Source organism: Salvia splendens, chromosome 4 (genome assembly GCF_004379255.2).
Source record: "Salvia splendens isolate huo1 chromosome 4, SspV2, whole genome shotgun sequence".
Classification (NCBI taxonomy): Eukaryota; Viridiplantae; Streptophyta; class Magnoliopsida; order Lamiales; family Lamiaceae; genus Salvia; species Salvia splendens.
This window is the reverse complement of record NC_056035.1, coordinates 15,538,987-15,599,934: the sequence shown is the minus strand read 5'-3', so window position 1 is coordinate 15,599,934 and position 60,948 is coordinate 15,538,987. Positions and strand designations below refer to the sequence as shown.

At 39.2% G+C, this 60,948-nt stretch overlaps 9 protein-coding genes across 13 annotated transcripts in view; 3 read left to right on the top strand and 6 right to left on the bottom strand.

Annotated features, from left to right (window-relative positions):
- Positions 1-4,624: 4,624 nt before the first annotated feature.
- Positions 4,625-6,973, top strand: LOC121801567 (stress-related protein-like). Its single transcript, XM_042201085.1, has 3 exons — positions 4,625-4,787; positions 4,872-5,102; positions 6,159-6,973. The coding sequence occupies exons 1-3, from the start codon at positions 4,749-4,751 to the stop codon at positions 6,645-6,647; spliced, it is 759 nt and encodes a 252-aa protein (XP_042057019.1). The 5' UTR covers positions 4,625-4,748; the 3' UTR covers positions 6,648-6,973.
- A 279-nt stretch (positions 6,974-7,252) lies between these two features.
- LOC121799795 (ATP-dependent Clp protease proteolytic subunit-related protein 3, chloroplastic-like) lies at positions 7,253-12,693 on the top strand. 2 transcript variants are annotated; one of them, XM_042199272.1, is made up of 10 exons: positions 7,253-7,556; positions 8,027-8,128; positions 8,516-8,638; positions 9,694-9,753; positions 10,621-10,717; positions 11,220-11,293; positions 11,581-11,634; positions 11,739-11,822; positions 11,904-12,025; positions 12,227-12,693. In XM_042199272.1, the coding sequence occupies exons 1-9, from the start codon at positions 7,305-7,307 to the stop codon at positions 11,997-11,999; spliced, it is 942 nt and encodes a 313-aa protein (XP_042055206.1). In that variant the 5' UTR covers positions 7,253-7,304; the 3' UTR covers positions 12,000-12,025; positions 12,227-12,693. The 2 variants fall into 2 exon arrangements, with proteins under 2 accessions (XP_042055206.1, XP_042055205.1); XM_042199271.1 differs by having other exon boundaries at positions 7,254-7,556; positions 12,232-12,693.
- A 3,189-nt stretch (positions 12,694-15,882) lies between these two features.
- On the bottom strand, positions 15,883-16,556 carry LOC121798099 (rapid alkalinization factor-like). The gene has a single exon (XM_042196938.1). The coding sequence runs from the start codon at positions 16,395-16,397 to the stop codon at positions 16,053-16,055; it is 345 nt and encodes a 114-aa protein (XP_042052872.1). The 5' UTR covers positions 16,398-16,556; the 3' UTR covers positions 15,883-16,052.
- A 3,594-nt stretch (positions 16,557-20,150) lies between these two features.
- LOC121801181 (40S ribosomal protein S21-2-like) lies at positions 20,151-22,491 on the top strand. The gene is made up of 4 exons (XM_042200628.1): positions 20,151-20,235; positions 20,718-20,818; positions 20,942-21,074; positions 22,319-22,491. The coding sequence occupies exons 1-4, from the start codon at positions 20,182-20,184 to the stop codon at positions 22,382-22,384; spliced, it is 354 nt and encodes a 117-aa protein (XP_042056562.1). The 5' UTR covers positions 20,151-20,181; the 3' UTR covers positions 22,385-22,491.
- Positions 22,492-24,358: 1,867 nt separating this feature from the next.
- On the bottom strand, positions 24,359-25,501 carry LOC121798317 (heavy metal-associated isoprenylated plant protein 35-like). Its single transcript, XM_042197254.1, has 3 exons — positions 25,395-25,501; positions 25,249-25,324; positions 24,359-25,165 (listed from the first exon to the last, which is right to left on the bottom strand). The coding sequence occupies exons 1-3, from the start codon at positions 25,422-25,424 to the stop codon at positions 24,441-24,443; spliced, it is 831 nt and encodes a 276-aa protein (XP_042053188.1). The 5' UTR covers positions 25,425-25,501; the 3' UTR covers positions 24,359-24,440.
- Positions 25,502-34,536: 9,035 nt separating this feature from the next.
- Positions 34,537-40,289, bottom strand: LOC121798125 (ATP-dependent DNA helicase Q-like SIM). Of its 3 annotated transcripts, none has more exons than XM_042196972.1 (16): positions 40,168-40,289; positions 38,975-39,576; positions 38,667-38,886; positions 38,483-38,593; positions 38,090-38,279; positions 37,556-37,856; positions 36,952-37,175; positions 36,568-36,624; positions 36,340-36,420; positions 36,039-36,102; positions 35,850-35,949; positions 35,688-35,771; positions 35,519-35,606; positions 35,303-35,404; positions 35,061-35,153; positions 34,537-34,979 (listed from the first exon to the last, which is right to left on the bottom strand). In XM_042196972.1, exons 2-16 carry the CDS (start codon positions 39,564-39,566, stop codon positions 34,695-34,697), a joined length of 2,592 nt encoding a protein of 863 aa, XP_042052906.1. In that variant the 5' UTR covers positions 39,567-39,576; positions 40,168-40,289; the 3' UTR covers positions 34,537-34,694. The 3 variants fall into 3 exon arrangements, with proteins under 3 accessions (XP_042052906.1, XP_042052908.1, XP_042052907.1); XM_042196974.1 differs by having other exon boundaries at positions 34,537-34,967; XM_042196973.1 differs by lacking the exon at positions 40,168-40,289 and adding an exon at positions 40,069-40,136.
- A 2,546-nt stretch (positions 40,290-42,835) lies between these two features.
- Positions 42,836-44,441, bottom strand: LOC121801415 (CAX-interacting protein 4-like). Its single transcript, XM_042200897.1, has 2 exons — positions 44,283-44,441; positions 42,836-44,076 (listed from the first exon to the last, which is right to left on the bottom strand). Exon 2 carries the CDS (start codon positions 44,063-44,065, stop codon positions 43,091-43,093), a length of 975 nt encoding a protein of 324 aa, XP_042056831.1. The 5' UTR covers positions 44,066-44,076; positions 44,283-44,441; the 3' UTR covers positions 42,836-43,090.
- Positions 44,442-54,554: 10,113 nt separating this feature from the next.
- On the bottom strand, positions 54,555-56,290 carry LOC121800719 (tRNA-specific adenosine deaminase TAD3-like). The gene is given in 8 exon segments (XM_042200229.1): positions 54,555-54,720; positions 54,798-55,038; positions 55,093-55,150; positions 55,230-55,326; positions 55,399-55,481; positions 55,766-55,952; positions 56,035-56,086; positions 56,188-56,290. Coding segments are annotated over 8 exon segments (987 nt in total).
- Positions 56,291-59,654: 3,364 nt separating this feature from the next.
- Positions 59,655-60,948, bottom strand: part of LOC121797950 (rRNA-processing protein FCF1 homolog) — a 2,197-nt gene continuing 903 nt past the window's right edge. For both annotated transcript variants that reach the window (XM_042196734.1, XM_042196733.1), the window contains exons 5-9: positions 60,868-60,940; positions 60,565-60,652; positions 60,283-60,339; positions 60,101-60,179; positions 59,655-60,013 (exon numbers count right to left, since the gene is read on the bottom strand). In XM_042196734.1, the coding sequence (XP_042052668.1) occupies positions 60,000-60,013; positions 60,101-60,179; positions 60,283-60,339; positions 60,565-60,652; positions 60,868-60,940 (311 nt within the window). In that variant the 3' untranslated portion in view covers positions 59,655-59,999. The remainder of the gene's footprint in view (positions 60,014-60,100; positions 60,180-60,282; positions 60,340-60,564; positions 60,653-60,867; positions 60,941-60,948) is intronic.

Genomic DNA, 60,948 nt, shown 5'->3' with positions numbered 1-60,948 from the left:
TATACTTAATATTAAGTATATTCAATATTTGAGTGTATATTTGTACACTCTCCCCCCAACCCCCGGAGTTAGCATTTGTCAATGCGTAGAGTGGGACGAATGTAGTATTACAATGAACTTTAAGTTTGATCCCTAAAAAAATGGTGTTTGCACCTTTTAGATCTGTAAACTCGAAAGAATCACAATCACACAGTATGTCTGAACATGTAAAATATCATTTGAAGTCATTTCTTCCATTTTTAGCCCTCAACCCTAAATGGGTATATTTATATCATCCCAAGTGCCAATTAGCACAATGAACGCTCAGGCCATACCGGTGATTAGTAAGTTAGATTAGTTTCACAATATTGATTAACGTTACTACATCACAACATCTTTATGAACAGAGTCTAATTAAACAACAATTCTCTGTAATTCTGTTCGAAGATGGGTGCTGTGTAGAACCGTAGAATCACTCATTGTATATAATTAAAAGGTTAAATGACATTTTAATTTCCATGAGAATAATACAATTAAGAAATTATAGAATCACTTAAATATAAGATGTTAAATGACATTTTATTTCCACGTGAATAACATAATTAAGAAATTATCTTATGTTTTTAATTTAGTTCTTTATCTTATTTTATTTAAAATTTCCATTATACAACTAAGAAATTGGAATGCAGCTTTTGATTCCAATTTATGCATAATAAACGATTGACAAAATTTATTGACAATTTGAATTTTTAAAATATTAAAAAATCAAATCTCTATTTATGTTTTTTTATTCATTTATTTGAAACTATAGAGAAAAATAACAAATTGAGATATGATTTTTATGAATTTTGTTAAATTGAAAATGTCAATAATAATTAATGAATTTAGTAAAAGAAGTAGTAGGTAAAAAAAGGAGAGCGTGAAAAATGAAATAAGAAAGAGACGGTATTTATAAATATAAAAGATAGTAATGGCACGTGACAAGCTATGGCTACGACGGGAGTGTGTCAGCGTGGCATACAAGTGCATGGGTGCGGTGCGGTGCGGTGCGGTGCGGTGCGGGATCATCTCAGCCTCAGCGCCGTGCTCAAGAATATTAAGTAGTGACACGTGTATTCTAATGATGGTGCTTCCAACCCAAGTACATGATGAACGGGTGAAATGAATATGAATTCCAAAATTACTAGGAATACGGATAAGAATGTCAAAGTGTGCAGTTAGAATCCGAGAAAAAAGAAGAGAGAATTCACTTGAGTTGGAAATCCATCCACACAAGCAAACTTAATATCTTTTCGATCTGCCTTGGAACGTGGGGGTTTTGCAGCTTTTCATTTCCCCTCTCTCTACTGTATCGTTCAACAACAAATCATGTCGGGAATTCACTTGAGAGAGAGAGAGATGGCGTAATCATGACCGCAAATGGAGTGTAAATGGGAATTCTTCTCATTTCTCTCTCCAACCCAACATCAAGTACTACTTGTGTGTGTGTGTGTGTCCTGAGACAAGGGCTAGCTAGGACACGCAATGCCCTGTTAATTTTGTAAATGGGTTGGGAGCTCTATGCTTTGCATATTCTCTTCCCCCTATTGTCCCCTCTAATTTTGGCACACTCATCATCTTTTTTTCAAACACGTCTCTCTCAATTCCTCGCCCTGCCCTCCAGTAGTTATTGATTATCAGGTTGAGTGTTTTTCTCATTTCCATTTATTAATTTTTTAAATTAAGACACTTGAAAAGGAGTGAGTGATATACTGAGAAGATGTTTTAAGTTTGAATTTTATAAGGGGAAATTAAGGGTTTGCTTTGTAAGCAGAAAATACATTTCCAACAAACAAATGGATAGATTAATCTACTTTGCTTGGCAATATGCGTACCTTGTGATCAACGTTTCACTTCCTAAACCATCGTTCCTTGGTTCATCCTTGCCACAACTCCGCTAACACTTCCAACCTTCGATCCAGTGGTTGGAGGGAAACTGTCTTACCAACTACCTAGCTTAATTAATGTAATTCATCTCGTGCCATTTTCTACCAGACTATCTTCTGCTTATTCTCTCAAGGTACCAATCTAATATCAATAGTATATAAAACTCTCCATTTTTACATATTTTAATTATATACTTAAGATAATTCCCAACCCTTCCTTATGACAAATATTAACAGCATGCGAGTCTTGGACCACCAAAAAATAAATTGAGTAGAGACCCAAACTGAAAAGAGTCAAGTAGATATAAGTACTTTAACAAGTTTAAGAAGCTTATGATATTACAAAATTTTGATGTTATACTATTTCACAAAGATACATTTATTCTTCTCGGTTGTAACTCTTTTCTTATCCTATCTCTTTCAGTAGACAACTTAACATAAATCAAGGATATAATAATACTATCTATCTTATATATACGCCGTAACAAATTTATTTCCTATCCTATTGATATAGTCAATATTTACTTTTTCATCTCTATTATACAAATACTCCATATCCATTTATAGCAACCTTTTTCTCTTTCTCTTTACTTTATCATTTATGGGCCCATCATCCATTACACAATTTCAACTATTTTTTTCTCTTTTTCTCTTACTTACCAATTACACATTAAAAATCGTGCAAACTCTACATAGCCTATTTCTATGAGACGGAGGGAGTATGATGTAGTCCGAACGTAGAAATCGGGCTAAAACCTTCAGTGTCAGAATGACTTGAAATTTACACGGTGCATGCGAGATCGCAATTCACATGGATTTTGGCCATCTGACATCGTTTAAGGGTGAAAATGACAATTTACTATTTTTTCAGGTTTAGTTTTAATTTTCTATTTTGCGTTTTATTTCCTTTTGAATTCTTAGGGTTTTCTAAGCGCTTATAAATAGTGTGACTTTTTTTGGACGACAGTTTTTTGATAATATTATTCTCGTTTTTCACAGAAACTGGGGTTTTTTTTATTAATTCTCCGCTTAGTCGGCTTTTCTCTATACGTTTTGCATGAGAGTATTATTTTTATCTATTTAAATTGACTTTTAATATAATACTTCATATAAGTACTTTGTCGTGATTATATGTGAAAAACGTTATACATTACGTTGGCTAAAAATAGTTTTTATCAGTAGAAAAATAGTTTACATTAGAAGATTGAGGTGGCCTATCGTGCGGGTTGATAAGGCCTAACCCAAATCCCGTTTGTTAAGAAAATTTTCACCCCGAACAAAAACTTGACCTGCTATCGTTAAACTCAGACATGATTTGTACACATTTACAACACGATATAGTCAAGATTTACAAGATACGATAATAATTTGATAATGATTTACTCTATTAAAACCTGATATTACGTGATAAAAATTTAATTACATGAAATCTAATTATATAATTAAACTTGTTTTTTAAATTTGATGTTACATTATTAAAACTTGATATATATTATTAAACTTGTTTTTAAAATCTGATATTAATATAATGGAGTATGTTGGAATTTAACGGGTTTCATCCAACGGGTGTTGTGTTACAAAATCGTGAATGTTGGTATACCTGAAACAATTAGACCATCCACCACGCGTCTCGCGCCGGGCTCGCGTCTCGTCTCGGAGAGACGAGACCCCCGCGAGACGCATTGCAGCGCCCATCTCGTCTCCAGCTCGCGCCCGTCTCGTCGCGTAGCTCGTCTCGGCGAGACACGAGACGAGATGTCTCGCCACGCGCCAGGGACACGTGGCACGTCCCCATGCGTGCGTGACGCCCACTCGCTGGCCCGCGAGTGGGCGTCGTCACTGATGACGCAATAATTCATTTTTTAAAAAAAAATCAATTTTTAATAAAAAAATTTTTTTTTTTTTTCAAACGGTAATATTACCGTTAAATATTTATTTTCATTTTTAAAATTTTTAATTTTTTTACTCTATAAATAATTCTATTCCATACTCATTTCAAACACAAACACACATCTATTCCTCTCAAATCCTCTCTATCACTCCAATTTCCATCTTCAATCAACTCAAACAAATGGATCCTTTTGAGCAAATGCGCCAATTAATGGAACAATCACTTGAAGAAGATCGACGACGAGAAGCGGAGGAAGCCGCACCACCCCCACGACGCTCCCGGAAGTACATCAATCGGAACCGGGAGGAAGCCGCCGCACGGTTAGTACGCGACTACTTCTGCGATAACCCGAAAAAATTATGTCATTTTTATTTTTTTAGAATTTTAATTATGTCTTCGTTTTTTTTAATGTTAAGTTGTAATATTGTTTTAATTTTAATAAAGTGTGTTTGTTTAAATTGAATTGGGTTTTAAAAAAAATTATAAATTAAATTGAATGAATAGTAATTAAGAGACGGTATAGAGACGGTTAAGAGACGGAGCGTTGCAGGTTCCGTCTCTTAGTTAAGAGATGGAGGAAAAAAGGACAGTGGGGCCCTCAAATAGTGCTCAAATAGTAGTTAAGAGACGGTTTAAGAGACGGTATAGAGACAGCGTTGTGGATGGCCTTACATAGTCGCGTTGCCATTTGAAAAGTACTTAACCCATAATTTGTATAGTAAGTATTTAATACTTTAATGGGAAAATGGAATTATATTTACTTACTTTCTCTCTTTTTTTTAAAGAAATAAAAATATGAAAAGAGTTAACATATTTGATGTCATTAATTTCACACGCACACACAACAACAACAATACACCACCTCTCTCTCTCATTAACAAAAAATCCCTCTAGATCGGAAGACGAAGAAGAAGCAGACAGAGGAGAGGAGATTAGCGCTGCTGTAATTCGTCATGGCAAAAACAGATTGCAGTCTCCAACAACCTAAATCCGTAAGCCCGCCCGCCATCAATTATCAGATTTGAATTTCATGTTATTAATTAATGAATGGCAAATTGGTTTGTGTGAAATTAAAGGCAAGGGGCGATGAGAACAGGCCGAGGCTCAAGTACTTGGATTTCGTGGCTGTCGCCACCCTTCATTTGATGATGCTCATCGCCACCATCTACGGTTTCGCCAAGGAGAGATCCGGCCGCCTCAAGCCCACTATTAGCGTCGTTGAGGACTCTGTCAGGACACTTGTTACCCCGCTTTACGCCAAAACACACCATCTCCCCATTCAACTCCTCACCTTTGCGGATCGCAAGGTACAATGCCATTTTCAATTCGATTCCATTCAATATCATCATCTGATCTACAATTTCATACTCCTAAACATGAAATTCAAACTAAAATATTCACGTAATCTCTTCTCCGATTATCTGTTTTTGTTTATTTCGATCATTTCCGATTTTGTTTGTTTGATCTTATAGGATTAACCGCTGAACGATTTGCTGAGGCCTTGATAAAAAATATAGTTCTCAATTAGGTTAATTAATTAACTAGTCCAACGCAAAAAAATTGTATAAATTTGTTAAGTGATCCTACAAAGCTGGTGTGGTTTGATGATCTTGTTATCTGGATTTAGGCATTTTCCTTAATTCATCTTTTTTTTAGTTCAAGGAAATAATGCCTTGAGAGTATGTAATTATGGCATGATATGGATGGTGATGCAGAGGTTCTGTTTAGAAAATAAATGCCGTAGTGGCATTGCCGGAGGTTGAAGCTGTTGGATTGAGTTCTTTCAGAGTTATTTTCTTTATTTTTTCTATACATTGACCCAATTAAAGTAGGAGTACTATTTTTAAAGGCTCTCTTTTCCATATTTTGAATTCACAATTGAAGATCTTTATTTTACTGAGAGTGATCAAGAGATCTTTTGACATTCGGATAGTTGTGAGGCCACAGAATTTGTTTAATGGGGTACAAATATGGAGTAGTTCATTTTGATGTCAGAGGAAAGTCTTTGATCGGTTCCATTGCTTTCTCATATACTAGTATATTAATTTTACAACTGATTTAAGATTGTGTGGTTCACTTTCGAGCTCCTCCTTAAAACACCAACTTTTATGTCCTAAGAAATATCCTGTGACACAACTATAATTTGAACATTGCTCCACTTGTTTAAATTCTTGAATATAGATGATCTCTTATGCTATGGATGGACCATTCTCCATCCTTTTTTCATGAAGGGATTCACCTTCGACTCCACACAGTATCAAATTGGTATTTATTCTTGGAAAATGACAGCCTCTAGTGAAGAGATCAATTTATTTTCATCCTGCAGAATAAAAGGATAAACCAATCTGTTCGGGATTATGCAGGTTGATGAATCTGTGCACAGAATGAAGAAGTATGTGCCCTCATCTCTGAGACGTGCATCTTTCAAAGCCTTCAACCAAGCTCAGAGAGCACCTGTTGCTGCTCGGTGTGTGATGGCTGATGTCCAGAAAACCGGGATGGTGGAGACGGCTTCTGGACTTGCAAAATCTGTGTATTCCAAGTACGAGCCAGTAGCCAAAGATTTCTACACCAAGTATGAACCGGTGACTGAGGAGTATGCACTGTATGTATGGCATTTGCTGAACCAGTATGCCCTCTTCCAACGAGCCGCTCTTGCTGCTGGTCCACTAGCAGGTTATTGCTCAGAGATGTACAATCAGAAGGTTGAAGTTGCTGCTAAGAACGGGTACAAGGTGGCAGCACATCTTCCTATCATACCTGTTGAGAAGATTGCTGAGGCTCTGAGGACTGAGAATATGAAGCCTGTAGTGATTGATGGAGGCCGCGGAGGGGAAGAAATCAAGGCCTAGTAATCATTGTTTAGCAGGTGGGAACCACAGAGTTATCTTCTTTAACTAGCAGTAGGTACCTGTTTTAAGCAGTTTTTAAAAACAGTAGTCGTATTTGGTAACTGAGTTGGGACATATGGATCATGTATTGAGAGAGGGGATCAGATTTACCATGGCATCAACTTGGTAAATGTGAGTTGTTTTATTGTTTGCTACTTATTTTTGGTGGAGCTTATATGATTGATTATCCATTCCCATCCCCTTTGTAATTGATTCATGGTGAGACATGTATTAGAATAAAAAGGTGTAGTTCTTGTGCTGCTATAACATGGAGTATTTAAATTGCATGATGTGTTTCTATCTCACAACAACTTACTAATTTTTATTCTTTAACCCAACACTGCACATATTCCTTTTATCTTAGGGAGGTACAAATCTAGCTCATCATTAGAAACAAGAGCAAAACGAATAGATCTTCGATTCAATCTTCAATTATAACCATCATAACCATAATTCTAACTAAAAAAAGAAAAAAAAAGTATACTAGCATTTGACATCATATGCCGACCCGACCCGACCCGAATCGGGGCTAAAATCGGGTACGGATGGTTTGATAACATCATAACACAGTTTAACAGCTTCGTCTCTTTGAACCAAAAACTCAAAGGAAAAGTTACAATGGCTAACTGTCTGCGGATGCCCATGGCTTCGCCTCTCTGCTGCTCCTCCTCCAAACGGCGTGGTAACGGTGTAACCAGCTGCGCTAAGATTCCTATGGCTCCAATCAACCCTAAAGACCCCTTCTTATCGAGGCTCGCCTCCCTTGCCGCCACCTCTCCAGATACGCTCCTCAACAGACCCAAAAACTCCGATACGCCACCGTTTTTGGACGTTTTCGACTCCCCAACCCTCATGGCTACCCCTGCCCAGGTATTTACTGTTTCTACTTTTGGCTAATCGTCGCTGTGTGTTTGAATTGTTTACTCGTCGACTGCTTGATTTTTTAATTTTGATAGAATCAGAATTATTGTTTGCAAGTCGGTTTTTTTTCTAGAATTTAACTAGTGATTATGTATCTGTAGAGGAAATTAGAAACTATGAAATCTTGATGCAACAGTCAACAGGTTAAGATTCAACACTTTTACATGTGAATATCTTTTGAAGATCCTTGAAATTGAATTGAACTGGTCCTTCACGTTTACCATATGCCTTTGCCATATAGTCTCAGTATCCTTGAGTAAAATGAAGAGCTTGGGCTCTTCTACTTTGATCATTTCCAACTAAAATGAAGAGATTAAACTCTTCTGCTTTGAAAATTAATTTTATTTTTTGTGGAGAAATCACAATTTTACAATAGTGAACTTTTCACTTATGAATATTATTGTTGTTGCTTGAAACAGGTTGAGAGATCCGTTTCGTACAACGAGCACAGACCAAGAAGACCTCCGCCAGACTTACCTTCACTATTGCTGCACGGAAGAATAGTGTACATTGGCATGCCGGTTACTAGTTTGACTCTACTCTTCGTTATTTTAGCATATTCCATTCCTGATACTAAAGTGAAAGATGCATAATTTTGAATCAGATTTAGGTCATTATGCAACTAATAGAAAGTATTCAGAAAAAAAAAATACTGTGTATGTATATCATATGCACCAACCCACCAAATAACTTGTTCCTCTTCCACATCTTACCTAACTAACCTAACTGATTTTTTGTTTATTGGCATGCTCTTGACATGAAGACCACCTATAAGTGTGTGTCAGTACTGTGCTAGAACATCCAAGTGGTTCTTAGATGGAAGTGTGTTATTCTTATTATTTTGTTCAGATTCCGAATAACAATTTAACTTAATTCATGCAATTAATATGGACCTTTCTGGGTTTCAGTTGGTTCCAGCTGTTACTGAGCTTATTGTAGCTGAGTTGATGTACCTTCAGTGGATGGATCCCAAAGAGCCAATTTATCTCTACATAAATTCCACTGGGACAACTCGTGATGATGGTGAAACGGTGAGACTTTAAGTGATAAACTTCGTAGTTGCCTTCAAATTTTATTCAAAAGATGCGATCTCGTATTCTCTTAGGCTCTCTCACCCCTGTACAGTCCCTTCATTACATAAATTTTCTGTAGCAGTTGTTTCCAGCTGTTGGTCCCCTCCCAAGGGCAGGAGTTTTTAGCCTGATTAAACGCAATTGAACCGTAGAGTGTTAGCAGTTGTCTTTCGTGTTTTAAGATTGATAGTCTCCTTTAAACTATCAGTACCATTTTATTTGAATGAAAAAGGAGACAGTGGTGAACATCATGTCAATATTCGTTGATATTTGCCTGGTCTTGAAATATATGCTGATAATAGGGTTGGGGATCCTTGGATGACTTGGAAACACTGCCTAAATATGTAGCAAGATAGAAAATGATAGAAAGCATGAATTATAGAGACCAATGACATGATATGGCATGATCAGACAGATTCAACACCAACACAACTAGGAAACATGAATATTCATATTTAGTTGAAGTCTTTATGATTTATGAATCATGATGAAATAAACTGGATAAACAACACATGATGGATGATACAAACATAGTGCAATAATGCAAACTGCCACCCTCGGTGGATAGTATCATATGTATATTCTGTGTAGGTGAAGTTATATTGGCTTTTGCTGATCTCAAACTTAAGTTTTGAATGAAAGATTTTCAGTATATTGAGCTAAATGAGAAAACAAAGCTTAAGCTCCAATTTTGATCCCATAATTAGTTTTACTATTATTTTACTGTACTTTGTTTACTTCTCGTTATAAGTATTAGTTCTGCATTGTCTATCTCAATTTTCTTATCGCTTTCTTTTAGTTCTTACGAAATTGCAGCTTATTGGTTTTCCTTCTAATTTTAGGGGGTCTATTTGTAATTTTATACTATCTTCTCCTCTAAACCACTAATGTGTTGCAACATTTTTTCAGCTGTTGCATATTCATTGTTAAACCATTTCTTTGTCTTTGAAGTTCCTCATTGAATTTATTTTACGTGCATTCTTAGTAATAATTGAAATATTCTATTATGCAAGGTTGGAATGGAGACTGAAGGTTTCGCAATTTATGATGCTATGATGCAATTGAAGAATGAGGTATGGTTTCTGTGTCATGCTGGCTCGCATTGCTTGTTTAGATGCTTTAAATGCCCAAAATTGAGTAGTTTGTTGAGAATGTCTGATACGGATTGGAGGAGGGGGAGAGAGAAAGATGGTTGGGCCGGCAGAGAGAAAGGAGGAAGCAGGTGGAGAAGATTAAGGGAGAGAGCTTATTCCTATTTTTATGCTTTTCAAATATTTGTTATTCGGTTGCCTTTATTTTAGCACTAGAATTGCCTATATATAGAGAGAGTCTCCTAATAGAGAGATCATCTTGGAGAGATCATTATTGGACGAGTTTTTCTCGTAGGCCTCCTTCGTGAGGATTAGGCCTCTGCGGAGGATTTCCCTTTCTTGTTTCGCTATTCAGTTTCTTTCAATAAAGCCGAGCATTTCTGATTCCAGATTCTATATTATATTCTTGTTCATCAGCCTTTACTCCTATCAATGTCCTATGTGTGCAGTATGCTTTCAAGATGATTTACTTCGATGTGGTGGCTTTTTGGTTTTACTTGACTGAATTTGGTGGCGTACAGTTTATCTATAGCTATAAGTCGGAAAAATGTAGCTAAATGCAAATTTATGAACAAAACATCCTTATTTCATGCCGTTTATGAACTTGCATATGTTGCCTTGTGGTTAGGATCTTCTAAAGAAAAAACTACCTTCTCCAGAACCGATGTTATCCTGTTTTCTGCAAATATTTCACATCACAAGGGTCATTTTTGTAACTATTATGGCAGTTAGTGCTGAAACTTTTTGACAAAGAGCCTGATTTTAAGTTGCATTTTTGTAATAGCATGCCTCGACTTGTTTTAAATGATACCTAGTGTCTAGCTACCTTATGCTTAATCTCATATGCAGATACATACTGTTGCTGTTGGAGCTGCTATAGGTCATGCATGCCTCTTACTCTCTGCTGGAAGCAAAGGCAAAAGGTTCATGATGCCACATGCTAAAGGTAGTTATCAGTTTCTTGCAATAAATTTTGTATTATTTGCCCGTAAATTGTTCTACTTTCACTACTTTTTGGTTTTGCATACCAACTTTAAATATTCCTGTAAATCACTTAACTATTTATTTTATTTTATTTTGTAACCATAGATGATTCTAGTCAATGTTTGTATTGACATGGATAGCTGTGAAACTGACACGGAAAGGATTTGAAGCAGTGGCGGCTTCTTATTTGTTGCTGATTATGCCACATCAAATTTCCAACTATCCATGTCAATAAATGAATATTGACCAGCATCCTCCCCACGGTAGCAAAATCAGATGGAATCAATAATTGACTAATTTACTGGCAGATTTTGATGTTGGTAATTTGGTATTATAAACTGGAAAATGGTAAAAGTTCAATAATTTACAGTACTGACAAATAACCCTTTAATACTTTTTTTTGTGCAACTCGTAAGTAGTTTCTCTTCCACTTTTCTGAATTCAGTTATAACTTTCTGTTTCAGCTATGATTCAACAGCCCCGTGTGCCATCCTCTGGTTTAATGCCAGCCAGTGATGTTTTGATTCGTGCAAAAGAGGCAAGTTTGAGCTCGTTGCTGCCTCTTACTACATCTGACTGGAAGTTTTTAATCCATGCGTATAAGTCCATAATAAGCAATATTGGAAACCAAATATAGTGGGTATTTTTAATACATGCATGTGGCATCATAGGGGCACAGATATATGAATTTGGGGTAAAATAATGCAGTTCCTTCCGTATTGGGACTTGTGATCTTTACTGACAATGTTTTAGGCTTTTTTGGGTGTTCTAACACACAATAAGTCTATTAATCTGTTTCTGCAACTTATTGGGCTGCTTTTGTAGGTGATAATAAACAGGGACATCCTTGTTAAACTTCTAGCTAAGCACACTGGAAACGTGAGTTGATATGCCAAATTTCTTTTTTTGGGAGAAAATATACGTTGTACTATTTTCAAGCTTGTATGAAATAAAATTCATCAGTTTCTATTCCATTTGGTCAGTCAGAAGAGACAGTGGCCAATGTGATGAAAAGGCCATTTTATATGGACTCTACTAGAGCTAAAGAATTTGGTGTCATTGATAAGGTGAGTTGTTTCCTACTTGTACCCTACTTTTTGCACCTGATGACCTTGGCTCTAGACTCTTGATGTAACGTTTGGATTCAGATACTTTGGCGCGGACAGGAAAAGATTATGGCAGATGCTGCCCCTCCGGAAGAGTGGGATAAGAATGCCGGGATCAAAGTTCTTGATGCTATGTAGTTGCTTCCAAATACTATACTTAGGAGGTAAACTTCCCCTCTGTATATAGAGTGTCCCTTGATTTTCATCACGTATAAGCAGTAGGTACTTCACAATCGAGTATAATAACCACGTTTGCTTTTGGAAGTCTTCTAATTGAGAGCTGATCAAATTAAATAGTCATGTAAGGTGAAAAATAGTTATATCGGCTTTTGCGTAGATATTTATGGCGTGTCTGATTGAATCAGCGCAGGATTTTCTATCTGCAACAAAAACAGATCATGCTCATTGCTAGTCCAAGCTTTGATTTCAAGCATACACAGCTGGTTCCATAGCTTAAGCCAATACGGTCACCACACGAATGTAATCAACTACGGTGAGCTCGTGAAGGGTATAACCGGTTGACGGGGTGCAGCTAAAGTTCTCGATGACAAAGCCTCCAAGAAGAGCACTGTGATGTAATATATTGAGGTTAATATTTAATGGTATCATGCCATATTTGATTTAGCCCTTTACTCTTCAATAACACTGCTTCGCCTAAATGTTTGTTGACAAAATAGTTAGTCGCATGCTTGAATTAGGTGCAAGCCTAATACAATAGCCATTCCTCAACAAAATTTTCTTCTACTATTGCCTGTTTGTTTCATGTGCGGTTGGAAGATTTGAACATTTGTCATGATTTTATTAATGAGAATGTGTGTCGAAATTCGAAAAACTACCCTTTCGAAGCAACATTGAAATTGAAAACAGCTTTCCAATATTAGAAAGATAAATGCAACCATGACTATGAAAAAGATTATAAAAAAAAAAAGTGGCCCATTGTAGTAACACAAATAATTCAGAGGTATGCGTATTTGTGTTAACATGAAGGGCAAATATTGTTTCTGTAGCAACTCTTTTTTTGTATAGCAGTGACGAGTTTTTCTTTTCGAACAAAAGGGCTAATTTGAAATTTTGCAAACCGTTTAGATTGAAATTCCTTTATGAATAGTTGAAATGCATATTTACCTTTTAAATCTTCATTCCTGATATCTTGGTAGTAATTACTGACTAGAGGTGATATAATCGTTATTACATTAAATCATGTCTTTATAGAAGTCAGTTAATTATAAAAGTAAGTTTTTTCATTAATGATTTGAAGTAGTGTGAAAGAAAATGAGTATAAAAAGTCAAGTGAATGTCAATCTTTGTTTTACAGCTAAAACGGAAAGGTGACCTCTATTAAGGCCACCCGCAACGCGTCACGCGGGTGGCCCATATCCCGTCACTCAGGGACGGGACGGCGGCGTGACGCGTTGCCGCGCCCCGTCTCGTCCCCAGCCCGTCACCCGTCCCGTTCCGTCGTGACGAAACGCGAGACGGCTCGCCACGCGCCGAGGCGACGTGGCACGCTCCTAGGCCATGCGTGACGCCCACTCACCGTCCCGCGAGTGGGCATTGTCACGCTGACGCAATAATTCATTTTTTTTAAAAAAATTCGAATTAAATAAAAAAATAAAAAATAAAAAATGTGAAACGGTAATATTACCTTTAATAGCCGTTTTTCCTTTTTTTGTATTTTTTATTTTTTTTACTCTATAAATACTCCTAATTCATCATCATTTCACACACAACTACACATCTATTCTTCCCAAATCATCTACATTTCCTCTCCAATTTTCATCTAACATCTCATCACAAAATGTCCAGCAACGGAAACTCCGGCGGTGGCGGCTCCGACGGGTGGGATCTCAACGCGTTCGGCGACTGGGGGAGCATGTACAACACATTGGGTGGTTCCAGTTCGTCGACGCTGGGCACCCAGGGTCCGTCGAAGCCGGGGGAACCAACCACCCAATTTTGATGTTGATGCATACGCCCGTCCCTCCGCCTCGCGGTATTCGCAGGGATTATCCCAAATTCGGGAGGATTATCAGGTTCAACCCACTCCGGAAGAAGGCCGAGGCGGGGAAAGCTCCAGGGCGGAGGCCGAGGCGGACGAGGAGGAGGAGGAAGAGGATCTAGGCCGGCATCCGTACAGCCCCAAAGAAACACTGGCGGTGTACAACGCCTGGATCAGCTTCTCGTACGATCTCATCGTCGGGAATCAACAACTCCGGAAGTGCTTCTGGGAAAAGGTCACCGAGGCCTACCACGAGATTAAGCCAAAAAAGACCGGTCGCCGCACATATAAGATGCTACACGCTCACTTTGACCGAGTCGACAGAGAGGTCAAACGATTCAGCGCCATCCACAAGAATGAAGCGGCTCATTACCAAAGCGGAGCCACGAGAGCCGACATTCTGAGGCCGGCTTTGTGGGTCTACTTCGACGACACCGGCAAATAATTCAAATATGTCGATGTTTGGGAGGTCGTCAAGGACGAGGAAAGGTGGGCCGGCGGTGTGCGGTCCAGCACGGGCTCGACGTCGAAGCGCACGAAGCACACGGCGAGTGGCCAATACTCGTCTGGTGAGGGCGGTTCGGGCAGCGGGCCACAAGAGTTTACCTCGCAGGAGGTTGAGACCCCGACAGACGATGCCAGGGGATCCTCCCATGGGCGCCGTCGGCCGCAAGGGAGAAATGCGGCGAAGGCTGCTAGAGGGAGGAGGGGCAGAGCCGAATCAAGCCAGGCGGGCTCGGGCTCAGGCTCGGGCTCGGTGGGACCCCCCAACTCCCTTAGGCCATATACATGACCGCCACAATGGCGGACACTTCCCGCTTTACGTCCGACCAATACCAAGCCTGGCTTAACGGAGTTGCGTTTATGGAGGCACAACTTGGCATTCCGCCTCCTCACAGCTTCAGTGCACTTCCACCGCCTCCGGGGGATGATTTGCCGGCGAAGTAGTTTTTTTTATTTTCTGTAAAATTGTATTTTAAATTATGTCCTTTTTATTTTTTTAGGATTTTAATTATGTCTTTTTTATTTTTTTGAATTCTAAGTTGTATTTTTTTTATGTTGTAATTTTATTTTATTTTTAGTGAAGTGTGTTTTTTAATTGAATTTGGTTGGAAATAAAAATAAAAAATGAAATTGAATAAATAATAATTTATGGGACGGTTAAGAGACGGAGAGTTGCAGGTTCCGTCCCTTAACTAAGGGATGGAGTAAAAAAATACAATGGAACCCGCAGATAGGGTTAAGGGACGGTTTAATGCGTTGTGGATGAGCTTACAGGATTAAGGAAGTGGTAGTTTTAAATTAAACATAACGAAAAGTATAACGAGAAAAATAAAATGGAGTCGGTGACTTGGTGGTAGATGCTGTGAGAATATATATATATAAATATATAAAGAAATTATTATTGAATCCCATATTCGTTTAGGGCCTACCACCCTTATCAAGCTGTGGTGTGATGAGTTGTAATCTATCTGGCTCTCTTCCATCAAATCAAGCACTCTACCAAAATTTTAGTGGCCAACACAATAAATGCAATATGCGAGAGGTAGGTCCCTCTTTGTAATTTGGGTGATCCTCATTTGTTTCCCTATGTGTGTTAGTAGTAAATCAAATTAACACTGAAGCATCACAGAAAATTTGAGTTATTCATCGACATTATCATTTTTTCGATTATGCAAAGATCCCAAGGATAATTTTGTACTCAATACGTCCCCTATAATAGATATCACCTTTTTCTTTTTAAGTTGTCCCATCAAAAATATCACATTTACTCTTTTTAAAAAAAAATTCTTCTCATATTAATTATAAAATTATATTTTTTTCACCCCTTAACACTTAAAATAACATCTCCTAAAATCTAGTATCATTTCTTAAATGAAATCTACTATAAGATAAAGAGAGCATACTGTATTGAGTGGTATACAAAATTGTACTCCATCTAAGATAGATCTGAAAATCAGATTGAGAAAAAAAAGATTGAACATGTATGATTACTATTCACAAATAAAAAAAAGCAGAACATAACAATTAACAGCACACCAATATATATTCAATTATTAATTCCTTGTATAACAATTAACAAACACCCCACCCCAAAAAAAGAAGAAAAAATGAAATTAAAACAAAATGAAAAATTGAAAAGTAAAATTAATAAGAAAGAATATTGGAGGAAGCAGAGATGCGGAATCCGTTCAGCTCCTGCAACGTGTGATGGCGCTGCAGCCGCGCCGGTAGGGGTTGGCCTGAGCACCGGGGCGGCAGTTGTAGTAGGACGCGCCGCGCCGCGAGCACGGGACATTGTTCCTCTGCAGAGCGCCGTAGCTGATGTAGCGGCGCGTGGCTAGGATGCGCCTGTTCGACTCCGAATCCAGCTCGAATTCCTCCTCCTGGTTGGCCAGACACTCCGCCACGGTGCCCCTGCACCCCGATCTAACCGCTGGCATTACCCACGCCGTCTCCGCCGCGGCTATTGCGTGTGGGAGTACGAGACACGCGATTAAGCTTAGTGCCAACAGCAATTTCCAAGTGCCTGCCATTACAAAAGAAACCTCTTCTTCTTAATTACTCACAATCTGCGTTATATATAGGAGTAATACTTCTCGATCTAGAGTTTCTCTCTCTAGGTTTTGGGAAAGGAAGGATAAGAGAGAGAGGAAGAAAAAGAAAGGTTAAACAGCTAATGCAAGACTGGTTGATTGAAATTTAAAGATATATGGGGACGACGCGTAAACGAAGGGCTAATAATTGCGCTGACAAACTTTAACTTACAAACACCTAAATGTAAATAATAGTACTCCTATTTAATTGGCAAAAATATACTCACTTGTCCCACTTAAATAAAACATTTGGAAATATAATCGAGATGAAAAAATAAAAGGATAGATGAAAAAGTAGAGATAGAGTTATTTTTATTTTAAAAAATGTTTCATTTTAATAGATTAAATAAAAAAAAACGTTTCATTTTTAATGGGATAGAGAGAATATAATCGAAATTAATACTATCATTTGAATTGTCCCATAAAATATTTAAAAAAATTATTTAAATAAAAACTACTCAATATATTATGACCGTCAAGATAATATACTTTATTCGTCTCATAAGAATATGCACTTTTTAATTTTGGAAACTCTCTTTTCTCTAAGGTGAGACTCATTCTCCACTAATAATATTTTATTTATTTTTTCTCTCTTGCTCTACTAATTTTACATTAAAACATGTATTAAAACTAAAGTGTATAGTAGATGATAATGAATCACGGAGTAAGTGATTTCTAGTTGAAAGTTGTAGTCTAACTACGGAGGCCACTACTTTACTCTAGCATTTTATTTTAATGTTTGAGGGCATGCTCCCTCCCGACTACTACTGTAGTTTTGCCCCTTTTTTCTTTTGATTTGGGGACTTTTTTTGTTTCTTTTATTTGAATTCTATTAGAGGGCAGCCACTACTTGCGGAAAATGGGCTAGACAATGCAATTCAGAATTAAATAACCTCACGTCGAAAAAGTTGAATTGACAAAAACTCACTAGTTTAAAACTTTAAATTTTACTTATCTTTTGTCCATCAAGGCCTGGTTTGACCGACCAGTAATTTAAAAAATACCATAATATTACTCTATCCATTTCAGTTAAGATAATTTTTTTTTCACATGATTTAAAAAATGATAATAGATACCCCAGTTAAATTGAAGATAAATTAAAGTAAGATTGAAAATAAAATAAATGAGAGTCACTTTTACCGTGTTCTCTCTTACTTTAATTTCTCTTCAATTTAACTATTTATTGTAATTTTTTCAAAATAAGTGTGTTAAAGAAATGAGTTATCTTAATTGGGACAAAGTGAGTACATATTCTAAGATATGTGTTACATTCGTTCCACTATAAATGAGGCGTATTTATTTTTAGACCGTCTTATTATAAATGACACATTATCTTTTATGGCAAAAAAAAACAACTCTATCTCTCCCTTACTTTATCATCTCTCGTACTTTTTCTCTCTACTTTTTTTCATTCTTACTTTATTCCATCTTCATTTAACTATTTAACAACACTACCTAAAACATGTGCCCAAAGGAAATGTATCACATGTAATGGGATGGAAGAAATATAATACTCCCTCCGTTCCACAAAAGATGTCACACTTGTGGGACGTCACATAATTTTAGGAGGTTTTATTTAGTGTGTTAGGTGGAAAGAGAAAATATAATATTTATATTATTGTGAGAGAGAACTTTTTCTAAAAATAGAAATGTGACATCTTTAGTGGGACAAATTAAAAAGGAAAGTGAGACATCTTTTATGGACGGAGGCAGTTATATAAAGTGAATGGAAAAATATAGTAGCATACTAGTAGTTCTGATTTTAGATTGGTCCTTGTCTGAAGTAACTACACAATGTATCCCTGATTATCTTCTTTTTAAAAAGGTAGATTATTTTGTTGAGAATGCAAGTTGGGAGTGGTCTAAGTTCCAACATCTTTTGCCAGAAGAAGTGGTGAATATTATAGCAGCTATTATGCCCTCAGGCGAGGCGCAAGGGGATGATGTAGTTTTCTGGGGGCCTCGTCGTCAGGTACCTTTTCTATTAAATAAGCTTATGAGGGTATGGACGCAAGTTAGAACGTGCAACAAGTTGTGCCATGGGGTGGAATTTGGAGTTGGTATGGCCCACAACGTATTAAAATGTTCTTTTGGTCGCTTCTAAATAATTGGGTCTTGACCAACGAGAAGAGGAATAGGGGGCGTCTCTTGTAACATGTGTGGTTGCGGAACTGAGAGTAGTTTACACATGATACGACACTGTATCGATGCTCAAAGAACATGGAACGACATTATGAGATATAGTGGGGAGGAAAGATTCTTTGAACAGTCGTTGAATTTGACAGATTGGTTAATTCAGAATATTAGCTCTAAGAGTTTGATGGGGAATGGTTTTAGATAGAGTTTAAATTTTGGAGTAGGATGTTGGCACATTTGGAAAAAGAGATGCGACTATATTTTCAATTGAATTAGGAGGACCTGAAGTTGTTATGATGCAAATCATTAATATGGCCAAATGTGTGGTAGAGGCTCTGATAGTGGACGATAAAGCTCTAGGTATTTCTCGACGCTTATCTTAGTTAGTTGGTGGCCACTTTTAAGAGACACTTTAAAGCTCTACACGGATGCCTCTCTATATGGAGGTTCAGGACGAACTTTTGGTGGAGGATTATTTCGTGATGATCTATGAGTTTGGAGATATGGATTTTTTGCTAATGTTGGGAAGTGTTCCATTCTAATTGCAGAACTTTGATGCATTTTATACGGTCTCCTGCTCGCAAAGGAATTGGGTTTCAGAAAGTGGAGGTGGAGAGTGACAATTTTGTTTGAGTATCAATGATTTTGGGACGTTATAATGTCTCTATTAGCTGGCAAACCATTGTTCAAAAGGTACGCTCTTCGATTCAAGATTTTTGATTTAGTGGTCATCCATCATGTGCATAGAAAAAAGAATTTTGCTGCCGATTATTTGTCACATTTTTTGCTCATGGGTTTGGTAGAGGGCTCCACACTCGGCACGACAAAGCATTTGTAGTTGGCGTCTTCATGAAAGATCAGGTATTTCTTATATTCGTTAAGTTGTTTCGGTGTTACCTGATATTTATTACTCCCTTCGTTCCATGTTAATAGAATCATTTTTCTATTTCGGGAAGTTCCAAGTTAATTGAGTCATTTCTATTTATGGTAAAAAGTTATCCTCTCTTTTACTTTATTATCTCTTTATCTCTCTTACTTTATTCACTACTCAGTTAACACACTATTCTTAAATTTCGTGTCGAAAAGAAATACCTCTATTAACAAGGAACATAGGGAGTACCAAAAAACAAAAAAAAAGTGAATTCTACCTTTATACAATAATTTCATAAAAATGATCTTATTTTTTCATTTTGGCCGTCTCACCAAATAAACGTCCACAAAAACGAGACAAAAATAAACACCCAAAATATAATCAGACAAAATTGAGTAACCTAATAGTTTTACCGATTACACCAAATACATCTTTGACACATAGGACATGCAATTTTTGCTGTCACATTCTTATCATAATTATTTTTACATAATATTTTATTCTTAAAATAAAACAATGAAAATTAATTGATAATATTTTAAATAAGATATTTTCAATTATACACCCTAAATAATTTTTAAAAAATCGGTTATTTACCCTATTTTTTATTTGTAATAAGTGGGGCATAACCAAATGGGCTCGCAAAGTGGACTGAATTCATTAATTAACAAAAAAAGGAATCCAATGGGTTAGGGTTTTGGGCCCTTCTCATATAAGATGATCAGTTGGAGCCGCCATCGTTCAGCAGCTGCAGCGCATCTCCATCTTCAGGTACTCTTTTCCTCCCCTTTTGCGAATGCTAATTCTGAAATAATCAGGCCATTTTGCTGGTGATATCTTTCAGCATGTCATCTTTTTCATTCCCCCTAGATTTGACGATAAGGATTTGTAAACTTGTATATGTGTAATGCTGCCCTATTGCGGGATGGTTATTCTTATCGACGAAATAAAGACTCTATTAAGGATGAATTTGAAGGATCTTATCGATAAGAGCGTGACAACTCGGTTTTTTTACGATGAATTGATTCGTAGTGTTCTGCACGATTTTAATTCACCATGTTATGATTGTAGCAATTTGGATGCTTGGTTTTCATACAGACCTTAATTTGTATTATAATTGACCGGTTGTTAAGATTAAATTTTTAAGCTATTGTGCTTGATGAATATAGACGATATTGATGGGCAGAGTTCGTATTTGATCATTATTCATTATACACACAGCTAGACTGCTAATCGGTGTTTCCTTGACTCAGGTACTTGGTGATTTCATAGTATTTCTTGAGTGCTTAAAAAACTTAGCAAATATGCAGAATGAAGAAGGGCAGAACATGGATCTTTATATCCCACGGAAATGGTGTGTATATTGTTTGAAGAACTAATTTCAATTTTTTTAACCATTTGGTAGAGATGATGTATAGAATTTTGAAAAGGTCATTGGGCATAGACGTTGCTGATTATATACGTGTTGATAATGCAGCTCGGCCACTAATAGGCTGATCACTTCCAAGGATCATGCCTCTGTCCAGATCAACATTGGTCATGTGGATGAGAATGGCAGATACACTGGTCAATTCTCAACTTTTGCTCTTTGTGGTTTCATTCGCGCCCAGGCAAGTGTTTTCTGCATTTGTTTTCATATTAAGTTCATTGTCATTAACTAATTCAGTTTATGTTTCTTGGCTCTTCTAATTAATCCTAATGAGTGAGACTATCCTGTGGTAGTAACCTTGGATAATGATTATTTTGCATTTAGTGTTTTGGAAATAGAATCTAAATACTGGGGAAAAGGATTTGTAAAAATAATTTGGGAACCGAAAGGTTGTGTTTTGGGAGAAAGAAATTATTTTGGAAAACAAGAGGATGTATTGAAATTGCCCAATCTTTCAAAACTTAGACTTAGCTTTTCCCAATGTTATCAAATAGGCGCTATGGCGGTGCCATGGCGCTATGGCATGGCGTTTGGTGATGGAAACACCATAGCACCATGGCGCTGCCATAGCACCGCCATATTTGCCATTTGACAACATTGCGCGTGTACCCCATTTAGGAATGGGGCATTATGCAAGAAACATGGAGATTAGAGTTGTATTTTATGCTTTTTAATTGTTTTAATAGTTTTAGATGTTATATTTTTATTATTTTCTAATTTTTGAATTATATATAAATATATAAGTATTATTTTATTTATTTAATTATTGACCGCCATATCCGCCATATCCCTGTGGCGGTTTTTAGGCGAACCGCCATAAGCCGCCATACGAGATTGATAACATTGGCTTTTCCCTGTGTAGTTGTCTCGTCTCTTTACTACATAAATCTTACGAACTCTCTCGGCAATTTATGCCACTTGGGTTGTAATACTGCTTCACTTTTTTGCTCTATTTCGAGTATGTGCTTCAGATGTGGTTATATCTTCTTTATTATGATATTACTGCACTTTTTAGCTCTCTTGTCATCATTACATTATAATTATAAGAAGATTGATGTGAAAAATGGTTCAATACTACATGTAGACTAATATCTCTAAGAAAAAAAGGGAATCAAATGGCTGGGATATAAGTGTTCTGCCATGAAATTATACACTTCACATAGTAGTTCTAGTCGACCTTTTGCTCAAAAATAGGTACACATGTTTGGTGTTGAATCTGGGTTTTAATGTCAAGTGTGGTGCTTCCTTCCACTGCTAGAATCTCCTTTGACAGGTTAGTGCAGAAGGCGACGTCTAAACTTTCCATTGGTTCTGTGCACTTCTCTCATTTTGCTAACCTTATGAAGTTTCATATGTGGTAGAAGAATGATGTCTTGTGGCATATGTGATTTATATTTTCTGAGGATGGGAAACTCTGTTGTGCAGGGTGATGCCGACAGTGCGCTTGATAGGCTGTGGCAGAAAAAGAAAGTTGAAGCCCAACAGCAGTAATGGCAAGATTGTTTTTTTGAAGTTTCTTTAAAATAGTCTTGAGAATTATCACTATTACCTATAACATTTGAAGATAACAACCTTCCTTACCTTTTGTTCTTTATAAATTACTATATCCGTATTTTTTTTTCATAATTTATGCAGTATGGTTAAAACGCCGCAAAGAACCCTAATCAATAAAAGTTTGCCTTCTGTCTTATATCACAATGTAAAGTAAATGTCAGTATTGTTTAGTAGTATTATATCTTTGCTATATTTAGTTATTGGTGAGGCAGGATTGAAAAATAATTATACTCTATATATACGAGTTGGAAATAATGTCATTATGTATGCGTTGACATTCCACAATTTCTTAAATCCGATCCAAGTCTCCAACAACTTCCATTTATGTTTGGTTATTTATTGATGCAATTAGCTTTCCCATATGTTTTATAATTCATTTATGAAAATCAAAATTTTAATTATTCTTTCTTAATAAAAGAAAAAACAAAATTTGATATTGTTTTCATCTCCATGTCAAAAAAGGTGTGGGAACACTTGTAAGGGATGGGCAAGGTATTAATCTTTGATCATTCATTCTCGTAAGTAAAAAATTGTTGGAAAATTATGGTTCTTCTAAGACTTATTAGTCGTCCATTGTATATCATTGGTTAAAAGTTAAAACATGCTCAGTGGAAGTTATCATTACCAAATATGTTCTTTATTTAATACCTTCATCGAGCTCATCATTTCACATACTGCATGATTGTTACATGAACATCAATGCTTATTATATTATTGAAATATTATTGAACATGGACATCGATGTTTAATAAATGGGTCTATCTTGCCTATTAAATATTTAAATTATACAACTGGTCGCATTAAAGGCAGTTGAAAAACTCACCCCTCATTCTAAGTAAACATCATTGTACTGTATTTGCAAATTTGGAGTACTATTATGAATACGTATATCAATGTATTAAAATAATTATTATTCGTTGGTGAATTTTCGGATTTTTTTTAAAACATGCACCAACTAATTATAGTGTCTTCTACTCAACAACACTTAGAAGTCTATAATTAAGACAAAATTTAGTTACGGTCTTGCAGAAAATCAAAGAAGGTATACACTACATCTGCTAGACGTATCCGATTCAATTTGAGTTGTCTCTACCTTTATCCAAATAAAACAAAATAAACTTTAAGAATTAAGCAAAATGTAAACGAAAAAAAGAAAAGACTTGAAAATGGGTCAAAAACCTATACCCAGGTTTGCAACTTTTGATGAAAAGCAACAACTTTAAAAAAATGGACACCAAAAACTAGGTGTCAAAGATAGATGCACTAATTTATTTATTTTACTTTACACATCACATTGAATAATTGCCTTACGAAATGGGGCATCCAAACAAACCAAAGATTTTCAACTTCCCTTTTAGTTAAGGAAATATTGCAACTGTAAATTAATTAATTAGAAGTGATGAAATAAAGATTGAATACGTGTTGTAGTATGAATGGGGCATTTACCAAGTACTCCATTTCGTTCTGCTTGCATATCCTCATCACTTTATTGTGTAGGATTTTATTTTATTTTATTTTTCCTTAGAAAAGTTAGGTAAAAATATCAGTTTTTGGGAAAAAAATCCTACTCCGTAAGTGACATCAATGTCAAGCTTATAATTTGTGAAAAAAATTGTCAAGTTGTTTAAGAGCATAAATACTGCATTAATTATCATAAATTAATTTAACAAATAGGTATGTCCAATTATATTCATTGAGTATTTTAATCAAAGATGGTGGAAAAGTAAATTGGACTGGTTTAACCCAGCTTGTATTCCATATCGAATTCCGACTTACTATCTCAGATTTTGATTTGAAGAAAATCAATATCATAGGAAATTTAATAGATCAAATTCAATAATTACTTTCGCAACCTATTTAGTGAATAAATATACCAAAATTCGTTCATAGCGATTTTTGATACGACCAGTCTAACAAAGAAAGCAAAATAATTCTACATTGCATATTACAAAGTCAAAAGAGTCTTATACATACTACACAGGTCAAACCTCAGTCACATAATAAAGCATCCATTTGGGTTTTCATCACTAAACATTTCAAAAGAATCCAACGGCTGCCGTTGATTCGACTCAGAATCCAACGGCGGCGGCTCCATCTGGTGCATATACGCGTGCGCATGCGGTGGAGGCGCACTGTAGTACGACGCCGTGTAGCTGCTACTAGGATACGCCGTATTGTAGCTCACCGCCGCCGCCGGAGGAAATTGATTATGACACGGAGTAGCACTCTCATTGCTCGCTGGCAGCGGATCCTCTAATCCTCCGTCAATTTGCACTCTCTTCTTCTTCTTCTTCTTCTTCGCAGAAGGCGCACCTTTACCTTTTCCGCCGCCGTCGCTTTTCTCCACCGCCTCCTTCTTCTCCGGCGCGGCCGAGCAGTTCTCCTCGCTCTTCTCCTCCTCCTCCTCTGACTTCTTTACGTCGGCGCCGGCGCTTGTTTTTTTGACATCCACTCCTCCGCCGTCACCTGCTTTGACCGGAGCAGGGGTTTCGGTGGTTTTACCTTTATTAGCAGAAGCGGGAGGCATTTCTACGGCGTCAAGTTTTTCTTCTGTTTTCATCTCTTTCTTCTTTTCAATTTTAGGAATAATTTCTTCTTGGGGCCATAGCTGTGCGTTTTTGCCGGATTTGATCAGTTTTTTGATCAAGGCGTCGGCGTCGACGTTGCCCTTCACCGTTACTTTGTGTTGCTGTGCGTCGATGTCTACATGCTCCACTCCTTCAACACATAGAAATGTAAATTAATCAACAAAAAAAAAGGAAATTGAGGAGAAATTAGAAAGGTGGTGAAGGAGGAGGAACCTTGAATTTGAGAGAGAATTTTGTGGACTTTTCTTTTGCAGCCTTGGCAGTGGATGGAAGCTTTAATGATTGTAGTCTGCATTTCCAAACATCTATGTTACTTAATTACACCAACAAGCACTCTACCTAGCAAGGGGAAAACGTACCTTGAGATGCCTGATGGGTTCTTCCGCCATGAGAGAGAGAAGAGAGAGAGTTTGGAAAAGCAGAGGGGGAAAGGAAATGATGAAGAAGAAGAAGAAGAACACACTCTGCAAATTAGTAACCTAATCTCACTTTTGAGTTTTATAATTGTTTCAATTTTGAGATATGATGGAGTACGTACTAAACAAGCCCAACAGCAGTAAAGCCCATCAGCCTAAAGCCCAAGAAAGAGTATCAGTCCGGCATGACTAAAGAGTTCAGTTCGGCACAACCAAAGAGTTCGGCCCCAGCCTACAGCTCGGTAAAAGCCAACCAATCAAACTCTGCTCTCAGGTCGGCATCAAGTTCTACTCTCAGATCGGCAAAAGCTACTCGGCAATAATTCAGCAGTTCGGTCTCAGTATTCGACCGAACTGGGAGATAGCGGACTCATGCATGACCTCCACGACATCCACGACATAATTACTGATGATGTAAGCCACTGCCTAGTTAGTGGCCACGCAGGATCTCATGACCTCCACGACATCCACGACATAATTACTGATGATGTAAGCCACTGCCTAGTTAGTGGCCATGCAGGATCTCATGACCTCCATGACCTCCACGACTTAGGGTGGTGATGCAAGCCACAATCTCTGTTCAATATATAAATAGAACTTAGATCTGACAGAAGAGGACTCTCACTCTTTCGTTCTCTAGAGACAGAATAGATTATATAGCAAGTGTGTATTGTAAGCTGTAATCCCAGATCAAGCAATACAACTCTGCCCTCTTTTCTTCCCGTGGACGTAGATTTACTTCAGTAAATCGAACCACGTAAAATCATTGTGTCGTGATCTTTATTCTCTACCAGCATTTACAAACATCAGAAATTCGCGGCTTCATCACTGGCGCCGTCTGTGGGAAACAGAGAACCAAATCTGTGATAAAGCGAATTTTTGACCCTTTTTCCACCAAAAAAAAAAAAAAAAATGCATGCCAGATCACATAACTCCCGTGCCTCCGTCCGTGATGACCATGAGGAAACTAATCCAGCAGCCCATAGGCCTGGAAAGCAGCCTCGTGAGAAGTCTGTCTCCAGTTCTCACGGTGAAGGAATAAGCCGCTCAAAAGGTCCACACACCGAGTCTTCCCAGCAGCCTGATTTGAATGAGGCTGTCAAGCTGTTCTTGGCTGAGAAGCAGGAGGAGTTCTTAGTTTTCCTGCAAAAGAGCCAACAGCCGAAGACGAAAACGGTAGATGCTCCTTCCTCATCCAGACATGAAAGTCACTACCGCAGTAGTGCCGTGTCCTCCAGGAAGAAGAATCCTCAACCCCGACATGTTCCTGTTTCTCCTCGGCACCGGAATCACAGGAGAACTCCTTCTCCTCCGTACCGAAGAGATGTCGGGTTCGCCATGTACGGAGCATTAAAGACTCCGTTCTCGGACGATATCATCCGAACTCCTTTGCCGCGGAACTACCGGACACCGTCAATGACTTATGACGGGCTAGTGGATCCTCATGACTTCTTGGGATGCTATCAATATAATATGGCGAACCAGGGTCTCAATGAGGTCCATATGTGCAAGCTGTTCCCCGAGCTGCTCATCGGGAACGCCAGAAGGTGGTTCGACAGCCTTCCTCAAGACAGCATTCGATCCTACCGAGATCTAATGGATGCTTTCCATAGGAGGTTCTTTCAGAAAGCGGAAGCCCGAATTACCTCGGCTCAGCTGCTTTCTATACGTCAAGGTCGCGACGAAAAGATCAGCGACTTCCTGACGAGATTCCATAAGGAATGCCTACAAGTAGATAATCTCAATGATCTACTTGTCATTTCGGCATTCCAAAATGGAATCCTGCCCGGAGCTCTCTACAGAAAGCTCGTGGAGTGCGGCCCGCAAACAGCTCAAGAAATGTGGGACATTGCGGACCAGTTTTCCCGTGCGGATGAGGCAGACCGTCGAAAACGGTCTTTAGACAGCTCATCCCAAGAAGAGAAAAAGAAGCCCGATCAAAGCGGCCAGGTGCTTCCTCGCCGAACTCCTTTTGAAAGAATTCAAAGGGCACCGGTACAAGGCAGATTGGGGCCACGGCTCAATCCTGAGAAGCCGCCCGCTCAGTTCGTACCATTAAACAAGTCAAGAACGGAAATTTTCGAACTACATTCCGATATGTTCGAAAAACCCAAGCGGATGACGAAATCAGCCGCGCGGCGACCTCAGGATCAATATTGCTCCTTCCATCAAGCCCACGGTCATGATACCGAGGAGTGCCGAAATTTGGCTGCAGGTATTGATGTTCTTGTGAAAACAGGAACGTTAAAAAAATACCAAAGCAAGCAGCCGAAAAAGAACAAAAAGCAGAGAGGTGCGAACTGCAATCCTCAGGATCCGAAAAGGCATGAAGATCCCGAAGACGACGACGAGCCGCAATATGATGGAGTAATCCAGACTATTGATGCTCTCCCTGCCGGGAAGACTAAGTCGTCCCTAAAAGCAGAACGCAGAGGTTCCAATCAAGAGGAGCCGACACATAAAAGGCTGAAGAAAGACGAAGTGATTACATTTTCAGATGCCGATCCCGTCCCAGCCATCTCTCCTCACCAAGACGCTATTGTCATTCAAGCCGGAGTGGCAAACAAACTGATCCACAGAGTATTTGTGGATACAGGAGCGTCAGTCAGCGTTCTTTTTAAAGAATGTTTTGATAAAATGGAAGTGGATCCAGCTCGGCTCAGTCCGGCTCCACTTCCTCTGAAAAGTTTCGCCCAGGAGGACACCCGCCCTGAAGGTATTATCAGCCTTCCGATCACGGTGGGAAAAGCGCCTACAAGCTCCAATACGATGATCGAGTTCTTTGTGGTAAAAGCTCGGTCCCCGTACAACATCATCCTGGGGAGAGACTGGCTCAACACAGTTCGGGCCGTTTGCTCTACTTATCACCTCACCATCAAGATCCCCACTAAAGGTGGGATAGCGGTCATCCGAGGTGATCAAAAGAGAGCAAAAGAATGTCTGCAGATTGCGCTTAAAAGTGCCGAGCAATCAGTTCGGCACCATCAAGCATAGCAATCACAGCAACCGGAGTCAGAGGCAAGCGAGATGACCGAAGTCACTTCAGAGCCGAACTCAATGACCGTTCGGTTATACGAAGACGATCCATCCAGAACGGTCAAGATCGGCTTCGCAGGAACGCCTCTACTCCGAGAAAAGACCATTCAGCTCCTCAAGGAGTACAAAGATGTCTTTGCATGGTCTTCGTTGGACATGACCGGAGTGCCCCCCGAGGTAATCACTCATCGGTTAAATATTGATCCTTCAATCCGGCCAGTAAAACAGAAGCAAAGACTCTTTGCGGCAGAAAGAAGCCAAGTCATCCATGACGAAGTCCGCCAATTACTAAAAGCGGATGTACTATTCGAGGTGAAATATCCTTCTTGGGTGGCCAATCCTGTGATGATCAAGAAAAAAGGGGGAGGATGGCGGATGTGCATAGATTTTACCGATCTAAACAAGCACTGTCCTAAAGATTGCTATCCCCTTCCGAATATAGATAAAAAAGTAGAAGCTTTGATCGGCTTCGAAATTTTCTGTTTTCTTGATTTATACAAAGGATATCACCAAGTGTTGATGGATGAGAGTGACGCTCCGAAAACAGCTTTCATTACCGATTTCGGCATTTTCGCTTATAAAAAGATGCCATTCGGTTTAAAGAATGCCGGAGCCACTTATCAAAGGATGGTAGACAAGCTTTTTCGGCACCTAATCGGAAAACAGGTTGAAGTGTATGTCGACGACATAGTTGTCAAAAGCAAAAGCACTTCGGAGTACGAAGACAACCTCAAATCCACTCTCGACGTGCTCCGAAAAGCCAACCTCAAACTCAACCCCCAAAAATGTACCTTTTTGGTAGATTCGGGAAAATTTCTGGGTTGTTGGGTTTCAAAGGACGGACTCAAGGCAAACCCTTCAAAAGTTCAAGTTATTCAGAACATGGCGATGCCGAAGTCCATACACGATGTGCAAAGACTAACTGGATGTCTAGCCGCATTGAATAGATTCCTTTCCCAAGCAGCCGAAAAGCAACTGCCGTTCTTCAAAGTGTTAAAAAAGGCACCAAAGTTTGAGTGGGGAGCCGAGCAGAAAAAGGCTTTTGACGAGCTCAAAAGTTATTTAGCCGAGCTTCCAATTCTCTCTGCTCCAACAGATGCCGAAGTGATTTTCTTATACTTAGCGGCATCCGATCAAACCATTAGTGCGGTGCTTGTACGAGAAGAAGACCTAAAGCAGTTTCCCATCTACTTTACAAGCCGAGCATTAAGAGGTCCAGAAACAAGGTATCAACCTCTGGAAAAAATTGCTCTGGCATTAGTAAATGCAGCAAGGAGACTGCGGCCATACTTCTATGCTCACAAGGTATGCGTCTTAACCGATCTGCCTCTTCGGCAAGTTTTGACCAAGCCAGAAGCATCAGGTAGAATCGCCAAATGGGCCCTAGAGCTGGGAGAACACTCAATCGAGTACCTACCTCGGAAAGCCATCAAGGGACAAGCCTTGGCAGATTTTCTTGCAGAGGCCAAGTTCGATCAAGCAATCCCTGTCATTGCCGAACAGAAAAATTCTGCCAATGCCGAACTAGCACAGCCCTTGGAATCCGAAGAAGAGCCGCCGGACTGCTGGAGCGGATTCGTAGATGGAGCTTCGAATAAAACGGGAAGTGGAGCTGGTATTCTGCTTATCGCTCCCGATGGACACGAGGTAACCTATTCACTTCGGTTCTCATTCCCAACCACTAATAACGAAGCCGAATACGAAGCCCTCCTTGCCGGACTCCAGCTAGCGCAAAGTCTATGTATCAAGTCTCTCAAAATCCATTGTGATTCACAAATCATAGTGAATCACATGTTGGGTACAAGTGAAGCCCGTGATGAGAGGATGAGGAAATATTTAGACAAAGCGCAAAGCATTAGCCGAAGTTTCTCTTATTTTCGGATAGTCCGCATTCCCAGAGCAGGAAACAGCCGAGCAGATACTTTAAGTAAGTTAGCCGCATGTCCAAGCTCAAAGGTGGAGGAATTGATGCATCGAAGCATTGACGAAGCTGAGGTACATTCAGTAACCAGCTCGCCGAACTGGATGACGCCGATCTTACAGTATCTAGATCAAGGACAATTGCCCGAGGATAAGAGAGAAGCTCGGAAGATCACGTGCCGAGCACTTCGGTACGAACTTCATGAAGGAGTCCTCTTTAGAAAGTCTTACCTCCAGCCGTTATTGCGGTGCGTAGGACCAGAAGAGACGGACTACATCCTCAGAGAAGTTCATGAAGGATCGTGCGGTAGCCACATCGGAGCTAGAGCTTTAGCTAAAAAAGTTCTAAGATGGGGATATTATTGGCCAACCTTGGTACAAGAAGCAGTGCAGCTCGTCAAGACATGCCCGAAGTGCCAAATCCATGCAAATATCCCAAGGATACCGCAGACCGATCTATCCACTATGCAAAGCCCTTGGCCTTTTATGCAATGGGGTATAGACATAGTAGGACCACTACCACAAGCTCCTCGGCAAATGAAATTCCTTATCGTTGCCGTGGACTACTTTACGAAGTGGGTGGAAGCTGAACCATTAGCTACGATAACGAGCTCGAAGGCATTGGATTTCGTCTGGAAGAACATAGTGTGCCGATTCGGCATACCCCACATCCTCATCTCGGATAACGGGACTCAGTTCACCGACAAGACGTTCAAGAATTGGTGCCAAGAGCTGAATATTCAACAACGGTTCACTTCGGTCTCTCATCCACAAGCAAACGGACAAACGGAGGTAACAAATCGTATCCTGGTGAAAGGGTTAAAAGCTCGGTTAGAACAAGCCAAAGGACAGTGGGTAGAAAATCTCCCTCAAGTCCTATGGTCCTACCGAACTACACCCACAACCTCCAACGGTGAAACTCCGTACAGTCTTGTGTACGGCACTGAAGCCGTGATTCCGGTGGAGATCGGCATACCCAGTCCCCGAACTCTAAATTTCTCGGCAGAAATGAATGACGACGGACTGAGAGCCGAGCTAGATCTTACCGAAGAAAGAAGAGAATTGGCATGCATAAAAGCAGCCAAGTACAAGGAGCAAGTAGCCCGGTATTACAACCAAAGGGTGAAGAAGCTGCAATTTCAAGTGGGAGATCTCGTCTTGAGAAACAACGAAGTAAGCCGAGCAGAAAAGCTGGGCAAGCTCGAACCCACATGGGAAGGTCCGTATCGGGTGTCAGAAGTCCTCGGCAAAGGGTCTTACAAATTGGCTCACATGTCAGGAGAACAGGTACCCCGAACATGGCACATTTCCAACCTCAAAAAGTTCCATTTGTAAGAGACAGTCCGGTCAGTCAGTCTTGAGTCCTGTTCGGTCAATGTGCTTTCTTTGGTTTGCTTGTTCTTTGTTTGTCTATGTGCGTTTTGTCTATGTGCGTTGTGTCTGTCTATGTGCGTGTCGTCTCTTACAAATGTTACTGAGGTATCTTGTTCTTCAAAGGCTGATCCCCTTTTTAGAACATATATAAGCTAACGATTGTGAGTCAAAGCTTCTACAGAAGATACAAGACCACAATTCAGCTTAAACAAGCAGTTCGTCTGAAACGAGCTGCAACAAGCCAACGATTGTGAGTCAAAGCTTCTAAAGAGGATACAAGACCACAATTCAGCTTAAACAAGCAGTTCGTCTGAAACGAGCTGCAATAAGCCAACGATTGTGAAGTCCAAGCTTCTAAAGAGGATACAAGACCGCAATTCAGCTTAAGAATCAAGCACTTCGTCTGAAACGAACTGCAACGAAAGTCCGACTCTCGCGATAAAACTTGCCTGAATTAGGACAAGGGAAAGTCCGATCCACGCGATAAAACTCGCCGAATTAGGACAAGGGAAAGTCCGATCCCCAAATTAGGACAACGGAAAGTCCGATCCGAGCGATAAAACTCGCCAAATTAGGACACAAGCTTAGTCCGGTCAAAGATGTTTATTTCATCAGACCAAAGACGAGTCCGGTCAAAGATGTTTATTTCATCAGACCAAAGACGAGTCCGGTCAAAGAAGAGTTCACTTCATAAGACCGAGGACAAACATCAACTTACCCCGTACCTTTATCCAGAATACCGAAGTAATTCACTTCGCTTTCCGGGGGGGGTAGTGATGGAGTACGTACTAAACAAGCCCAACAGCAGTAAAGCCCATCAGCCTAAAGCCCAAGAAAGAGTATCAGTCCGGCATGACTAAAGAGTTCAGTTCGGCACAACCAAAGAGTTCGGCCCCAGCCTACAGCTCGGTAAAAGCCAACCAATCAAACTCTGCTCTCAGGTCGGCATCAAGTTCTACTCTCAGATCGGCAAAAGCTACTCGGCAATAATTCAGCAGTTCGGTCTCAGTATTCGACCGAACTGGGAGATAGCGGACTCATGCATGACCTCCACGACATCCACGACATAATTACTGATGATGTAAGCCACTGCCTAGTTAGTGGCCACGCAGGATCTCATGACCTCCACGACATCCACGACATAATTACTGATGATGTAAGCCACTGCCTAGTTAGTGGCCATGCAGGATCTCATGACCTCCATGACCTCCACGACTTAGGGTGGTGATGCAAGCCACAATCTCTGTTCAATATATAAATAGAACTTAGATCTGACAGAAGAGGACTCTCACTCTTTCGTTCTCTAGAGACAGAATAGATTATATAGCAAGTGTGTATTGTAAGCTGTAATCCCAGATCAAGCAATACAACTCTGCCCTCTTTTCTTCCCGTGGACGTAGATTTACTTCAGTAAATCGAACCACGTAAAATCATTGTGTCGTGATCTTTATTCTCTACCAGCATTTACAAACATCAGAAATTCGCGGCTTCATCAAGATATACTCCTAATTCGATAATAACGAAATAAAGGTAATTCATTTGTAGATTTTACTGATACACTTTGATGTTGCATATCATTATTTATTTTTATTGATACTCCCCATGAATGGATCGATTTCATTTCATGATTCTGTTAACATATTTTTTCAAATTTAATCTGGTATTCTACTGCTCCATTTTATAACTAATATAAATTCTGTGATAGTTTTATTTTGAATACCAAATGAAGTAGTCCATATTATTATATCTATAGGGAATAAGAATTTTTTTTTTCATGCTATAAACAATAAGACCTAGCTAGAATTCTCCAGCAAGTTCGCATGGGGCAATTTGAAACTTCAGACTTAAGTTTATACTTACTTTTTTGTGTATTAATATTAATTAAATAGATTTTATGCCAAAAAGTTTCATTTAAGTGGTTCCTCTTAGAGCATCGCTATTGGTAGGACCAGCAAGCTACAAGGTTCAATGTTATGGTTTACATGTGCTACTTTTAATAAAATCAACTTTTTATACTTCTAGTATTAATTAGTAATTCAGTAAGATCCTAGCTATTTCCATAATTTTGTGACTGAACAACGTACATTTAAATATTTTAATTTTTATTAACATTTCACCTCAAGTTTAGCCGTGATATTACAGTTAGGATTATAAAAAGTAGAAATCATATTGTACTTACTCGCGATCATAAAAGATACTCGGGTTATAAGGTGCTTGACAATTCGAATTTGAATGTGACGTATAAATGGGCTTCCTAGCATAAAAATACCCTCATTTCACTGCATTGGAGTGTTGAAATCTCATATAATATGAAGTAATTAAAAAGTAATTACTTGGTATCCTCATAAATGAAAAAACGATATGTAATATTTAATTTTGGAAAAAATATTACTCCCACATTTTCAGATGTAGAATGCACTTTAATTAATTATGGTTGTGAAAAGAATCAACTCAGTTTTTGGATGTTGGATCATGGAGTTGGCTAAAAAACGCCAACCACAATTATAGAAGACTTATATGGAAGAGTTTGTGTTTGAAATTTGTAATGTAATGGGAACTCTATAGACCACACTTACAAGTTACAACATTTTAAAGGGAATTCACGTGATAAAACGTACTCATATATGGTAAGATTTCATATAAAAGATCAAAGTGCATAAGGGTAGGTATGAGTGATTTACTAAATATAGTAATAAAAATGTTTGATAGGAAAAACATCTAAATTAGACATGTGGAAGATTGGTTTCTCTTTGGTAGTACTAAAAAGATTTGTCTAAAGATTAATGTGTATATGAATTAAAACGAGATTGAAAATGAAGTTTACCAGCTTATGTATTAAGCAAATCCAGCTAGCTAGTGAAGTACTAACAATGCATGTTAAAAAATATTGTTGACATGACATGATGTTAGTATCTATTTTGTGAGTTTAGCAGATAGCCTCCCCCGAACAGTGCTCAGGTTAGGCTTACGGGATCTTGGTTTCCTCCTTGACCCCCTTCTCCTTTGCAAGCGCTGACGACGAATCTCTGGATCAGCCCATCCTTTCCCCCACTCTGAGAAACTGGAGTATGATTTGCAGGTTTCTGTCGACAGCAGCATGTCTGCCTCTGGGTAAACAAGAAATGATTCTTCCGACTCAGACTTCAAAAACTGCAGTCCCGACTCTGTTGGTTCTGGAAACTTTATCTGGACATGCTTCTGTATGTTATCGCACATAGGGAGTTGATCAATCTAGTCGAAAATGTGCAGCAAAAAGAGTGAATGAGAATAAGATTATACCATCCCATCTCCCTCGATTATGAACCCTCTTTCTTCTAATATACGTGCAAGACCACACCACCATGTGAAGTCACTTGCAGCATATTTGTGATTCTGCAGAAAACAAGGACATTGAAAGAATATTATGATAAACTAAAAATGCAAATGATAATAGATAAGTTATTCTGTGAATTATAGGGATTCAAGAAAATATACGAGGCGTATAAGCAGAAAACATTGGGGTTATAAACAAGAACATTTACCTCTTCCCTTATCATACGGACAAATGCTCTAATATTTGGGTTCTCTATCAACTTCAAGGCCTCAACATCATTGGAGAATTCACCTTGACTAGTTTTATTTGCCTAAATACATTGTGGAATTTGCAAATGTATATTAGTATAAGGGAAAGATACATTTAGTTTGGAATTAATGGAAAAATCAAGACGAAAATATGCAAAGGCCTCAAGGGTACCCACATAATACGTGGCAATAAGCTGCAAGAGCAGTGTTGCCTCCACTTTCAGATCCTGAATTTCTGGTGGCCCATTGGTACAGACATCACATCTGTTATAACAAGAACGCCAGTTGAAATTTATATCGAACAAAAGTGTCATATAACAGAAGAAATGTAACATTGTAACTTACAAGTTACATCTGCCAGTTGAGAACTCCTCACCAAAGTATTCTACAAGCATTTTGGCTCTACAGCAAAAAGTTTTCATTCCATACCTGCCAATAATTGAAAAGGATTGTATAGCATAGTGAAGCATGTAAGAGGAAATGTACTGGAGAAGTAAAATGATGTACCTGAAGCAATCAGATAACATCTGATATGCTTGTTTTGTCTGCTCTTCACTTCTTTGACTTGGCAAAAGAGTAGGTATTCTTGACAGATTAGCATATAGCACTGCACCAAACAAAGTTCTTGTGTCATATAAATGCTCAAGACTTCTTTCAGAAACCACAAACTTCATGCAAATGAATACTACTACTTACCACAGTCTGCTAATTCTCCATCCCGACCTGCTCGACCAGCTTCTTGGTAATATGCTTCTAAGCTCTGGATAATATAGTCAAACAGAGAAAGGTGAAACACACCCTTAAAGACTAAAAAAAGTTCTAAAGCACATAAACACATAAATGTAGGATAATCAATAAACAAAATGTTGACATACTCCTAAATCTGCAGTGTGCAAATTTGCATGAAGAAATGAATGCTTACGTTGCATTATTTTACCAATGATCACGGTAAACAGAAAGATGCAATAAAAATTTCAAAAACAAAACTTTCAGACACCTGTGGCCAACCATAATGAATGATCCGTCTGACATTCGACTTGTCAATCCCCATTCCAAAAGCAATAGTAGCAACGACCACCTGAAACAGGTGTAAGTAGTTGTCTTATGAATTTATGATTGAGGTAGAAGATATTTCCCCTTGTAACATGCAACACCATTTTCCAGCTCCATGTCAATCAGAGAAGTAAACCAGACCCAAATCACTTGTTCACAATAACTACATTACCTGTAACTCATCTGCATGAAATTGTCCATGCACCTGCCTGAGATGTGACTTTGGCAACTACAAGGAAAAGCTAGAACACGAGTCACAAATGGATCAAACAGGTAGAGGCAAGAAAAGTTTTACTTGAAAACACAATACAAAACATGTGATTATGCCCTGTATTCTAAATCAGCATGTGTGAGCCTATGCAAACAGTGATTTTCCTACGAAGACTAGATAGATCTTTCCAAGTAGCTACCTTTACAAGTTATTTGAACAGTCATTCTCTGAAGAGATCAATACACATATCTTTTCTGTTATATGAAAGGGATACTAAAATGTAGAACACAATTGACAAAAATTAACAACTTAAACTTTGGGCAATCACATGGAAGAGACTATAACCTTGGCATTATAAGCAGCTGCCTTTACACCAACACTTATAAGGAACTTAGTCAAGCTCAAAGTTTGTTTTCTAGTAGGTACATATACTATTGTTGGTCCTTCTTCCAGATGTCTTTGATTTAGTGCTGGTCTTTTCCCTGCTTTACTCGCCATATTGTTGGAGTCAGAAGTCCCACAACTTCTGAATTCTAGAGATGAACGTCCACAAGATTCGCCACAAAAAACTGAAAATTGACCCAGTTAAATCGAAAAGTTTGCAGATGGATAAAATAAGCATGCATCACATATTTATTTCCACAATAACAATAAATAATGATAACTATTTTTGGTGGAAGCCGGATAATGAACACATTTTAGATGGCAAAGTTGATAAGTTGGCCCTTGGTTACGCGGAGAGCAACTAGAAAGGTTGAATGAGAGTAAGTAGTTTAACATTATTTTGAAGATAAAAAGAAGTGATAAGTTATAACTTGATATAAGTGAGCAAGGGAAGAAACAAGCAAATGATAGCACATCATCTTTTTTCATACACTGTTAAACATTACATAAATTTTGTAAATAGATAAAAATATAATTTTCATATTTCAAAAAATTATTCCAATACCATCCAAGTCATCAGCTCCTTGCACTCTATCATAATCATCTTCCAGGTATTGAACAGACAATTTCTCCTCTGGAGAGTCCTGAAAACCATCATCATCTGAATCATCACTATCATTCATGTTTCTTCTCATTTCATCTAATCCAGATGTTCCACCATTCAGAGTACAACTTGAGTTTTTAGAGCCACCATCAAGATTTTTCAGTACCAACTTTTTGAGTGCTGTCTTGTCTTTCGTGTACAATTTTATCAACTCACTGAAATCCTTCTCATACGAAGACACAGATGTTCTACTATGCTTTACCTGCAAGAGTAAACAGATAACCCATTTACTTCTGAGAGATAGAGGGCACGAAAACCTTATCACTAAATAACAAAGACAACTATATGAAAATATACTTTAGATAGTGTTTCAGCACAAGTAGCTACAATAACTCTTATCCAACTGAGCTAGATGACATTTATAGACAGACTAGCGCTAGCGACCTATAACAGAGAAAAACTAACGAATGATGATGACCGAAACACAGCACTGACCGAAAAACGAAGATTTGGTCGGAAAAATGATGTTGTGATAATGTGTGTCTCCTTTGACATGCATAATGACTTTAATATGTCTTCACGAACACGAATAGTTGCAGTGGCAGTCAAAGCCATCAAGGGAATGTCAAACTTTAGGCATTTCAAGTGCTCAGCGCTGAAGCTCCGTCTTAATATGGACAGTCGCCTAAGATGTATAAGAAGAGACTGGTGAGAGATCATTTCTGCTATTCTACATTGGTTGTATAGACATTTCCAACTGATTAACCAAACAAGATTCTGTGACTACTACCCTATCTCCTTCAGATAACATAAGAATTCGATAGAATCACATAACATGTCTATCTCATATGCAGTATTTTAATAGAAAGGGAACTGATAAATATAAACCTGTAGTCAGGTCGAAAATCATGTCCCCATTTCGAAACACAATGAACTTCATCAATTGCAAACAATGCAATCCCACGGGTTTCAGCTAAGCTTTGAAGCGGTTTCATTAATCTGCAAACAAATGGAACAAATCATTCAAAGTTTGAAGATTCCTTTAAATAGAGAAATGTTATAGATACTTCACCTTAAAATAGTCTCTGGGCAGACATATATGATGCTATATGCACCATTCATTGCTTTGTTTTCAACACTCTTGTCGAGTTGACCAGATCCTAGGAAACAAGCTGAAATCCCAAGCTTTCCTAGTTTCAAGCACTGGTCATGCATCAAGCTAATTAATGGTGAAATAACCACCACCACCTTTCCAGATACTAAAGCTGGAATCTGAAAACATAATGATTTTCCTACCAAAAAATCTTGAAAAGTAAGAAAAATGTCCTTCATTGATGGGTTTGACAAAATAACTGCATTAAGGGTGCATGAGTGGTGTACCAGATCCTGTTGCTGCGAGAACTAGACAGTCTTGGTTAGCCATCCAGGCTGCCAGAACCTCTTTCTGAAAGCCCTTCAAGGATGAATATCCAAAATTCTTCTGAAGAAGATCATTTGCGTTCCTTTCCCAATCTAATCCAAACATTTTTTCATCTTTTTTGCAATAAGATGGCACCATGCCAATTTCTTGACAGAGATCCAAACCAGTTTCGACAGTCGAAGGGACGATTGGTTCTTTTCCACATGTCAAGAAATTTGTATTAGAGACTGAAGCATCATAAACACCTTTCATCTTGATTCTCTTGGGTGCAGATGACAATTTCAGTTGTTCTGTTATGTTCTGTTGTCGCAGTTTAGCAGGAGGCTTAAATGAGGAAGTGGCTCTTTTCCTAGTAACTTTGTTGTCCGTAGGACACATCGAACTCGTTGATTCATTCCTGTCATTTCTATGAGAGCTATTCAAGATAAACTCGATTGCATTATCCAGTGACGCACCCACTGCTTTTATTGCTTGTGTGATGTCTAAGATATCAAACCCCATATCTAGCAATCCGGCAATGACTTGATCTGAAGTCACATCATTCCCATCCATACTGCACAAGCTGCTTCCAGAAAAAACCAAGGAACTAATCAATACTGAATATACAAAGTAAAGAACCAGAAGCAACCTAAAATACTAATGCAAATGTGCTTTGCAAAACGGATAATTTGTTCAAAATATCTAAAATAAACAAAATCCTCTCCTTTTTGTTTCAATTGCAATATGCCCAAATTTTGAATTTTCAATACCAATTGACTTAATCCTAATAAATGTCCACACACAGGAAAATAAAACAGGATATGCAAGGTAGAAACTTTAGCGTACTGATATTGTAACAATGGAACTGACTCAACCCAATCAACAACAACAAAGAAGATAAAATATTGTTCCAAATTATAGTTCAATTGTCCTGTTAATATATCAAGATTCTGTATAGAGCAGCATAAGTATTGTCTTTCTTAGATTGCTTAGCACTACATAATCAAGCTGCTCATAAACCTAAACCGACCATCGAGCAAATAGCTTCGAATTTGCAGAATTTAAAATTGTCGACCTAAAAGAGGCAATGCTGCTATTCTGCTGTCTTTCTACCGTTGAATTAATGAAACTAGAAATTTGAGCTTAAAAGAAATTCCTGGCACAAATAAAAAACCTGATAACCCGCCAGATATAGAGAGAGAATTGGAAATTTGAAATCGGACGGCGTCGTTTGATGCTGCCCCTCCCTGGCCACTCACTGAATCAACGACTCTCAAATTTATTCTCTCATTTTCCATCAGCCAAAAACTAAACGGAGTAGTTATAATCTTAAAAAATAATTTATCAATAAATTTTTAAAACTTTATTTTTTAAATTCTAATCTAAAAACACAATCAAATATTTTTCAATTATATTTTATTTGTTAAGTGTATGGATAATGGATGATAGTAATGTACAGTACTCATAGATCAAATCTTACGTAAATCATTTGGAGTAGCACTAAATTTTATTCTTCGCTTGACATAGTGTAATATAGTTGTAGTAGTATATGTTCTCTTTATTGTGTGTTTTTAACTACAAAATATTACTACTATTATTTGTTTATTGTGTTATTTAGAATTGATTAATTTGATTGATTATGTTGTAAATAGAAGGAATGTTGTTGGGAATATAAGGCGTCACGCGAGTGGCCCGTATTCCGTCACGAAGGAACAAGACGGCGGCGTTACGCGTTGCGGCGCCCCGTCTCGTCCCCAGCCCGTTCCGTGTTCCGTCACGTAGTGACGAATGGCGAGACGTCTCGCCACGCGCCGAGGCGACGTGGCGCGCCCCAGCGCCATGCGTGACGCCCACTCGCCGGCCCGCGAGTGAGCATCGTCACGCTGACGCAATAAATCATTTTGTTTAAAAAATTCAAATTAAAAAAAATAAAAAGTGGAAAACAGTAATATTTTTTTAATATTTTTAAAAAAAATATTAAATACTCCTAAATTTATCTAAATTAAATACTCCTAAATATTAAATACTCCTAATATTTTTTAATACTCCTAAATTAAAAAAATAGCCGTTTTCCATTTTTTAATATTTTTTTACTCTATAAATACTCCTAATTTATCCTCATTTCACACACAACTACACATTTATTCTTCCCAAATCATCTCCATTTCCTCTCCAATTTTCATCTAACATCTAATCACAAAATATCCGGCAACGGAAACTCCGGCGGTGGCGGCTCCGGGGGGTGGGATCTCAACGCGTTCGGCGACTGGGAGAGCATGTACAATATATTGGGTGGTTCCAGTTCGTCGACGCCGGGCACCCAGGTTTCGTCGACGCCGGGGGTACCAACCACCCAATTTTGACGTGGATGCATACACCCGTCCCTTCGCCCCGCGGTATTTGCAGGGATTATCCCAGATTCGGGAGGATTATTCCGTTAAACCCACTCCGGAAGAAGACCGAGGCGGGGGAGAAGGCCGATGAGGTGGAAGCTCAAGGGTGGAGGCGGACGAGGAGGAGGAGAAGGAGGATATAGGCCGACATCCGTACGGCCCCAAAGAAACGCTGGCGGTGTACAACGCCTGGATCAACGTCTCGTACGATCCCATCGTCGGGAATCAACAACCCTGGAAGTGCTTCTGGGAAAAGGCCACCGAGGCCTACCACCAGATTAAGCCGAAGGAGTCCCTCCGCCGCACATATAAGATGCTCCGCGCTCACTTTGACCAAGTCGACAGAGAGGTCAAATGATTCTGCGCCATCTACAAGAATGAAGCGGCTCATTACTAAAGCGGAGCCACGGGAGCCGACATTCTGAGGTCGCCTTTGCGGGTCTACTTCGACGACACCGGCAAACAATTCAAATATGTCGCTGTTTGGGAGGTCGTCAAGGACGAGGAAAGATGGGCCGGCGGTGTGCGGTCCAGCACGGGCTCTACCTCGAAGCGCACGAAACACACGGCGAGTGGCCAATACTCGTCTGGTGAGGGCGGTTCGGACAGCGGGCCACAAGAGTTTGCCTCGCAGGAGGTTGAGACCCTGGCATACGATGCCGGGGGGTCCTCCCGTGGGCGCCGTCGGCCGCAAGGGAGAAATGCGGCGAAGGCGGCTAGAGGGAGGAGGGGCCGAGCCGAATCAAGCCAAGCGAGCTCGGGCTCGGGGGAGACCCCCCAACTCCCTTATGGCCATGTACATGACCGCCACAATGGCGGACACTTCCCGCATGACGCCCGCCCAATACCAAGCCTGGCTTAACGAAATTACGTTTATGGCAGCACAACTTGACATTCCGCCCCCTCACGGCTTCAGTGCACCTCCACCGCCTTCGGGGGATGATTCGCCGACTGAGTAGTTTTTTAATTTTCTATAAAATTGTATTTTAAATTATGTCATTTTTATTTTTTTAGGATTTTAATTATGCCTTTTTTTATTTTTTGAATTTTAAGTTGTATTTTTATTTTATGTTGTAATTTTATTTTATTTTAATGAAGTGTGTTTTTTTAATTGAATTTGGTTGGAAATAAAAATAAAAAAAGAAATTGAATGAATAGTAATTTAAGGGACGGAAGGTTGCATGTTCTGTCCCTTAGTCAAAGGATAGAGTAAAAAAGTACAATGAGACCTGCGAATAGTAATTTAAGGGACGGTTTAGTGACAGGGTCGTACGTAGATGGACTAATTACTAAAATAAAATAAGACACTGTGTTATATTGGTAACAGACAATAATGACGAAATAGTTCACTATTATATGGACGAAGATTGAGTACTAAAATTTTCTTTGAATGCGGCAAGATTATATGGTTAAGATTTAGGAGCAACACCATCAATTAGGCAAACAAACTAAACCAAACATAAATAACTCAGTTAACATTAACAATCTGCAACAGAATTATGTGTTCAGCCCACAGAATCATTTATATATTCATACAGAAGAAAGATTATTCTTACAATCAGAAGGGAAGAAAATGCAATCCAAACAACAGACTAGGCGAAACTGAATAACAGCAGATAATCGGTTTCCATCAACACCACATTAGAAATTGTTACCAAACTCAACACTCACGACACAGCGCAATCATTAAGAGATAGAAGCAAGCTAGTCCTCTCTACGACGACGGTGCCTGCTCTTCTTATCAGACCGCTTCTTGTCCCTTCCTACTCGACAATCATCCGATTCACTGTCACCAGAGCCAGATGCTGAGTCGCTCCTGCCACTCCTCCGCTTATGTCGCTGCTTCACAGAATCATCAGAGGAATAATCATTCCCATGGCGGTGACTCCTCCTCCTTCTCCTCTCCTTCTTACTCTTTCTCCTCCTCCGCTTGCTTTCCTCCTCCTCAGAGGAATCATCATCCCTCTTCCTCCTTTTCTCTTTCCTCCTCTTTTTCCTGCTTGAATCCTCATCATCAGAGTCGCTGCTGCACCTTCTCTTTGCACTCTTTCTGTTCTTTGATCTCCCTCTGTCTCTCTTCTCCTTTTTTCTCTCCCTAGCATCACTCTCATTTAACTCATCACTATCGCTCCTCTTTCTACTCTTCAACTTCCTACCACTCCCACTAGCTTTTCTCCCAAACTTCTGGGCTATAGCACGCTCCAATTCTGAGTCATAATCCGTATCTGAACTCTCACTCTCCTCATCCTCACTGCTATCCTCACTCTTCAATTTCTTTCCTTTGAGCTTCTCCAGTCCAGACAAGACTGCAGCTTGGATGGCATCATTATCCTTGATCGCCTTATCATCGTCGCTCTTTGCGCTCAAGAAATTCCTGCACTGGAACGTGAGATGCCCAACCCGCCCACACTTCTTGCAGGAGCCACGCGCCTCGTCAGCATTGGATCCCGTGATACGAGCAAGAGCGAGTAAACCCTGGAAACTAGCATAGGCGTTCTCCTGTTCACCTTCCATGGCAGCGACGCTGTTCTGAGCGGAGGCGTTGCTCTTCTCTTCTTTGTTGGGTGCGTAGGGATCGTACCCAATAGCACTCTGCCAGATGCCGTGAGTCTGTAAGGCGGCGCTGCTGTGCACCCGATTGTTCGCGGGCATGCGAACCCTCCCCGCGGTCGCCGGCATCTTGGCGTGATCTGAACAAACGGGAAATGGGGATTTTTCACAAACTAGGGTTCCAGATTTAAGTTTGATTTGAAATTATGAGGACTAACTAACACGAGCAATAAACATTAGAATATAGACATTGATTCCGAATCGCAATAGGAATAGAAACAACAAATTACACAGAATCAGAAATCACTGCGAAGAGCGTAAAGGAGAACGGGAGTTGAGTTAATACCTTGAGGCTGGGCAGCAGAAAATCGACGACCTTTCAAGCTGGTTAGAGGCGTTTATGAAATTGCGCTTCCGATTTATCTCCGAATTGTTTGAAATTTTAGGGGAATGTGGTGTGTGGGATTGTGCAGTGCAGATCCTGAATTGGCAAATGATTGAAAAAATAAAATAAATTAAAAACGCGTTAACATATTGGGCCATTCAAGTATAACATGGCCCATCTTTTGCATTAAAAAAGAGTGATAGCTTAGCTCAAATTTTATCCATATCATTTCTAAGTAATAAACATCATTCAAAGTAAAATACAGATCATCAAATACTCCAGGAACCACGTCCATGAACAAAAACTAATTCAAGAAAGAGGGAACGATATTTGGTAACTTAGATAAATATAAAACTTGTTCTATGTCAAACGTGGACTTGTGACCGTGAAAGGAGGGAGTACATAGTAATGAAACTTTATGTTTCACCAAACTTAAAGTTCAATTTAATCACTAGAGCTCAACAAAGAAGCTTACACTCCCATTACCCCTACCAGGCTAGCATAGGCCAAAATTGAGTGATCCATAAATAAGACCAATTCCTTTCCCCAATTGACTTTTTTAATTTGTTTTAACTAAGATGACTCATTACTAAAAAATGGAAACACTTTTTTATCTATACTTTATTCATTATCTCTTACTTTACTCTTTCCACTTAACACACAAAATAAAGTTCCATAAAATCTTGTGCCGCCCAAGGAATGAGTCATCTTCCTTAGGACGGAGGGAGTACTAGCACATCAAAATTAAACCATATTTTTCTAACAAATACTCCTCCCGTCTTAAAGAAAAAATAGACAAACTTGTAAATGTACAAATTTTAATGTAAAATTAGTAAAGAGAGATGTGAGAAAAAGTAGGACAGAGAGGGAAAAGGCAGTGGAAGTAGTGTTAGTGGATTAAGAGGTCCATATTATTAGTGATATGCAATTGGTTAAAAACTTTGCATATTTACAATTGGTCTGATTTTGGGAGACGGCCCAAAATGGTACTATAACTAGTAGTAGTATTTTTTTAGGACGGAGGGAGTAGTATTATATCCGTCTCTTCAAAGATGACTCACTTTAATTTTTCGTTCGCTCAACCAAGATGGCCCAATATTTAAATTGAAAAATACATCTTTTGCTATTTTAATTTTTCTCTACTTAATACACAAAATAAATTTGCATAAAATCTCATGCCACTTAGGAAATGAGTCGGGAGGAGTACTAAGTTATGAAGTAGAAGAAAATGTGAAGTGTTCTAAGAAAATTGTCATGGCAATTCTTTCTAAGCTTTTGGCACACATATATATTAAATACTACTATGTGTATCCATATATATCATGATCAGACAAATAAACAGAGATATACAAGCATAGATAAGTTGTGTTATATATTAGGCGATGACAAATAATAACACAAACGTTGAATTATTAGTGTGCAAGTTCAATAAAAACAAGACTGATAGGAGTACATATTTTTGTGAAATGTGTGGCTTGTGAAAAGACAATAAAATCGAATAATCGAAAAAGCACAACACAAAGGATGTGAACACAACACTTTACATTTTGGCCTGCCCAACAGTTTTTTTATTTTTGAGGAAAACGCATCTGCAATTTTTAGATTTAAAATTTGAAAAGATAATAAATATTCTAAAGGAAGCCACAAATCCTTGAGTATGCATGGTCTGGGTCGTCGTCGTCTATTCGAATTAGATTCTTAAATTTTCATTTGTTCTTGACGTGGCATATGTTGAAATCGATTATATTTATTCATCGTGTCTCTTTTTTTTCCATTCTACAATCCCCCCTTTTCAATTCTGCATAGATTTGTTATTGCTCCATTGTAATTTTCTCTATTTTTTCTTTTATCCATTCTCCGTTTCAATTTTGCCTACATTTTTTATTGCTCGATTATTTTTTCCTCGATGATGCTTCTGATTCTCTCAATGATCCATATCTCAGTTCTCATTCGCCTATATGCTTAACCGTCACACTTGTTCTCAAATTCTGACTCCGAATTTGAAAACTATTGCCACAAATCTGAATTCCATATTCCACCACCGATTTCTCTTGATTAAAATGTGATTGCGTAATTCTTAGGAAAAATAGTATACTGTGGAATAGGTAATCCCTTCTCATATTCAAATGGTTCGTTTCAAATCTAGCATGTGTGATATTAATACATTTCCCATGATCATATAGTGACCTGTCTTATGGTGTGATATGCATACATACATATATTTCATCTAGTACCCAAAATAAATATTGAACTCTTGATCATGGAACTGTAGCATTATTTATGTTGCATATTCAGTTTATAAATGCTAAATGTGAACCGGGTTAATTCTTTCATCCCCATTTTTAAGGAACTCGGAGAAAGAGCAATTCCAATACATTATAATGCCATAGTAGAAATTAAAAAAACGTACGTTCTTTACAAAAAAAAAAAACGTTCATGTACATGGAAAATTGGATCATTATTACTCCATCAGGCAGTAACTATCAAATTATTAGTAGGAGTGCTATACAATAGCAAAATATAACTACTCAAATTCAGAAATAACTAATAGAAATCGAAATCAGCCATATCGCCCATGGCATCACCATGGCCATCTGCATAGGCCGCCGATTCCCCAATATCCGACGCCATCTCTCCCACCAACAATCCCAACCCTAATCCGCCCCCCATTCCCATCTTATTCTTCTTCGGCCTCTGCGCCTGCGCGTACCCGTACCCGTAACCCGCCGCCGGAGCAGCCTGCCCATACCCGTATCCCGGATACGGAGCGGGAGGGTAGGCATACTGCGGCGGCGGAGGGTACGCCGTGACCGGCTCTTCGATGCGCTTGGGCTGCGGCTTGTGCCTGAATTTATCCCCAAATTTGTAGGAGAATTTCAGAGTTCCCTTGGGCTTGCCGGAGGGGGTGATCACTGAAAGGAAATCAAATAGAGCATGAAGAAGAAAGATGATAACAACATGATGTATTTTAACAAGAACACTTCATATATTTTTCGTTGCAATCAATGTAACAGTGATGCATTACATATATCCAACGTTGGAAGGATCTAGAATCAAGCACTAATAAACTCATCACTAAACTAAACATACTTTGCATCCTTAATCATAACAAACTCTGTAAATCATCTACTCTCTTTATTCCTCCAAGACCTCTTTCCAAGTACATTGGTGGTCCTTCTTCTTAGCTGTCATTGTTGGATGCTTTACTGCCATGGCTCGTGTGGAGTGTATGATTGGCTCATCCTTCACGCATGCTGAATCCAAGATTGTCTTATCCACAGCATCAGCCACAATGAAGTTGTTAACACATTTCTCACGTGCACCATGTTTGGCTTTCACAAGTTGATCAACTTCACTTGTCACCTTAGCATTGCATGGTGAAGGTTGATCACTCTCACTTCTAACACGCCCCCTCAAACCTAGTGAGGCTAAGGACACCACACCTAATCTCTCCCTTAGCTTCACGAAGGGTTGATGGCTTAAAGGCTTGGTAAAGATATCAGCAATCTGATCAATGGTTGGCACATGTCTGAGTTCTAGTTCCTTGCTCAAAACCTTATCTCGAACAAAATGCATATCAATCTCAATATGCTTGGTTCTAGCATGCATGACTGGATTTGAAGCCAGTGCTATGGCACTCATGTTGTCCACCCAAATTACTGGGTTGCTTTTCTTCTTAATCTTCAATTCACTCATCATAAAAGACAGCCAAGTCACCTCCGAGGCTGCTTGAGCCAAACTCCTATATTCTGCCTCTGTGCTAGACCTAGCCACAACAGTTTGCTTTTTAACACACCAAGAAACAAGATTTCTTCCATGATATGCACATACTCCTGTTATGGATCTTCTATCATCCAAATCAGCAGCCCAATCCGAATAAGAAAAAGTTGAAATCTCTCCTGTGCTTCTTCTTATTTGAATTCCATAGTCCAGAGTCCCTGAGAGATACCTTAAGATCCTCTTCACAGCCTTCCAGTGTGTGTCCAATGGTTCTGCCATGTATTGGCTGACCTTGTTCACAACAAAGTTAATGTCTGGTATGGTAATAGCGGCATATTGCAAGGCTCCTACAATGCTTCTATAGAACTTGGGATCTGACACTGGAATTCCAGAACGTTTGCTGAGTTCTGAGCTAGACACCATTGGAGTTGGACACCCTTTTGCACCCACCATGTTAGCTTTCTTTAGAAGATCTTTGATGTAGTTAGATTGACACAAGTGAAGACCTCCATCAGTAGTCTTCACAACCTCAACTCCAAGGAACAAGCTCACCTCCCCAAGATCTTTTAAAGAAAAGAAGGAATTTAGCTGAGAAATAACAACAGTGATTGAAGACTGAGATGATCCAGTAATAAGCATGTCATCTACATAGATGAACATATAGATTATGTCATCCCCTTTCTGTCTGATAAACATAGAAGCATCAGATTTAGATTGAGAAAATCCCAGCTTGAGCAGAGTAGCATGTACTGTGAAAAACCAGGCTCTTGAGGCCTGCTTCAAGCCATAGATTGCCTTGTTAAGCTTGCACACCAAATGAGGGCCACCTTGTTCAAAACCAAGCGGTTGTCTCATGTAAATATCTTCTTTCAACTCACAATTCAAAAATGCATTGTTGACATCAAGATGAGTCACAGCCCATCCAAGAAACACTGCCAGACTGAGTATGATTCTAATAGTGGTAGGCTTCACAACAGGACTGAATGTTTCATTGAAATCAAACCCAAGTTGCAGAGAAAATCCCTAAGCAACTAATCTAGCCTTATATCTGGCAATGGCTCCAGAAAGATGCAATTTAATTTTGAACACCGAAGTACAGCCTATAAGATTCTTGCCCGGAGGAAGTGTTGTCAAAATCCATGTTTTATTGTTAAGAAGTGCATTAAATTCACTCAGCATAACAATTTTCCAGTTAGGAATTAGAAGAGCTTCAAGAGCAGATTTTGGAAGAGAAGGTGAAGCAGAAAAAGTGAAGATCTTAGGCCTAAAAATTCTAGATTTTGACCTTGTAGTCATAGAGTGTGTAGGCTGAGTAGATGATGGGGCTAGATCAGATGTTGGGGGAGGTTCAGATATGTGAGAGTCAGGTGAGTCATGCAGCTGAAGAATGGGACTAGGCTGACTTGGTGGAGATGAATCACTATCTGAGTGTGAAACAGACAGTGGAGAACCTGATGAAACATTCTCAGTGCGAGTGGAAATGGTAGGAGTGATAACAGGAAATGAATGACAATGATCACATGAAGAAGAAGGAGCTGCATTGATATGAGAAGAAGAAGAAGAAGAATAAGATTGATATGGAAACACAGACTCATCAAATATGGCATCCCTAGTCACAATTACTTTTCCATCTGGAAGCAGTACTTTATATCCTTTGTGAGATAGACTATATCCTAGGAAAGTTCCCTTAACAGGCCTAAAATAAAGTTTATGCTTGTTATAGGGCCTAGTATGGGGAAAGCACAAGCAACCAAAGACTTTCAGGGATGTGTAGTCTGGCTTGGTGTGAAAAAGAGCTTCATGAGGTGAGATATTGTTGATCACTCTGGGTGGCATACGATTGATCAAGTGTACTGCAGTTACAAATAAGTCATCCCAGAATTGTTGAGGAAGGAATGAGTGAGCTAACAAGGCCAAGCCAGTTTCTACAATGTGCCTATGCTTCCTTTCTGCAAGGCAATTTTGCTGCGGGGTATATGGACAAGACACTCGATGGATTATCCCACTCTCTCTCAGGTAAGGAACAAGCCCTTGAAACTCACCTCCCCAACCAGACTGAAGAATTTTGATTTTTGATCCCAAAAGATTCTCATTCATTGCTTTAAACTCTCTGAAGACTACAGAAAGATCACTCTTGTTCCTAAGAAGATAAATCCAAGTGAACCTAGAATAGTGATCAATGAATGAAACATAGTAGGAAAAACCATTTCTAGACTTGACAGGAGAGGGTCCCCAAAGGTCACTATGCACAAGATCAAGAGGTGCATTGTGTTGAGAAAGTGACTGATGATATGGCAGTTTATGTGATTTAGAGATACAGCAAGGATAACAAAGTGCAGGAGCTTTCATTGCATTAAAAGGAATATTACAACTGTTGAGAGTAAGTTTGACAATATCTAAAGCATGATGTCCTAGTCTATTATGCCATAAAGACAAATCTAAGCTTGAAACATGATCAGAACTGCTGCTGGAAGAAGAGTTGGACAGGCTCAAGGAGTGAACAGCTGGAATGTCTGAACTGGAATAGGAAATGGGGACTTTGCCTCGCTTGATTGGAGAGTGATCTACTAGGAAATGATATAGGCCTCTTTCAAGTGTTCCTTTAAGGACAACTTCCTTGGTGCACAGGTCCTTAACAAGGCAAAAATTTGGATGAAACTCAAAAAAACAGAATTGTCTTGAGCAAATTTAGAAACACTCAAAAGATTTCTAGTTATGCTAGGCACAAGTAAAAGGCTCTTAAGATGTAATTTTCTGGAAGATTTAGCTAAGTGATTTTTAATAACACTTTCACCAATATTTTCAATATCAACAACAGATCCATTTCCAAGCAATAGATTCTTACCTCCAGTATACTCATTGCTCAAGTTGAGGTTGCTCAAATCATTAGAAACATGATGTGTTGCTCCTGAGTCTGGATACCAGCTTGAAGAAGCATTTGAGGCATAGAGAGAATGAACCTGATGGAGATCTGGGCACTGATTGAACCAGATGTGCTGAGGGATTGAAAAATCCTTGATTCTGTTGGTGTGTAGAGCTTCCTCTGAATTGCACTTGAGGTGGAGTATAATTATGCTCAAATCGATGCCAACATTTTGCTGCAGAATGCCCATGCTTTTCACATAATTGACAAATGATCTTGTTGCTTCCTCTGACAAGGCCTCTTCCACCTCTGCCTCCCCTATGAAATATTCCTCCAAAGCCTCTTCCACTTCCTTGCTCAAATCTGCTGTTGTTGAAGTTATGAGGCTCTCTCTTCTGGACGGAGTGTTGTTGCACCAGATTTAAGGTGGCCTGAGATCCATCTGTGTTGGTGGAGTTGCTTCTAGTTGACTCCATCCTTGACTCAAAGCTGAGCAAGAAGGCACTCACACCACCTAGGCTCCATGGATCTGTTCTGGAGGTGATTGCACAAACTGCTGGATCATAATCTTGTCCAAGGCCACCTAGAATGTGGGGAACCTGCTCTGCCTTAGAAATCCTGCAACCAACTGAACCTAGCAGATCAAAATAAGTTCTCATTTTACTGAGAAAATCAGTCATTGACATTCCCTCCTTCTTCAAGTTTTACATTTGTTGTCTATATTGCATCACTTTACATGTGGAGCGGCTTGCATAGTTAGTTTCCAGAGCACTCCATATGTCTCTTGCTGACCTCAGCCCTACCACCAAGGTAAGAGCACTCTCTGATAAGGAAGAAAGAAGCCATCCAGCCACTCTCCTACCTTGTCTCTGCCAGCTTATGTATGTTGGATTAGGCACCATGGTCTCTTCATCACGACCTGCTATCAGCTGTGGTGGTGGATCCTCTTCTCCAGTGATGAATGATTCTAGGCCATAGCCATACACTGCAACATCAACCTGTTGCTGCCACATGAGGAAATTTCCATCAGTGAGCTTGACTGAAATTGGAGGAAGTTGGGAGAAAATAGGTGGCAGTGTTGCCACTGGTATGGCCTCATTAGTTTCGGCCATTTCAGATCTAAAATTTAATACTAAGCTATTTGAGGTGAAGAGTCAGGATCATACGAATCCTGCTCTGATACCATGAAAGGAAATCAAATAGAGCATGAAGAAGAAAGATGATAATTTTAGCAAGAACACTTCATATATTTTTCGTTGCAATCAATGTAACAGTGATGCATTACATATATCCAACGTTGGAAGGATCTAGAATCAAGAACTAATAAACTTATCACTAAACTAAACATACTTTGCATCTTTAATCATAACAAACTCTGTAAATCATCTACTCTCTTTATTCCTCCAAGCTAACACCTCTTTCCAAGTATACTGGTGGTCCTTCTTCTTAGCTGTCATTGTTGGATGCTTTACTGCCATGGCTCGTGTGGAGTGTATGATTGGCTCTTCCTTCACACATGCTGAATCCAAGCTGTCTTATCCACATCATCAGCCACAATGAAGTTGTTAACACATTTCTCTCGTGCACCATGTTTGGCTTTCACAAGTTGATCAACTTCACTTGTCACCTTAGCATTGCATGGTGAAGGTAGATCACTCTCACTTCTAACAATCACCTGGTACTCGACGATTCGATCGACGGCGGAGGAGGAGAAGAGGTCGTGGATGGGGACGGATCTGGAAGAGGAGGGAGAGGCCGGGCTTGGTGAGGTAGGGCTCGTCGACCACGAATTCCATGAGGTGGTTCCATTTGGAGGAGGTGCCGGAGTTCTTATCTACGGGGGTGCGCTGCCGTGATTGGGGGTACCCGCCGATGGACACGTCGACGTACACGGACATCTTCGAGAAGTGGTTCACGTCCTTGAGGCCCTGCGCCAATTGGACGGTATTCCATTGTTGCACAAGATTTGATTTATTGATCGAAAATACTTTAGCTATGAATTGTGAATTTGAGTTGCAAACGGAGATGATGATATATATAGGAAAGGAAAGGAACTCCATCACACCGACCCCACACTTACTCCGTGTTGACGTCACAACTTCCGATATACTAGCATTTTGTGACATATTTAGAATATTGTCGGCGCTTCTAATCATTAATACTCCCTTAAAATATTTATCCTATTTTAGGAATTTCAATTAAAATATTTTGGAAATAGTACTCCCTCCGTCCCAAGATATTAGACTCGTATACCACTTTGAGATGTCCCAACGTATTTGAGCCATTTCTATTTATGTTAAAAATCTACTTTATTACCAACCCCCTTGCACCACTAAACAACACCTCCTAAATTCTGGTGCCAAAAGAAGTGAGTCTAATATCTTGGGACGAAGAGAGTAATTGATTCCACATTTTACTAACTTCATTCGCTACTATAAAATATACTTATATAAATGAAACTCACCTTCCATTATCTTTTTCTTCACCGACCATCATTTACATTTCTTAAAATTCGTACCGAATTCAATTGGAACTCTTAAAGAAGGACGGTGAGAGTATGACAAAACAAATCAAAGATAAAAATTTATCAATAGATAAATACTCCCTCTGTTCCATGGTAGTTGAGTCATTTTCCCACTTTGATACGTTCTATAACAATAGAGTCATTTACCTTTTTAGTAAAAAGTGAACACATTTATTCTCATTTACTATACTCTCTCTTGTTGTATTCTCTCTTCATCTCTCTACCTTTTTTCATTTCCTATTTAATTAGTCATTTATTTAACTCACTTATCACAATTTTTCTTAATCTCCGTACCAGAAAGAAATGCCTCCACTATTATAGAACGGAGGCTGTATTAATTTAGATCCTAACATAGACGCAATTAGTATTATCTATAATTTGTGAAAAACTTGTAGAAGTATTACAGTTTCTTTTATCCAGAGTATGCTCAGGGTGGTTGTACATCCTCTACGAGGGCTTGTGCATCCACATAATGTTCATTCAAGTGTATATACCCATCCATTTTCTTGATGTATTATTACTGGACAACTGGTTATTTCCGTGCATAATTAATCTGTGTGAATAAATATGGTGCTCCACCGCTAGAACAATGTTGGGAGTAATGCAAGTAACAAGATATCATATGGTTAACATATTTATGTTAAAGATTGCACCAAATATCAACTAGACATTACACAGCCTTAATGAAATAATGATTCAGAACATGCTCCTTTTACTAAAAGTTTCAGACACCCTCCTTGTTTTGGGTCTGTGTAGTCAGCAGCAAAGCCAATTGCAATGCTGTCTCAAGATGGAAGGTTTCCAGGGTGGTTGTCCAGCGAGCAAGCGCAGACTTTCATCTTCCGAAGACCCTAGTTTCAAACTCTTGGAGCTGAGCAAACCAGAGAAGAGCATCAAGAGATGAGTAGAGAAAGCATGTTAATAGCAATCGATTTATCCTACCTCCACCAATGGTAGCAGTTCAATGAGAAAAAATTATAACTTTTTTTTATCAAAAATCATCACAGTTACTTTTAAGGATCCAAGAAGAGATATCTTCTTGATCATGAAATCAAAGGATAAATGCTTAGTTAATTAAATTATCTCAACATATAATGTATGTAACTAATACAAGGCAAATCTTGCATCAATCAAGGATCTCTCTAGGCAACATGACTCTAAAAACAGCATAGTGATGATTCAAGCTTCTCTCTCCTTGCAATCTGTGGACGCTTCCCAAAGCACCATTGTTTGGGTTTGGGAAAGCATAGAACACTCGTCTGATTCTCTGATACACGATCGCCATTGAGCACCTGAGGTTACAGACTGGTCAGTAAAACTAAAGTGATCAAAGAAAGAAGAGTTAAAGCTGCGTTGTCGTAAAGGATGCCTAGAACCCAAATTCGAATGCAATTGGTGCTCGAGCCATCCCCAAGGATTTAAACAAGAGACTTCCATATATGATTGCGTTGCTTCATTGGATAGTAAATCATTTCCCATTTCATTAGACCCACCCTGTGTAGTTGTTTCGTGATTTTTGGAACAGCATGGCTCCTTGCTACTACCTTTAGCACCAGGATATAAGACCTCATCACACGAGCTAGCAATAGTTTCTCCTGATAAAGGATCCACTATAACAGTGGCATATTACATTGCAAATTGGCTCCAAGTATGATAAAGTTCACACTTGCAGATTTGATTAACATAAGAGCTAGAAAGGACTTCCATCATTGACCATACGAGCTAAGAAAATGATTTTTTTACAGATAACATCATAACAAGATATACTAGAAAAACCATACGATCACAGATTAGAACATACCAAAGCACCGGATTTCGCAATGTGAACTGCATGTTTCATAAATTTGAGAACAGATAATGAATCTGACTCCGAAAATCCAGTTATGCCATCGATATTGCTGTTACATGAAAAAACTTAGAACTTCAGCCTCATGTTAAAACACTATTAGTTGATATCTTTAATAACTTACGAAGTAGGTGGATGGAAGGAAGTTGGCCACAACTTGCATTGTTCTTTCCATTCTTCTTTTGTTGTTGCAGCATATTTGCATAACTAAACAAATCAGGGTTGGCAAAAAGTTTTATGTAACCAGAAACATATGCTTACAACCAAATGAGCTAGATAAGAAACACGAGTAGTCAAGATACCATAGCATTTTCAGAAAGTTGATTTAACGAAATATTTCTTTCAATGATTGCAAATGTTAACAAAGGACAGCAGAGTGCAATGTAATCCAACTGCATCAGCATGCATTGCAGGTTGTATTATGGTTTCAGATACATGGAATTGTTCAAACAGGAACTGGCATCGATTAAGATAATAAAACGATGACCCACTTTTGTAGTGAAAGTACTCAACTGGTACGTATTCATATAGTTACACTCAGCATTGCTTTCAGGATCCATGCATAAAACCACAAATAACTGACTCTCTCCTGTCAGGATAAATGTGCTCTCTTAGACCAAACATCAAAATAGTAGCACATGGTGGAGGCCTTCCAGGGGAGCTATATGATTTAGTTTTCTGCAACAAAAATTTGAAATCCAAATAAACAACATATCGATATAAGGTTAAAATGATTAGTGTATGAACCAAAGCAGCACACCTGACTACAGTATTCGCATGCATAGCATCGATTGCAGAAGCAAGGACATCCACTGCATATACAGAACAAGAAATAAAGACCAAGTGAACAAAGAAAACGATATAATCATGGCAAATATTCCAACCAAAAATAAAGAAACACAAAAAAATATACCCGTAGGCTGGTGGTCTGGACGAATCGGAGGCTTCTCAGGAATGTGAACTATTTCCCAACAGTCTGATGGGCCTACAGTTTTTCCATCAGCAGTGCCCTTCATCCTCCTGCTCTGAGATTGAAACTTATACTATAATCTACATCTACTGAAAGCTTAAGCAGCAGCTTGGTTTTAGCAATTCATAAACATTGTGAATACAATCCTAATCTGCGAATTCAAGCTACATTACACGAATAGTGCTGCTTCAGTAGCTCCTAAAATCATTTATACACTCTAATTTTGCAAGTCAGGCTACATTACGTGAATAATACTTCTTCAAAGAATACACTAGCTACAATACATGAATAATACAAGCTCCTAAAAACAGCGGTATTTATAGAATTTTCAAAAAAAAAAAAAAATAATAATCGGGACGTCCGCGCGGACGTCGTGGAGTCAACGTAATGGCTGACGTCCCGGGAACGCCGCGGAACTCCGGTGTCCACAGCGGACGTCCGTATCCGCGTCACCGCTGCATAATGGCGGACGTCCCGCGCGGAACTCCGGCACGCCAACCGGACGTCCGCCGGGACGGGCGCCATTGTGGATGCTCTTATTCTCTGTTTTATTTATTTTTTACTTTATTCTCTCTATTTTTATCTATTTATTTAACACACTTTCTTAAATTCTGCACCGAAAATTTTTGCCTCAACTTTGAGAAAACGGAGGGAGTAAATTTTAGTAAATAAATTAAAGCCTAATGAATTAATTTGACTGGAGATGGGCGCATATTTATTTTGGAGATTGGCGTAATTTAAATTTTTTAATACGTATTTAACTAATAATGTGGGCAGTGGGCACATATATATTTTTGAAGTTGGCACATATTTTTAGTTATTTGAAATTCATTTTACTATAAGTCTTAGATAAATTATTAGTAGTATTAATTATTTTGTTAATATAACACGATTTAATGCTATAAGTAAATACATCAAATAAATTATTGATAAGGTTGTGGGTTAATGTGTATTTTTTAATAATATGTGATTATATATAACATGATTTAATACTCCTATAAGTAACTCAAATAAATTATTGATATGTGTTGTGGAGTTATCGTGTAATTTAGATAAGATTGAAAAGTAGTTGAATATGGAATATTCTTTTGGGTTTGAGTTTGGTGTAAAAATACTATTTGTCGCGATATTTATTGAAAAATGAGTTTAGATTTGAGTTTGATATAAATGGATGGAGATGAACTAATGAATTCAAATATTCAATAGAAGTGATTTGTTTGCATGAAAAACAGGAGAGATATTGGTACCGGAGTTCTGTGGCTGTTTCGGAGAAAAGGGTTTGACTGTGACAGTTTTCTGGGTTACTAAATTTGGGGCTGTTAAATTTGGAATTCTAATTGGAGTAGTACTAATAGATTTGGGTAGTATTCTGGAAAAATAATTTTATTTCTGATTTTTTTATAAATAGATTTCGGTGGTAGATTCAGGTCACTCGCAACGCGTTACGCGGGTGACCCGTATTCCGTTCCTGCGTGACGGAACCGGGGCGGGACGCGTTGCAGCGTCTCGTCCCGTCACCAGCTCGCCCCCAGCCCGTCACCAGTCCCGTTCCGCCGTGACGAAACGCGGGATGGCTCGCCACGCGCCGAGGTGACGTGGCGCGCTCCCAGGCCATGCGTGACGCCCACTCGCCGTCCCGCGAGTGGGCATCGTCACGCTGACGCAATAATTTATTTTTTTAAAATTCAGATTAAATAAAAAATATAAAAAATGTGAAAAACAGTAATATTACCGTTAATAGCCGTTTTTCCTTTTTTTTATTTTTTATTTTTTTACTCTATAAATACTCATAATTCATCATCATTTCACACACAACTACACATCTATTCTTCCCAAATCATCTTCATTTCCTCTCCAATTTTCATCTAACATCTCATCACAAAATGTCCGGCGACGGAAACTCCGGCGGTGGCGGCTCCGGCTTGTGGGATCTCAACGTGTTCGGCGACTGGGGGAACATGTACAACACATTGGGTGGTTCCGGTTCGTCGACGCCGGGCACCCAGGGTTCGTCGACGCCGGGGGGGTACCAACCACCCAATTTTGAAGTGGATGCATACACTCGTCCCTCCGCCCCGCGGTATTCGCAGGGACTCTCCCAGATTCGGGAGGATTATCCGGTTCAACCCACTCCGGAAGAAGGCCGAGACGGGGGAAGTTCCAGGGCGGAGGCGGAGGAGCTCGGCCGGCATCCGTACGGCCCTAAAGAAACGCTGGAGGTGTACAACGCCTGGATCAGCGTCTCGTACGATCCCATCGTCGGGAATCAACAACCCCGGAAGTGCTTCTGGGAAAAGGTCACAAGGGTCTACCACGAGATTAAGCCGAAAAAGACTCGCCGCCGCACATATAAGATGCTCCGCGCTCACTTTGACCGAGTCGATAGAGAGGTCAAACGACTCTGCGCCATCTACAAGCATGAAGCGGCTCAGTACCAAAGCGGAGCCACGGGAGCCGACATTCTGAGGTCGACTTTGCGGGTCTACTTCGAAGACACCGACAAATAATTCAAATATGCCGATGGTTGGGAGGTCGTCAGGGACGAGGAAAGGTGGGCAGGCGGTGTGCGGTCCAGCTCGGGCTCGACCTCGAAGCGCACGAAGCACACGGTGAGTGGCCAATACTCGTCTGGTGAGGGCGGTTCGGGCAGCGGGCCACAAGAGTTTGCCTCACAGGAGGAGGAGACCCCGGCAGACGATGCCGGGGGGTCCTCCCGTGGGCGCCGTCGACCGCAAGGGAGAAATGCGGCGAAGGCGGCTAGAGGGAGGAGGGGCCGAGCCGAATCAAGCCAGGCGGGCTCGGGGGGACCCTCGAACTCCCTTATGTCCATGTACATGACCGCCACAATAGCGGACACTTCTCGCTTTACGCCCACCCAATACTAAGCCTGGCTTAACGGAGTACGTTTATGACAGCACAACTTGGCATTCCGTCTCCTCAAGGCTTCGGTGCACCTCAACCGCCTCCTCCGGGGGATGATTCGCCGGCGGAGTAGTTTTTTTTAATTTTCTATAAAATTGTATTTTAAATTATGTCATTTTTATTTTTTTAGGATTTTAATTATGTCTTTTTTTTAATTTTTTAATTTTAAGTTGTATTTTTTTTATGTCGTAATTTTATTTTATTTTTAATGAAGTGTATTTTTTTAATTGAATTTGGTTGAAAATAAAAATAAAAATAAAAAATGAAATTGAATGAATAATAATTTAAGGGACGGTTAAGAGACGGAGGGTTGCAGGTTCCGTCCCTTAGTTAAGGGACGGAGTAAAAAAGTACAGTGGAGCCCGCGAATAGTAATTTAAGAGACGGTATAATGACAGCGTTGTGGATGGCCTCACTAATGTTAAATTATCTACGTTCAATTATTTAAAAAGAAAGAGGTTGAATCTAACTGTTTGAGATATTTATAATTTGCGTAAAACTCTTGCACCTATTTAGAAGTTTAAATATTTGGTGCTTCACCTATGTTCGCCATATTAGTGAAACACTAGAACAGTGTTGGGAGTAATGCAAGTAACAGGATTTTGCACCAAGCATCAACTACACGTCTACATTACAACAGCCATATTGAACTAATGTTTCAAAACAGGCACCTTTTACTAGGTTTCAAACACCCCTCCTTGTTGCAATGCTATCTGTATAGTCAGCAGCAAAGCCAGTTGCAATGTTGTCTAAAATAGTGCAGTCTCAAGATGGAAGGTTTCTTTGGTGGTTGTCCAGCGAACGCAGACTTTCAACTTCCAAAGACCCTAGTTTCAAACTCTTGGAGCTGGGCAAAACAGAGAAAAGAATCAAGAGATGAGAAGCTTCAGAGGTGAGTAGAGAAAACATGTTGATAACAGTTGATTTATCCTACCTCCACCAATGGTAGCCTCAGGTAGCCGTTCAATGGAATACTGGTGCTTTGTAATGTACATAATTGGCACACCAGGGATCTGAAAAATTTATCAATTTCATCACCAAATTGCTAAAACAAGACGAATCAGTGTAATAACTAGGAAACTAGATAGAACTCTTAGTACTACAAATTAATGGTACCTTACGGATTCTCCTCTTCAGGTCCCTGTCACAGGTTGCAACGATGTAGCACTTGTGCTGTTTCATAGGCCATGATGGCAACAGATTAATATGCTTGCTCTTACCTCATGCAATCACATCAAATATGATTTGAAAAGGCAAAATTGGGTTGGTGTGATTTTTTTAAAAATTCAGAACAGGCCATTTTAAGTTTTAACCATTTCGCAATTTTTTTCAATGCTTTAGAAAGGCTGGAATAAAAAGGCCTTAAAGTCTAAATATCGGATGATTATTGTTTTATACCTGAGTAACCCTGTCAACAAGACAATCATCAGCATAAGTTCCTTTGTGAATGCAGGGAAGCCTTTCAAATCGAGGATCCTTTGCAATTCTGTTGATACAAGAAAGAAAAGCAGAAGAAGCATACTGAACCTAGTTAGTATAACAAACAAGGGCTTTTCAGCATACATGATTCATTCATCATTACACTTAATAGATGTAGGCTATTTTTAAGCTACCAGCATTGCTCACAAGCATTCTAGTACTCTCAACAACAGTATAATAGGAGCATGGACTTAAAACATTGAACAGAAGTCAGAAACATGCCTCAAAGCAACTCGATATTTCTGACCCAACTTCTCAAGCTCAGCCATAACACAGTCTGTAATGCACGGAGTGCCTACAGAG

Coding starts and splice junctions, on each gene's coding strand:
- LOC121801567 (XM_042201085.1), top strand. CDS start 4,749: ATGGCAAAAACAGATTGCAGTCTCCAACAACCTAAATCC. Junction 4,788..4,871: donor GTCTCCAACAACCTAAATCC/GTAAGCCCGCCC, acceptor GTGAAATTAAAG/GCAAGGGGCGATGAGAACAG. Junction 5,103..6,158: donor TCACCTTTGCGGATCGCAAG/GTACAATGCCAT, acceptor GGGATTATGCAG/GTTGATGAATCTGTGCACAG.
- LOC121799795 (XM_042199272.1), top strand. CDS start 7,305: ATGGCTAACTGTCTGCGGATGCCCATGGCTTCGCCTCTCTGCTGCTCC. Junction 11,294..11,580: donor TTTTGATTCGTGCAAAAGAG/GCAAGTTTGAGC, acceptor CTGCTTTTGTAG/GTGATAATAAACAGGGACAT. Junction 11,823..11,903: donor AATTTGGTGTCATTGATAAG/GTGAGTTGTTTC, acceptor GTTTGGATTCAG/ATACTTTGGCGCGGACAGGA.
- LOC121798099 (XM_042196938.1), bottom strand. CDS start 16,397: ATGGCAGGCACTTGGAAATTGCTGTTGGCACTAAGCTTAATCGCGTGT.
- LOC121801181 (XM_042200628.1), top strand. CDS start 20,182: ATGATCAGTTGGAGCCGCCATCGTTCAGCAGCTGCAGCGCATCTCCAT. Junction 20,236..20,717: donor CAGCGCATCTCCATCTTCAG/GTACTCTTTTCC, acceptor TCCTTGACTCAG/GTACTTGGTGATTTCATAGT. Junction 21,075..22,318: donor GTGGTTTCATTCGCGCCCAG/GCAAGTGTTTTC, acceptor TCTGTTGTGCAG/GGTGATGCCGACAGTGCGCT.
- LOC121798317 (XM_042197254.1), bottom strand. CDS start 25,424: ATGGCGGAAGAACCCATCAGGCATCTCAAG. Junction 25,325..25,394: donor AACCCATCAGGCATCTCAAG/GTACGTTTTCCC, acceptor TTGGAAATGCAG/ACTACAATCATTAAAGCTTC. Junction 25,166..25,248: donor AATTCTCTCTCAAATTCAAG/GTTCCTCCTCCT, acceptor TATGTGTTGAAG/GAGTGGAGCATGTAGACATC.
- LOC121798125 (XM_042196972.1), bottom strand. CDS start 39,566: ATGGATGGGAATGATGTGACTTCAGATCAAGTCATTGCCGGATTGCTA. Junction 38,887..38,974: donor TCTCGCAGCAACAGGATCTG/GTACACCACTCA, acceptor ATTTTTTGGTAG/GAAAATCATTATGTTTTCAG. Junction 36,625..36,951: donor CAGCTGCTTATAATGCCAAG/GTTATAGTCTCT, acceptor TTTTCCTTGTAG/TTGCCAAAGTCACATCTCAG.
- LOC121801415 (XM_042200897.1), bottom strand. CDS start 44,065: ATGCCGGCGACCGCGGGGAGGGTTCGCATGCCCGCGAACAATCGGGTG.